At 37.5% G+C, this 72,089-nt stretch overlaps 3 protein-coding genes and 1 pseudogene across 10 annotated transcripts; 2 read left to right on the forward strand and 2 right to left on the reverse strand.

Annotated features, from left to right (window-relative positions):
- Nucleotides 1-1,863: 1,863 nt before the first annotated feature.
- Nucleotides 1,864-3,669, reverse strand: LOC110799462 (uncharacterized). The gene is made up of 2 exons (XM_056834239.1): nt 2,960-3,669; nt 1,864-2,872 (listed from the first exon to the last, which is right to left on the reverse strand). Exons 1-2 carry the CDS (start codon nt 3,667-3,669, stop codon nt 1,864-1,866), a joined length of 1,719 nt encoding a protein of 572 aa, XP_056690217.1.
- A 9,191-nt stretch (nt 3,670-12,860) lies between these two features.
- LOC110775150 (putative disease resistance RPP13-like protein 1) lies at nt 12,861-30,554 on the forward strand. 8 transcript variants are annotated; one of them, XM_056834907.1, is made up of 15 exons: nt 12,861-13,257; nt 13,936-17,154; nt 17,362-17,861; nt 18,312-18,365; nt 18,501-18,678; nt 19,779-19,907; nt 20,907-21,010; nt 21,217-21,294; nt 21,381-21,671; nt 21,825-22,022; nt 27,774-28,045; nt 28,136-28,267; nt 28,707-28,761; nt 28,869-28,998; nt 30,089-30,554. In XM_056834907.1, the coding sequence occupies exons 1-2, from the start codon at nt 12,907-12,909 to the stop codon at nt 17,128-17,130; spliced, it is 3,546 nt and encodes a 1,181-aa protein (XP_056690885.1). In that variant the 5' UTR covers nt 12,861-12,906; the 3' UTR covers nt 17,131-17,154; nt 17,362-17,861; nt 18,312-18,365; nt 18,501-18,678; nt 19,779-19,907; nt 20,907-21,010; nt 21,217-21,294; nt 21,381-21,671; nt 21,825-22,022; nt 27,774-28,045; nt 28,136-28,267; nt 28,707-28,761; nt 28,869-28,998; nt 30,089-30,554. The 8 variants fall into 8 exon arrangements, with proteins under 8 accessions (XP_056690885.1, XP_056690887.1, XP_056690881.1 ...); XM_056834909.1 differs by having other exon boundaries at nt 20,907-20,960; XM_056834903.1 differs by having other exon boundaries at nt 17,362-17,568; nt 17,715-17,861; nt 20,907-21,294.
- Nucleotides 30,555-31,363: 809 nt separating this feature from the next.
- LOC110775027 (cytochrome b-c1 complex subunit 7-2, mitochondrial) lies at nt 31,364-38,824 on the reverse strand. The gene is made up of 4 exons (XM_021979628.2): nt 38,625-38,824; nt 38,375-38,532; nt 32,862-32,909; nt 31,364-31,698 (listed from the first exon to the last, which is right to left on the reverse strand). Exons 1-4 carry the CDS (start codon nt 38,734-38,736, stop codon nt 31,630-31,632), a joined length of 387 nt encoding a protein of 128 aa, XP_021835320.1. The 5' UTR covers nt 38,737-38,824; the 3' UTR covers nt 31,364-31,629.
- Nucleotides 38,825-45,899: 7,075 nt separating this feature from the next.
- LOC130465470 (DEAD-box ATP-dependent RNA helicase 8-like) lies at nt 45,900-53,556 on the forward strand (annotated as a pseudogene).
- The last annotated feature ends 18,533 nt before the right edge of the window (nt 53,557-72,089 follow it).

Raw genomic sequence — 72,089 nt, forward strand, 5'->3', positions numbered from 1 at the left:
TAGACCTGCACCGCGAAAGTTAGATGAGCCATCGACGAAGAGTGTCCATGTTTCTTCTATATTGTTGATATGCTTGACTTCGTCATCTGCTTTCTTCTCTAAGTCGGGGCTGAAGTCCGCCACAAAGTCTGCTAGGGCCTGCGACTTTACGGTCGTCCTTGGCTGGTATTTGATGTCGAATCCTCCGAGTGCCATCATCCATTTTTCCATTCGACCTGTCAGTTCTGGGCTACGCATCACAGACTTGATTGGATAGTTAGTCATCACCACTATTTGGTGAGTTTCGAAATAATGCCTTAGCTTCTTGGCAGCAGTGACGAGTGCTAAAACGAGTTTTTCGAGGGAGGAATACCTAGTTCCTGCCTCTAATAAGGACTTACTGATGTAGTAGATGGGTATTTGTTGCTTTTCGTCTTCTCGAGCTAACACTGTGCTGACTGCTATTGTACTGACGGCGAGGTAAAGTTGCAAGACTTCACCTTCTTTGGGTTTGGACATGAGGGGTGGTGTCATCAAGTATTTCTTAAGATTTTGTAAAGCTATTTCATGGTCGTCGGTCCAACTGAAGCCTTTGTTTTTGCGCAAAAGATCATAAAATAGACAGCACTTGTCCGACGACCGGGATATAAAATGGTTTAATTCCGCCACCCATCCTGTCAAACGCTGTACCTCTTTTATGTTTCTGGGAGATTGGATGTTGATGATTGCTCGTATTTGGTCGGGGTTGGCCTCGATTCCTCGTTGAGTGACGATGTAACCTAAGAATTTACCTGCTGACACTCCAAAAGAACATTTAGTTGGGTTAAGTTTCATACCGTATTTCCTTAGGATTTCGAAGGATTGTCGTAGGTGTTCTACGTGGTCTTCTGCCTTCTTTGATTTCACCAGCATGTCGTCGATGTATACCTCCATCGTGTCTCCGGGTTGATCTTTGAACATCCTATTGACCAGTCGTTGGTACGTCGCACCTGCATTTTTAAGACCAAAAGGCATGACTTTATAACAACAAGTTCCTCTATCTGTTACAAAAGAAGTTTTCTCTTGATCCTCCGGGTGCATAAGGATCTGGTTGTATCCTGAATAGGCGTCCATGAAGGTGAGTAGCTCGTGGCCGGCGGTGGCGTCGACCATGGCGTCTATGTGTGGCAGGGGAAACGAATCCTTAGGGCATGCTTTGTTGATGTCGGTGAAGTCGATGCACACTCTCCATTTGTCATTCTTTTTCCCGACGACGACAACATTTGCTAACCAATCCGGGTACTTGACCTCTCTGATCTTTCCTGAGTCTATCAACTTTTGAACTTCCTCGTCTATGATTTTATTTCTTTCTGGTGCGAACTTTCGTCGCTTCTTCTTTACTGGTTTGAAGTTAGGGTCGACGTTGAGCTTGTGGGTGATGACGGCCGGGCTGATTCCTGTCATGTCTTCACGTGACCAGGCGAAGCAGTCCAAGTTTTCTCTTAGGAACGACACTATCTGACTTCTGATGTTGTCAGGCAACGACGCTCCAATCCTCACGACTTGGTCTGGTTTCGTCGGGTCCAATGCGACCTCATTGATCTGTTGGTCATCTGGCTCGTCTGTAGTCGACCCGGGTTGTAATTGCTAGATGGATGATTTTGATGGTTTTAGTGCGGTTTCGTAGCATTTCTTTGCGTCTCTCTGCTGTCCCTTGATCTCCATGACGCCCCATTTGGTTGGGAATTTGATTGATTGGTGGTACGTTGACGGCACTGCTTTCATTATGTGGATCCATGGTCGTCCCAAGATGACGTTGTATACGGACGGGCAGTCGACGACGTTGAACTTTGTCATGATGTTGACTCCTTCTGCATAGGTGGGCAGTGATATTTCTCCAACTGTTCACAACGACTCTCCACTAAATCCTACCAAGACTGTTGATCTCCTGATGATGTTTTTTTCTTCGAGTCCCATTTCCAGTAGTGCTTCCAGAAACAGTACGTTTGCCAAACTTCCGTTGTCAATCAATATCCTTTTGATCAGAGCATTGCCTATTGGGAGTGATATTACCAGTCCGTCGTGATGCTCCTGCTGCGTGTCTACTGAATCTGAGTCGTCGAAGGTGATAGTCATTGTTGTTAAGGATTTGTCCAGTGCAATCTCATCCTCTGTTTGCCCCTCTTTGACGGCTCCGAATTCTCCTCTGTTGATCTTTTTAGCTGCAGAAGAGGTTAGTCCACAAATATCTGAACCACCAGAAATAACATTTACCACTTTGTTGAACGTAGGGGGGTCTGGTCGGTCACTGCTCGTTGTTGGGTCGGGTTGGGCGGTTTTCTCCTTGTTGAATGTCTCCTTCCCTTTGTCGCTCAGCAACTCCTTAAAATGCCCCCGTTTCAGGAGAAATGCGACCTCCTTTTTAAGGGAGATGCATTCCTCGGTTTTGTGACCGTTGTCGCGATGGAAGTCGCACCATTTTCTCATGTCTTTCATGGAATCTGGTCTGTCGCTCTTCCGGGGCCACCTGACTGTTCCACCTACATTTTGAAGGGCGTTCACTACGCCTCCGATGTCGACGTTGAAGCCGTATTCGGAGATGTTGGGGTGATCGACCTGTTCATTCCTGTAAACATTGTTAGTATCAGCATACTGATTGACATTTTGTACCTGGTTCTGGCGATTGTACGTTTGGTGTCGCCAGTTGTTGTTCCTCGGGGTGTACGATCGTCTATCGCTGCTGCCCCCTGTCGGTCGCTGAGATGCCATCCGTGTGATCTCGTCGTCTTCGATCCGCATCTGGGCGGTGGCTCTCGATCTGACCTCCTCGAAGGTTGCACAGGGGTATTTGGTTATCTCCCGGTACAGCTCCGAGTTGGGGATGAGACCTCTTTTGAATGCTTCGATGGCTGTCCTGACATCACAGTTTTTTATACTAATTTTTTCACAATTAAAATGGTTAAAGTAATCGCGTACCGACTCGGTTGGTCCTTGGACCAACCGATAGAGGTCACTTGTTTGCTTCTCTAGCTGGCGACTGCTGGCGAATTGTTGGTAGAAGGCGTTGATGAGGTCGGAGAGGCAGTAGGTGGATCCAGGGGAGATGTTCATGAGCCATTCCAGAGCTTCTCCGTCGAGGGTCCCTCCGAACGATTTGCACATGACGGGTTCGACCAGGTCATAGGGAATGCCGATCTGCCACATCCGTTGCTTGTAGACGTTGACGTGCCTGTATGGGTCGGACGTCCCGTCGTATAGAGTGGTCCAGATAGGGAGTCGGAGCTGATGCGGGACCGTCACCCTGGCGATTGCTTCGCAGAATGGTGATGCTGCATATCCGTCGGTCGGTTCCGTCTCTACTGGGGTGGGCTCCCCTGGCAGCTTGGTCATTAGCTTCAACATCAGCAAACATTGCTTCTTCATGTGGGTTTCCTTCTTATTCAGGCGCTTGGTTACGGGGTCGGGTGCCGCTTCATCTTCCTCTCCATGTGGCTCGTCGCCGTCGGACAGATCTTCAGATTCATCAGTCATCTCAAATATCAACTTCTTCGATTTCGCGCATGACTTATAGCGCGACTGGGGCTTGCTGCTTTTCACGGAATCGAGCTCTTTCTGGAGGTTTTCAACGGATGCTCTTTCTTGAGCTAGCTCCGCCTGGGCCCGATCGTAGGCCGCCTTCATCTCTGCGAGTGTCATATCTTCAGAAGTCATTGCAGGAGAGGTAATTTTGTGTGAAACCTAGTTAATGTCCCCACAGACGGCGCCAAACTGTTTATGCCAAATTTCGTCTATGGGCGACTCTTGGCTTGGGTCGACACTAACTAAGCAATTTAATACGATAAAGCAAATAAAGAATAAGACACGACACGAGGACATGTTGACGCGAAAAACCTAGGAATAAGGTAAAAAACCGCGGATAGCTATGAGACTATCAATCCACTATGAATCCTAAATTGTTTAGCAGACTGTTTATACTTTGTAGAATAAGAATAACTAATACAATGGATATTTCTGAGTATGAGAATACAATAATTGCTTGAATACTAGAGCGCTTGAGTTTACTTGTGTCTTTGACGTTGCTGCTCTCTTCCTTTTATATGTGAATTCCAACGGCCTTATTGGTTGGAAGAATCCCTAAATGATAGGGATCTTCTACTGCCGTTGCCCATGATCTTCTCCAATCACCAACTGTTTCCGCCGCCTTAGGTAATTCCTTAGACTCATTCTACATATACAACGGCGCAACACATCTTGGGCTTTGGGCTTGAATGTTGATCTATCTTCGCTTATTTATCTATCGATCGTTGCTGATCCTCTGACGTCAGTGCTATATCGCTAGTCCTCCGTCGTCCATGTCTTGTCGCATGCCTTTACCCTTGACTCATTCAATCGACGCAACGTTTTACCTGCGACATGATGATACCTGGTTGACAAAGAGTGGGATAACATAATCTACAACTTCACTATATTAAAGAAATCTCAAGAGAATATTGCAGCTTTAATGTTTTTGGTATGCTCTTTGAGTCTTAACTCTTGCAAGAGAATGCTATTGCCCTTGAATTTTGCAGCTAATTTACTTATTATGATGCAATCTTGAGTCTTGGTAGGTAGGCCACTACCATAATCTTACAAGCTTGCTTCCGTTTAAATATCACCTAATATATATAGTGGCATGAAAAACACTCAAAGCAGTATGGAGTATGGGTGACTGACATTGAGATTTTAAACAAACATTTGTGCAACAATTCATATATAAGAAACCAAGGTTAAGCAATAATTATTAATATTTCAAACCTAGATGCTTATATGTGTAATTGTTGCAGTTACTAATTTGATTTAGATTTTTTAATTTGGGTTCTCTTGGTTTTAACTACTAATGATTCGTCGTCTTTTCTGTTTTTTAGTACTCTTTTACCTCGTATCATTTGCATTTGTTACTTTTTTTTTTAAGTACGAGTACTATTTTTCAGAGTCCTAGGGGATATGTTAACTTACCAGAGATAATTAGTGAAACCCAGAAACGCCTTTTGTGAAAGGTTTGAATGTAGTGGTGACATATGCCTTGTGTTTTAATTTAGTTTACTTGATTCTTCTGCTAGCTTGTATGTTATCGATGCTGAATGAGTTGTATACTGTATGATGGTTCTAAGAATGGTTTCCGTTGATCGTGTCAGATGTAGAAGGTAGATGAGACTAAAGTATTATCAGTACTACAGTTTGTGCTGCTTAAGCATTGTGTTTGATTTTCATGAGATACGACGAGTATGCCAAACACTAATTTCTCATTTTAGTGTTTGGCATACTCTTTAATTCCTTTTCTTTTCAATATATAGGATCTTGTTTGCTTAATCTAACATTCTATGGTGATATAATTGTGATTGTTTTGAATTCTTCTCGTGTTTGGTTTACATGAGATAGGTTTCTTAGAAACATTTTGCTGACTATATTCAGCTTTCAAGTTAATGAGGTTGTAGTAGCTATGCGCATTATCATTTAATGCCTTTTTCAGTAACTACATTTTCTTGTGAATTGTTGCCCTTTTCAGTTTTCTGCTATTCCCTTTATATTTATTTAAAAGATACACTTTGACCAACATATAGTTTTAGAATGGTGAGTTGAATTTATTAAAATAAGAAGGAAGTGAGATATTGAGTTATTTTTATTTATTGTAAGAAATCAATAGTGTGTGAATTATTTATTATAATAAAAAGAGTATGTGAGTAAGTGTTGGGTCCACAAGAGGGAGAAAAAAATTAATATAATTGAAAGTGAGGACTATGACATGCCAAAAATAGAAATTGTATCTTTTAATAAAATACGTCTGAATAAGAATAAGAAAAGTGTGTCTTTTAAATAAATACGGAGGAAGTATTATTTGTTTAATTTAGTTATTTGTTGAGAATTCCACTTGTGGACATGGTATTGTATTGAGCCTCTCTCAAATTTTCGATTTATTGTGAGTGCTTAGTACTCCCTCCGTCCTGGAATACTCGACCCGGTTTGACCGGCACAGAGTTTAAGGGACTTGAATTGACTTATTTAATTTAATAGGTAGTAGTTGATAGTGGGGTATTATTTTAATGTAGTTAGTGGGATGTGGGTTAAGAGGTGGGGTTGGGGGAGAGTAGGGGTTGAATTTTTAATTATTTTTTGTATGGAGTATGGGGTAGGTGGGTTAATAGGGGTGGAGTGAGAAATAATATAATATTGTTAGAATATTTCCATTTTTAGAAACAGGTCAAGTATTAAGGGACGGCCCGATAAAGAAAACAGGTCAAGTATTCCGGGACGGAGGGAGTATTTTATTTTTAGATTAAGGTTTGGTTACTTTTGTGGTGAGTTTTTGTTGGTATACTAAGAAACTTTGCGCTTATTCTTTACGGTGTCAAATCGGGTCATCGGTTCTGTTTCGGTTCGGGTTCATCGGTTCGGGTTGAAATCGGTTTATTTTGTTATCGGTTCGGTTCGGGTCGGGTTGAAAAATTAACGGTTCGGTTCGGGTTCGGGTTATGTGTTACGGGTTCATATCGGGTCGGGTTCATATCGGGTCGGGTTCATAACAGGTCGGGTTCGTATCGGGTCGGGTTCATATCGGGTCGGTTCATACCTGGTCGGGTCATAAACGGGTTAAGTCGGGTTCATATCGGTTCAGGTTCATATCGGGTCGGGTTCATAACGGGTCGGGTTCATATCAGGTCGGGTTCATACCGGGTCGGGTCAGATCGGGTCGTTTTGTAGTCGGGTCGGGTCAATTCAGTTCGGTTTGTTAACGGGTTTAGCCGGATTGTAATCGGGTCGAAATCATATCGGGTCGGGTTCATATCGGGTCGGGTTCATGTTTAGTCAGATCAATTCGGATACAAATTACAAACAATGTCGAGTTATTACTAAAATCACAACTAATGTTATTTCTTTTTTAACGAACAACTAATGTAGTAATGTTCACTATCCAATTAATTTCATAAACTTAATTAAGAAAAGTCTGTCAATGTCTTTTATTATGTCATGTAATATTTACCAATCAAATGATTCAAATGGAATCAAAATCATCTATGCCCTCCCCCACCATGCTAGAGTATTACGAAATATGTATTAATGAACTAAATACTAATAATGTAGTAATTAATAATCGATAATGATGAATTAATACGTAATGAATTTGTAAAGTTTGTAAATACAAGTTTGTCAAATATTCATATTGGTTTAAACAACAACGAGATTAACATGTTTATTAACGAAACGAGGCAAACAAGTTCAATTGGTAATGAATTAAGTCGATTCAATTAAAATAGCATAGTTTTTCGATTAGTTCTTAGGTTACAAGCTTATAAGCTTATAAGGTATTGAATTAGATCAATTTAGTTTAATGATCCATTAGACGATTAGTCAGTTGAATACGAGTCAATAAAAGAGTGCACATTCAATTCTACAAGCCTATAACTATACAATAATATAGCTATATTGGAAATACATCTAATAAAGAACATGTTTAGTTACTTAGTCGGTTGATAAACAACAGTTCGAATACTCGGTTGAACAACGCACATTGAATTATATCTTTTGTTTATAAATGTTTAAGAAGTACAATTGCTTACGAATTATATCATTTGATATCTTAGCATTTCGGCTCTGTTTGGTTTGACGGAAAATATTTCAATAAAAACTTATTTTTGAGGCGGGTTATGAACGGTTTGAATTAAACGGGGTGTAAACGGGTTACGGGTTGTAAACGGTTCGGGTTGTAAACGGTCCGGGTTGAAACAGTTCGGGTTGTAAACGGTTCGGGTTGAAACAGTTCGGGTTGTGAACGGGTTTTCCCCGGGTTGAAACGGTTCGGGTTGAAATAAATCGGGTCATTAACGGTTTTCGGGTCAATTCGGTTCGGGTAGAAACGGTTTCGGGTTGACGCATGCCGGTTTGTTATCGGGTATCGGGTCTTAATCGGTTTAATATTTTCGAGACGGTTCGGGTTCGGGTTGAATGTTATCGGTTCGGTTAGTTTTCGGGTTCCAACTAACGGGTTATTAACGGTTCGGGTTCTTAACGAATCAGATTAACCCAGCGGGTTCAACGGTTCGGGTTGAGATTTGACAGCCCTACTAGAGATACTTCCTTATTTCCTCTCCATTTATCCTTTAATTATTAGATCTATAAAGCCTGATGTATTTCTCGTCTCTTCTGATATGGTAATCATAACTATTATTTCTTTATTTTCCCGATTAAGATGGGGGATTTTTATTCGACGTCCACATTTTCCTAAAAACGCCCGCATTTATTATGTCTAAGTACGTATTTACCCTTTATAAGAAATCAACTCCCTCCCCCAATAGGCCAATACCCTCTCATCACCCACTAGGCGGGTGTTGCTAAATGCAGAAAATACTATCTTTATGCAAAACTTAAAATGACAAAACTACCCAAAACACAAAAAATAACTCAACGATTTCATGTCAACCGTTTTCTTTTACAAGATGGTCGACCAATTACAAGCAGTACAGATTAATTATCGCATACGTACTCTCATTATCCATTTTTGTTGTTCATAGCTCAATAACTTCTAAATCAATGGTCATATTTGATCACAAATCTGACAATCCAAAAAACCATTTTTTTTTATCTTTTTATTCATAGCTAATCAACTAATTTTATCAAACTTTCCTTCAAAAAAAAAAAACTAATTTTATCAAACTTAGCTTCTTCTTTCACAACCAAAATTAAGAAACTTATCTTATGAAATCTAATTTGTATTTCAATAACATTTGTGAAGTTTGTTGCCCTTCTTTAAACGAAAATAAAATAATACAGAGTAGTACTTTTGAGTTTCGATGTACGAAAATGTTGTTATGGAGCAAAGTCAGAGATAGTTGAATGTGCAAATATGGGGGTTGAATAGTATAGAACCAGAGATGATGAAGAGCCGAAGGAGTTGCACGAAAGAGGATGGTTTTTTTTGTTTTCAAATCAGGGGTAGAATAGACCTTTTAAGTTTTGCATAAAGAAATTATTTTCTGCATTTAGAAATTATGCTAGGCTAATATGGACATTCCAACTACCAAGTTTAACCCTGATTCCTTTTCGTATACTTTATTATCGTTTACACTTATTTAATCATGATATAATTTATTTTTAATATTCATAATTACTAAAATTACAATAACGAATATGACTAATGATAAACGAAATATAAAGAATATTAAACAAATGTTAACAACATTACACAATAATTATATGAAATTATTAACATTAAACAAACAAATATTTCCCTTAAACGAATATCAATAAAATAATTAATGACAATTAAATTAATAAATAACATTTTACAGTAAAATTATATAAAATAATTAATAAAAATTAGATGAAGCTAAAATTATATAAAATAACTAACGAAATATATGAATCTATACTCCGTGTAAAATATATAGAGAAAATTACATTTCTAAAATTAAAAATAAAAAAGTAAACTTCATCTATATGCGCGCAATCGCGCACAGGGAATGCGCGGACCACGCGAAGGTGGCGCACAACCCTTGCGCCGGCGACACGGAGGTGACGCAGATCTTGTGCGGCACCTCCGTGTCGTCGGCGCAAGGGTCGTGCGCCATCGTCGTGTGGTCCGCGCATTCTCTGTGCGCATCCATATTAAAAAAAATGCGATTCCTTCCCTTCGACGACGATGCCTACAGTGATTGTGGTGGCGGCGGCTATGAGGTATTGAGGTGATGCAACAATGTCTGTCATTTTTATGTCTCCTCGTCAATGTTATTTCCATTAAATGGGACGTATTAATTAGTCGCTTTTGACAATAAATTTGGTTGTGTGCAAGAAAAGGTGATTAGATGTAAACACAATTTTGTCATTCTGGAGCCTTAGTTAACGCGCAAGGATGATGGTGGTAATATCCTTAACTCATTCCTGATCTTCTTACTAATTGGAGGAAATCTGCATACAAGTACGACGCTTCGAGGTGAAGGAAAACTGCAGGAAGATAAAAGGGGTTTGAGATTGAGATGGGATAGGGGTACGGTGATAACCTCCGACGAATGATATTTCTCTTTTCCGACAGCAGAAAGCTACAAGGGGGTCTGAGGTTGAGATGGGGTGGGGCGAAAAATGGGAGGGGTATGTTTTTCAAAAGGACAAAATAGTATTTTCACATACTAAATGCGGGCGATTTTAACTAACACGGACGTCGAATAACGATACACTTAAGATGTTGCCTTGCTCCTAAATTGATTTCTAGGTATTTGTTGACTATTTTTTTCTACGTGTTTCACCACTATGTGTTGTTTTTGTGTGCGGGTGAAACTTCTATACTTAAACGTAAGTTACTGAATTTTTTCTATATGTGATGGACTTATGTCGTTGTCTTTGTATCAATTCGCTTCAAGTTTTTTCTAATTATTTGTATTGCTTTTGTCAATTAGGTTGTACATTACGTTTAGGGATGCCTTTTATTTTAGATGGGTTATTTTTGTGGTGATTTTTTATTGGTATACGAAATTGGGATTGTGAAAAAGTGAGGCTGTTTTACGATTATTCTCTATATCACTAAAGGTACTTCCTATTTGCGCCTCCTATCGACGTAAGGTAGAAAGATCAAATTGTAAAGTTGACGACAGGAAGATAAAAAAAATGTATTTATTGATTATGTAATTTTCATTAAAAGGATTTCACATAAACTTTTATGGTTGAGAGGTTGTAATACTTTTGAATTTTATCTTGATGTTAGTGTTTTACCCCTAGATGTCCAGTCAACTGTTGCGCCTCAACGTATTTCGGGGAGAACTAGCTAACTTTATGATGTTTTTTCAGGTGAAAAAGTTGAAAAAGTTAAATAAGCAGCTGAGCAAGTTGTGTCCATTTATAACTGACAACAATTCCATATGCCATGGAGATTTAGGGGTCTTCGAGGCTATCAAGACAAAGCTCTGAAACAACCAGCATTCCTTAAAAGAGGTGTGCCGCAGTGGAGCCTTATATATGTTGTGCTCGAGGAGGAAGAGCAGCCTCTACAAGGAGGACTGCAGCCTGCACCTACCGTGGGCACCCTTGTCCATGCTGAGGGCACTTCTCTTCCAGATGCCAGCGGTGCATGAACTCGGGATCCAATGCATATAAGTCTCCCTTTTGCTACCCATTGCCTATCTAACTTCTAATGTATATTAACAATGTGTTTCAAACATTTTATGGTCATGTTGTATATTTCTCGTGCTACTTTTGCCGTCAAATGTTTCTTAGTGTTGCATATGTAGTAAGGCCTCATATGCTAAGGGTTTTATCTAAGAACATAGTGACACTTCAACCCTTCTTGTTCCTAAAGAATATCTCCATGTACCTTTTGTAAACATGAAGGATTATGATTTTTCATAGGTGATGTGCATTTCTTTTCGCATTGTTATTTGTTCCTCCTTTTAGTCATATGCTCTACATGAGCTTTTGCCAACTAGACATCATGGTTTAGCTACATTGTAATTGTCACGCACAATTCTCATATCAATTTTAATCGTTTGGCTACATTAAAGAATGTTTGTTTGTAGTAGAATGAACTGCTTTTTGTTAAGCTAAGTAGTTCCATGTGTTATGGATTTTCATAACATGTGAAATATGAAATTCCACAACAAATGCTCTTAGGTAAGAAGTTATATCACTCATTCTATAACCTTTCCTTAATACAATGATTTATCCAATCATCCACTATATAGTCTTTCCTTAAATAATATTTCTTATGTTTCTACATTGTTTTCTCTACTTTCGAAAACCGCGTGCGGCCAAGGCACACTAGTATATTAATATGTCAAAAGTTTGAACCCTCCTCTTCAGAGGGGGCCACCCTGGGCCGGCCCAAGTTAGGTTATGTCTAGTTAGAGGCAAATTGGATTGGGTATCCTGACCCGGACTGATTCAGATTGGTTTACTTGTTGGGTATGGTTTTGCACGGGTTAACAACCCGCTGAGTCAACTTGTTGAGCTGGGACATGGTTGCCCGGGTTGTATGCCGGTTGTAGTGGATGGTTTGTCATAGGATTAGATACGGTTAACCCCATGAGTTGGACTTGGCGGTCGTAGGTAATGAGACCCTGGTCATCTTTAATATCAACTAGTAGAGATGGCCAACGTGGCGGGTTGGGTGGGTCGTGGGTGGGTTTGGTGGGTCGTGGGTCGGGGATGATTGACACACGACCCGCCTCAGATATACTATGGTGGATCGAGTCGTGGGCTGTGTCGGAAAAAATGGACACATTATTACATGATGGGTCGTGGGTTACGTGGGTCATGTGTCGAGGTGTGTTGTGTGGGTCGTGTGGGTCTGATGGGTTTCGTGGGTTACAAAAGATGTGATTCTGATGCGTCATATGGGTTTACATGTGTTTTAGGAACTAATTTGGGTAAGGTGGGTTTGGACGATTAATGAAGCGTTAATATGTTACAAATTTTGTATGAACTTAAATTAATTAAATTTTATGTTATTCACTTACTCGCATAAATGTGTTTAATGTGTATTTACACAATAAAATTAGAATTTATTAGCATTTTAAACATACAAAATTGTTTCAATCAGGATGAGTTTTGTGGGTTGGGTTCGTGTGTTGGGTGTGTTGGGTTCGTGTGTTGTATGGGTTGGGTTCATGGGTTGGGTTGGGCTGGGTTGGGTGAGTTGGGTTGTGTCGTGTGGGGTTGTATCGTGTCCGATGGGGTGGGTCGAAATGGGTGTGTTGAAAATATTCGACCCACGACACGTAAAAAAAAATCCGAGTTAAGCGGGTTGTGTCATAAGTGTGCACGACCCACATGATCCACTATGGGATGTGTCAGGGTGGGCTTGGTCAAACCCGACCCCGGCCATCTCTATCAACTAGCAACCACCAAATGAAGTGTCAATAATGCTGAATTATTATAGTTCATATAAAACTCTATCAACTCAAGTTTGAAAAAAAGAGGAGAGAGAAAATGGCAATAGCAGAGATATTTTTATCAGCGTTTCTTCAAGTAGTGTTTGAGAAGCTAACATCCGCTGGAATAAGCCAGTTTGTAAAGCAAAAGAGATTACAAACCCAACACAAGACCATCAAAGAATGGGAGAAAAAGCTGAGATTGATTGAAGCAATGTTGTGTGACGCTGAACAGAAGCAATGCCACAGCAACGCCGTGAAATTGTGGTTACAAGATCTCCGAGACTTGGCTTTCGAGTTGGAGGATGTTCTTGACGATTTTGTAACGGAAGCTCGACTTCATCGGTTGAATGATGAGTCGCAGGAACATCATCACTCCAGATCTGGCTGTTGCACTCCATTCCATAAGGTTATCTCTCCACCATTTTTAGTGATTTTTAGTGAATTACTTGGCTTGTTTTCAATTGGTTTAATGCTTGGGACATTGTCGTACAATTGAGGTTTTACACTTAGCAACACACGCAAGGAATCAGGACCACCAAAACCCTTTGATTTCCATTGACAACTTGAATGACACCCTGTTTGTAGACGGTAAATAAATGCTTGCAATGGGAGTCAAATTGTGTGTAAATTTGTAATTGTAGGAAAATTCAAATACCAAAATCGGTATCTCATTTTCTTCATTACCACTTGGGGTGGTATTGGATATTTGGATGTGAAAAAAAAAACACAAATACTGGGATGAAATTGCATTACCATGTTGCTTTCCTAGCCAAATTACACTTAAATTCATTCCATTGCCGGCATCTATTACCGGCCGAGTGGAAGGAGCTTAAATTGCTTGATGGATTCTTCAATTTGATGTAATTCAGCATTTTGAAGTTCTTGTAAAAGAAAGAAAGACTTGCTATGAGCAAAGGAGAACTTCACCTACTGTTTCAAGTTACCAACACCTAAATCCTTTACCAGGGGCTAAAGTCTTGTCATTTTGTTCAACTCTTACAAATATTCTAGTACTAGTAATTAGTAAACAGGAGGAGCAGAAATACCAATGTTAACTTCCTCACAAAATAATTTCTTATGTCAGGTTCCAAGCTTTCTTACTTGTGCTTCTGTAGCTTCATACTCGAACACTGCAAATTATTCAACAAGCACTGTACACATAAGCAATCGCTTGCAAGACATTCTGACACAGGCGGGCTCTTTGGGTCTTTCACAACAAACACAGTCATGGGAAATGCAGCAAGAAGAGCAGGCAAGAACATCATCTTTAATACGTGAACCAATTGTATATGGGAGAGATGTCGTTAAGACTGAGATAATCCAACGGTTATTGAAAGATGAACCATGTTGTGAGGATTATATGGTAATTCCTATTTTTGGAATAGGAGGAATTGGGAAGACGACCCTTGCTCAAAGTGTTTACAACGATGAGCTAGTCAAAGCTCACTTTGATGTAAAAGCATGGGTGTGTGTTTCTTATGTGTTTGATGTAAAACAAATAACGGCAACAATTATCAATTCCGCCACTCAGGCAACAGAAAACTTTAGTGATCTTAATGGGGCACAAGAAAATTTGAAGCATCTGCTAGCAAGCAAAAGGTTCTTGATTGTTCTTGATGATATCTGGAGTGATGAATATGATCCTTGGGACCAACTTCAGACCCCTTTCCATGCTGCAGCAAAGGGAAGCAGAGTTATAATCACAACAAGAATAGAGAGGGTAGCGAAGAACATGCTTAGGAGACAAAATCAAAGTCCCATTGTTTATTTAAAGGGTTTATCAGATGATGACTGTTGGCTTCTTTTTCAGCAGCATGCACTTGTAGATCCTGACCTTGTTGAGATACGAAATGAAGTATTAGGACTATTCAAAGGATTGCCTTTAGCTGCAAAAGCTCTAGGAGGTCTCCTCCGGAAAAAGGATAAGAGCAAGTGGCCAAAGATACTAAAGAGCAACATTTGGAGCGAGGAATGTGGTGTTTTACCTGCCCTGAGGTTAAGTTATCATCATCTCCCACAATACCTAAAACGCGTATTTGCTTATTGTTCTATATTTCCTAAAGATCATGAATTTCTTGAGAAAGATATTGTCTTAATGTGGATGGCTGAAGGCTTGCTGCCAGAGAATGAGGAGGAAAGCATGGAAGACGCGGGCAGTAACTTTTTCGTTGACCTAGTGTCAAGATCATTACTGGAACCAAGTCCATCTAGTGATGGAGGGTGTTTCATTATGCATGATCTAGTTCATGATTTAGCTCAATGGGCTGCAGGTGATATCTGTTGTACAATGAATATCAATAAAGTTTCCAGCAGAACTCGCTATTTCTCTTTTACTTCAGAAGTACTGGAAGGACAACCCTGGACTCTAGGGAAAGTTAGCCAGTTGAGAACATTTGCCTTTTTTGGGGGAGCATTTGACAATGTACTTCCAATACAAATGCTAGATTCCATTTTTCGACAATTTCAATATTTGCGCGTGCTGTCTATGGCTCACATAGGAATTATTACTGAATTACCAAATTGTATTGGTAGTCTGAATCATTTACGGTATCTTGACCTGTCCTTCAATTTACAGTTAAAGGAGCTGCCAGAATCAACTAGCAAACTTTGCAACCTCCAAACACTGCTGTTGAAAGACTGTCAATTCCTCAGAAAGGTTGTAACAAATATGGAACTCCTAACTGAACTTCGTCACCTGGACATTGATCAGACTGATTTGTTGGAGATGCCAGCTGGGATTGGGAAATTAACAAATTTGCGAACATTAAACCAATTCTTCTTGACAGCAGAGTCTGGAAGAATGATACTCGAGTTGAAGAACTTGAAATGTCTCAGTGGCTCACTGCACATATCTGGCCTACAACATGTGGTGAGGAGTGAAGATGCAAAAGAAGTCAGGCTGTATGAAAAACTAGGCCTTGATATGTTGAAAATGTCTTGGGGAGCTTCTACCCATGAAGTTGATCACAACATTGAAAGAGATGCACTTGAGCAATTGCAGCCTCATAAATTTATCAGAGAGTTAGAATTGAATGGATACAGGTCCTTTATATTTCCTACTTGGTTAGGAAATCCTTATTTCACTAAGATGGTTGTCATAAGACTGGAGGGTTGTCCAAGATGTGAAAACTTACCACCACTAGGGCAGTTACCCTTGTTGCAGGAGCTTTCCATAGAACTGATGGATGGTATTAAGACTGTAGGTCTTGAATTTTACGGCATTGGTTGTTTAAACCCATTTCCTGCATTGAAAACTTTGCGGTTCAAGTATATAGAGTATTGGAAACAGTGGTTGCCCCCATCAGTTGACGACAGTAGCAAGGTGTTTCCCTGCCTTGAAGAACTTTTAATTTCAGATTGTCCGTTGTTGGAGGGATATTTTCCTTCCCACCTCCCATCTCTAAAACTACTGGATATTGTTAACTGCAGTGAGCTGAAAGTCTCACTTCCAATATGCCCTCTGCTCCAGGAACTGAAGATAAGTAAGTGTAAAGAGTTATCTACCACTGCACCTGTCATATGTTGTTCAGAAAGCCTAATGCTTTTTGATATATCACAATTTACCGGGATTCAGGGATTTTGGGTTCAAGGAGTCGAAACTCTTAGGGTAATAGGCGGCGGTTATTTAGAAATAGGAGTAGATCACCGGAAGCGCTTAGAGTTGGTGAACTGTCCAAAATTTGAGAAGCTGTGGCCTGATCAATTTGGGGAGTTGAACGATCTGACCCATGTTGTATTAGTAAACTGTGAAGAACTGGCTATGTTCTTGGAAACTAATTTGCTGTCAAGTGTGAAACATCTCAGAATTTACGGTAACAATTCATTGAATGATTTAGGCAAGTTAACCAACCAAACCACTTGTCTTGAAGAGCTGCTTATTCAAAGGTGTTCATCTCTCATCAGTATTGGTAATTTACCCCTGACTCTTCGAATGCTAATAATAGAAGTTGTTAACATAGAGCAGCCGGCTCAAGAGTGGGGACTTCACCTCCTTACTTGTCTGAAATCTCTTAAACTCATAAACGTAGGCAGCTCTGTAGATTCAGTACAGTCTATCCCTGACCCAGATCTTTATCTTCCCTCTTCCTTATCTGACTTGACCATCTTCGGGTTTGGGAGTTTGAAATCCATTTCGTGTTTTAGCCTTCCCAACCTGACTTACATTTGGATCCAGAATTGTCCTAAGATGAGCAAAAGATGTATACAGGTCTCTGAGGGACTTGTGATAAAGAGTGGCGCGTCATACCTTCATGTCAAAAGGGCTGCTTCCAATTACTGATCTGAAAAATGCAGCTTCTGTGAGGTATTGTCATACTTATTACTGATAAATAAATGCTTAATGTTGCATTAGTTTTAAATACATGATTGATGATCTGTATTACAGAAAAAGGAACCATTGAAATTATAATACCATGTCATTCATACTTCAATGCTGTGTATTTTTCTTGCTCATTCTGAAATGAGTAATATTTTAAACCTCTTTGTTTGGTTTCTTTACAATGTTTTTCAGGTGCTCTTTAATACTTGTGGTTGAAGAGAATAGAATCCTATACCTTTAAAACATGCAAACTTGAAATTACTATTGCAGCAATAGTGTTGTTACGATTTTGCCCCTGCCTCTACCTCTTTACTACCGAGTTACCCTTCTCCACGTTGTTTCTTTGCCTTCTCTTCGGATCAAGCCACTCATCTTTCTTCTGCTTCCCTGCTTCCCCAGGTTCTAAACCCTAGCTCCTCCACCCCCAATTTTTATCTCCTTTCCCGTCTTCTACCTCTCTCCTTTATTGGTCTGAGATGCTACTTGAACTACTAGGGTTGATTTTCTTTCTCTCTCTCCTTTGTTCTTCGTACTACTTGAACAAGATCTACAGAAGACCACGAATGGAACAAGATCTGGTAGTTTTCGGTGGTATTCGCGCTATTTCTCAACGTCGGGATGAATTATTCAATGCTAGGGTTCGATTCTTTGCGGCTCCAGTTCAGGTTGTTTTCGTGATTCAATCTCGCTTGGTAAGCATTCTCTTTGAACAATGAGGGATTTCATAGAAATTAATTACTGGTTATTGAATTTATGGCTTTTATACAGATTTTGAAAAACGATTTATTTATTTAGCTTAATTTCATGGGTTCTAATTTGAATTTTTGATTTATCACTTTTTCCTATTTGTTTGAATTTGGGAAATAAGGCTTCATTTTTGTCAATTTGTATTGTTTTGATGATTATCTGTTGAATATTTTGAGCCTGGTGTTGTTTTTCGACTTCACAAATTAACATAAAGGTATTAATTGAAACCTTGTTATGCTAATTTAATTGAATTGAGGACCAGACTTGCGGTGTGCTAAACCTTAAAATGGCATTAGTTATTTTAAACTTTTAGCATCTCAACTGAATTAATTATAGGTACTCTGTATAATAATTAACACTTAAGAACTAATTCTTTATTTGACCAAAACATTTAGGTGAAGTTGTAAGCTGGAAAAGGAGACTTGCAATTGCTTTTGACACAGCTCAAGGTGTGTAGAAACTGCCTATATATTTTCCTTCCTTTCCTAACAACCCGACCATAAATCTTGTAATTGTTTATCGTTAATTAGTATTATTAGTTTTTAAAGCATGCACTAAAACCAGTACATCATTTGTAACACCAGGATTGGTCTACTTGCACACTGGTTGCAGCCCACCCATAGTCCATCCAGATGTGAAGCCGGCTAATATACTACTGAATCAACATCTTTAGGCCAAGGTGGCTGATTTTGGTTTCTCTAAAATCTTCCCAGTTGAACACGTCTCAAAATTATCATCTACCCCTGATTATGTTGACTATCAGTAAGTGCATTTTCCTAACTCGATTTAGAAAATAGATTTTTTGCTTTTTCTAAGGTCAGTGCATCATGAACTGTTTACTGTCTAAGTAGAATATTTTGTTTTTTGTGTTGCTACCTAAGAAATTTTAATTGGGTTATGATTCTAGATTTCTAGATTATGGAACTTCAAAGGTGTTGGTTCTTTAATATTATACCTAAGGTGTTTTAATTGTAAGGGCTTAGCGAACGGCTATCTACTCATATACTCGATATTTTTTGGTTTATTCCTGTTAAAATTCGAAAATTTGGAGTAATTTCATAAGTTTGGGCATGCTGTAAATCTTCCTTTCCTTACTGTGCTATTATCAGATTTTTTTGTTTGCAGATTTTTTTGAAAACAACTTCCATATGATCATTTTAGCCAGGCTTCATAATTGATTTTCAAACTTTTAAAAGAAGAATTATGGAAGGAAAATAAGTATTGTACTGATATTGATTAATTGTAACTACTTTGCTGGATCGATTTTCAAATCAGTGGTTGATAAATACTCTCTTGGTCCTAAATTAATACTTCTCCATATATTATACACTTCATGAATATTGTTTTATGCTTAGACGCCTAACGTACTCCCACTTAAATGTGATAGAGATTGTATTGAAAGAAGGCGACTATTATGAAGAGGGTTTTAGTGAAATCTTGGAGAAAACTCGATTAGAGGGAGTAGTATGTTACAATAATCACCCCAGTAACCATTGAAAAGCTTATAAAATAATCTTCCTTTTTTAATTTTTGTTTACCTTTATCCATCAACTGATTGACTTTTTTTCTTGTGTTTTTAGCGAGTATAGGCTTCACTCTTTACATTAGACTTCTTTTGCGGAACTAATAATTACTAAAGCTCATGCGACATCTAACTAAATGAGTCATTTTTATAGCTTGTTACTCAATCTGATTTGTGTACTTTCTTTAACTTACCTTTTGATTTTCTTTGACTTCTTTTCGAGAACTAATCTGATTTCTTTTCAGTCAGACTTCTTTTCACTAATCTGATTTGTGTACATTTCAGTTATGTGTAACCAAATCGTATTCGCTGTAGTCTTCATTTTACATCTTGGTTGCAGATTGTTGTACCAACTATTTCTATTCAGTTGGAGATTCTAGATCCAGAACTAACTTAGGTTTTGCGTTAGCGAAACCAAGATTCAACAATCTTCAATGGCGGACTATGATTTTATAGAGTTGGACATGAGGTAATTTTTGTGTTTCCTTTGTGATTTAGGTTTCGTGACTTCACCCTATGTTTCCCCTTTTCTAATTGGACGTTTCATGAGAATAATTAGTTTAGGGTTTATGCTCACAATAATGGAACTGGAAGCTTTTTGCATCAATTTTGTGCGCGTGAATTCTAGGGTTTCAAAGTTTTATTTTTAATTTTTTATCTCGGATGGAGCTTAGCGCCAAATGGTTCAAAATAATTTAATTTGGAAGCTGTGTTCTCTGTATAATGAATTTTATATGATTTTCATGTGTATTAGATGCTTTTAGCTTGTTATATGTTTTGAACTATTTTAACTTTACTAATCAGTTAATTTTCGGTGGTCTGGACTAATTTATTTGCTCAATACTGGCGTTTGGACTGCATAGTCAAGTTGGTGATGATTTTTATGCTTGTTGTACTTTCCTACAAGATCTGCTGGAAAATTGGTTGCTATGATTCTGATGTTTTGCTTCCATGGACCAGACTATATTCAGGATGAACTTAAGTTTGGGGAAATTTGTAGATAATTCACTTTTTATTTAACATTAGTAACACCGATCAATGAGTGATTTTGTCGTATATTTCGTATCTTTTATCCTAATAGATTCACAGACTACACAATGAATTTTTCTGGAAGTTGTGTGCTCTGTATAATGAATTTTCTGGAAGTTGTGTGCTCTGTATAATGAATTTCAGGGATTCTAATGATTTGTTCATGTTTATTGGAAACAAATGGAGTGTAAGATAGTAACTACCAGAAAATATCAAATACGGACCCTTGCCAGTTTAGTACAAGCGGACTATCTGGTTTAAAAATATGTGCGATAAACATTTTCTGGGTAGCTCTCTTATACAATTTCCTGTCTTTTTTACTCCGTGTTTATTATAGCTGGGACAAATTTCCTGTCACTAGAAGTTGAAAACTACTTGATTGATGTCTTTTGATCTTGAAGTTGACTCCTGTTTTTCTGAATTTCTTTTGTTTATGCAGCTTAAAGAATTAAATTCCTTATCATCCTTAATGAAGGACAAGCCCAGGAAGGATGTATTACCAATAATTCCTCATCTTACTACAGATTCTATGTACTCTTCTTTGTTAGTAATGTTGCACCAGTTATTCGAAACCACTCCGAAATCCCAATCTCATGCATTAGTTATTCAAGTTTATTTTCATTTTTAATCCTATTAATATCAATTCTATGTACTCTTCTTTGTTAGTAATGTTGCTTTTGTTGCAGTGCGTCACTATAATCACTGGTCCCCGGAAATAAAATTTACATTTGACCTGTTTCGATGATTAGGTCTTGCAACGGAAACAAGCATTACAAAAGTATAAGCACATATTATTTGCAGATGACCAGTACCGAAGTTGGCAGGAGGTTTGTAGTATTGTTTTGGATACAATCCATGTGAAAAGTAACTTTCAAATGTTGAACATTAATTTCTGTGTTATTTGTGGTTTAAGGTTGAAGCATCATGCAACGATGATCCTGAGGGTCTGTCACTTAAATTAGCTGAAAAGGGGGTTGTTTCTACTGCTTTGGAGGTGGCAGAAAGTGCCTGATTGTCTATAGATCTTCGGAGAGAATCGCAAGGCAGACAACTCGTCAAACTTCTTATAGTAGACCCATTGAGGGGAGGGAGTCCAGGTGAAGCCTCACGTTTTCTTTCATATTTGCACTAATCAAATGATGCTCTACCTGTTGCAATGGGAGCTACGTAACTTTTACCTCACCTGAGATGACATCAACTTTTTGTAATTACCTTCCAATCCTGGTGCTATATTAGTATTTGTCATTTAATTTTCAATCTTTTCAAACATAGCAGTACACACAAAGGCATATGTGATATTGTTATTGACTTATTGGAGTTCCACATGTAATATTGTTATTTATCCTATTTGCTGAAGGTTAACTTTTTCCTGAAGAGGAAAGACTGTAATGTATCTGATGCTGAGGTATCTAGGCTGAACTCTTGGGCTTTGGGTCTTCGGGTTCTTTATGCCTTGCCATTGCCTTGGCAGCAAAGATGTTCATCCCTACATGAGCACCCCCAATTAATCCTCTAGGTGTTGTTGATGAGGAAACATATACAGTCTGCTACTCTGGTACGTTATTGCTCATATATATATATATTATATATATATATATATATATATATATATATATATATATATATATATATATATATATATATATATATATATATATATATATATATATATATATATATATATATATATTATATATATATATATAATAAGCAAAGTTTATATCTGATATGATGCAAACTCTCGGTTATGCAAAATGTGTTGCTTGTATTGATTTGTTACAAATGATTTACATTGGTATTTATAGTGGTGAGTTCCACTATTCAATGTCAAGCTACTACCTAGTTTACCTAGAGTAGGAGGCAAGAAATTTTGCCAATTCATTAAATGCAAGGTTGGATATTCACATTTTGTAGTGTAAATGTTTGACTCTTAACACTCCCCCTTGAATGTCCATCTTTAACGATGTACTAGTTTTGTGATTATATGCTTTTGTATACTGCCTCATTAAAAACATTGTCAGGAAAAACCCAGCGGGATAAAAACCTGATCGAAGGGAAAAAGAGTGCAGTGCATATTATACTCCCCCTCAATTTAATATAGCTCATGAAGACGACGCATTCCAATTTTGTGTACCAACTGCTCAAGCCTCTTCGAAGGAAGAGATTTGGTAAACAAATCAGCAAGATTGTCACACGATTGAATCTGTTGGACGTTTATCGTTCCTTCTTTCTGGAGATCGTGTGTGAAGAACAACTTTGGAGATATGTGTTTTGTTCGATCACCCTTGATGTACCCTTCAGTTACTTGTGCGATGCATGCAGTATTGTCTTCGTAGATGATGGTAGGATTTTCTGTTACTGAGTCCATTCCACATCCTTCTTGGATATTACTGATCATTGACCTGAGCCATACACATTCTCGTCCAGCTTCATAAAGAGCAATCAATTCCTCATGGTTTGATGATGTAGCGGTCAATGTTTGTTTCGTTGATTTCCAGGATATTGCAGTACCTCCATAAGTGAACAAATATCCAGTTTGTGACTTGGCCTTCTGTGGATCCGATAAGTATCCAGCATCTGCATATCCAATGGGAGTAGCATCTTTTCTTGACTGATAGAGTAGACCAAGATCTGGTTTTCCTCGTAGATAACGGAATAAGTGCCTTATTCCATTCCAATGTCTCTTTGTTGGCGAATTGCTATACCTGGCTAACAAGTTCACAGAAAAAGCAATATCGGGTCTAGTATTGTTAGCTAAATACATTAAAGCGCCAATTGCACTTAGATATGGTACTTCAGGACCAAGAATTTCTTCATTTTCATCTCGAGGTCTGAATGGGTCATCTTTCATATTCAAAGATCGAACGATCATAGGGGAATTCATTGGGTGTGATTTGTCCATGTAAAAGCGTTTTAGGACCCTTTCTGTGTAATTTGATTGATGGACAGAAATTCCCTCTTTCAAGTGCTCAATTTGTAGTCCAAGACAAAATTTGGTTTTTCCAAGATCTTTCATCTCAAATTCTTTCATCAAGTATTTTGCAGTTTGTTCAAGGTCTCGTGGAGTTCCAATGATATTTAAATCATCCACATATACTGCAATGATAGCGAATCCTGACTGGGATCGTTTAATGAAAACGCAGGGACTGATTTGGTTGTTTTTGAATCCTTTTTTCACAAGGTATTCACTAAGACAATTATACCACATTCTTCCAGATTGTTTTAGCCCATAAAGTGACCTTTTCAGCTTTATGGAAAGCATTTCTTTAGGTTTGTGGTTTTCTGGTAATTTTAGTCCTTCAGGGACTTTCATATAAATGTCTGCGTCAAGTGATCCATATAAATATGCGGTCACAACGTCCATTAATCGCATTTGCAGTTCTTTCGAAACCGTCAAGCTTACCAAAAATCTTAGTGTAGTTGCATCAACTACTGGAGAATATGTCTCCTCATAATCAATCCCTGGTATTTGAGAAAAACCTTGGGCAACTAGCCTTGCCTTGTATCTTGTAACCTTATTGTTCTCATTCCTTTTTCTCACAAATACCCATTTGTGCCCGACAGGTTTTACACCCTTTGGTGTAGTGGATATTTTCCCAAAAACTTCCCGTTTTTCAAGGGATTTCAATTCTGCCTGAATTGCCTCTTTCCATTTTGGCCAATTATGTCTGCGACGGCATTCATCCACTGTTTTTGGTTCAGGGTCATCATTATCAGATATCAATTCAATTGCAATGGAGTAAGCAAATATTTGATCAACGATAACATTTTTCCGGTTGTAATGTTTCTTGGTTGAAACATAGTTCTATGAAATTTCATCGTTATCGACTTCTTTATGTTTTTCTTCTTCCTCTTTAGGAGGATCATCTTTATCAATGTTTTCCTCTTCATTTAGTCTTTCATGACCTTCTTTTGGAGGATCAATATTGATTCCATTTGTTACTCCATCAGGCCTCTTTACCTTTCTTGGCTTAGAATCTTTTGAACCAAATGGCCTTCCACGTTTTCGTCGTGCCATAGACTCATTTTCAATGGCCTTATTATCAGTGGAAATTTCAATGCGTGCAGGTGCATTCTCTGCTGGTATATGTGACTTTGTCACCTTCTTTGTATCCGTGAATGCATCAGGCAATTGATTTGCAACACTTTGTAAATGAACAATTTTCTTGACTTCTTGTTCACATGAATTTGTTCGTGGATTAAATATTGACAGTTGTGTTGCTTTCCTTATGATTTCAATCTTCTTTTTCCGTGGATCCAATTTCTCTCCCCCTAAGGCTGGGAATACCGACTCATTAAAATGACAGTCAGCAAACCTTGCTTTAAATAAATCGTCAGTCATTGGCTCAAGGTATCTAATTATGGAGGGGGAATCATACCCAACATAAATTCCCAGCCTTCTTTGTGGACCCATTTTTGTGCGTTGGGGTGGGGCAATTGGAACATACACGGCACAACCAAAGATTTTTAGATGTGAGACATTTGGTTCTCGACCATATACCAATTGTAATGGTGAGAATTCATGATAAGCTGTCGGTCTCAATCTTATTAACGCTGCCGCGTGTAAAATAGCATGTCCCCAACCAGATGAGGGTAATTTTGATCGCATTAACAATGGTCTTGCAATCAATTGTAGTCTCTTGATTAGTGACTCAGCGAGACCATTTTGTGTATGCACATGAGCCACTGGATGTTCGACAACAATTCCAATCGACATGCAGTAATCATTAAAAGTTTGGGATGTAAATTCCCCAGCATTGTCGAGTCTTATTTTCTTAATTGCATGGTCTGGGAATTGTGTTCTTAATTTGATAATCTGAGCAAGTAGAATTGCAAATGCAACATTTCTGCTTGACAAGAGACTCACATGTGACCATCGTGTTGAAGCATCGATCAATACCATAAAATATCGAAATGGTCCACTTGCAGGATTAATTGGCCCGCAAATATCTCCCTGAATTCTTTCTAAGAATGATGGAGATTCAGTGGCAATTTTGGTTCTGGATGGCCTTATAATCAATTTTCCAAGCGAGCATGCAGGGCATGTCAATTCATTTGATCGGGGTATTTTAACATTCCTTATTGAATGCCCGATCGAATTTGCTATAATCTTGTGCATCATCCCTGTTCCAGGATGACCCAAACGGTCATGCCATAATGTGAGCAAATTCTTGTCATCTAACTTCTTGTTAGATATCATATTTATTTCAATTGGCCTTATATCTATACGATATAGCCCTGAAGAATATGCTGGAAATTTCTCATAAATATGTTTCTTGCCACATTTTTCTGCCGTGAGGCATAAATATTCTTTTTGATCCACTGTCATTGTTTCTAAATGATAACCATTTTGACGCACATCTTTAAAACTTAAGAGATTTCTTCGAGATTTACTCGAATATAAAGCGTCATTAATAATCAATTTTGTTCCATTTGTGAGCACAATGCAAGCTCTTCCAGATCCTTCTATTAGCTTTGCTGTCCCGGAAATGGTATTGACATTTGCTTGAAACTTTGTCAAATTTGAAAAATACTTTCTATCTTTTAAGATAGTATGCGTTGTTGCACTATCCAGAAGGCATTGATATTGGGAACCAACTTCAGGTAGATTCATATCTTCATAAATAAATATGCAATTAGTTTAGAGAAATGAAGATAATAAAAAGTTTATTGATTAAAAACTCATGACAAGGTAAACGAAAAGTACATAAGAACAATACTTAACATAATTTCAGATGGGGGTATCTATATGTTACTATTATCCCCAAATATCAAATCATTGCCATTTTCAGGGTTATCCAAGAAGAAATCAAACACATCAAAGCTTGGCACTGAGGTATTTTCCTCATTTACATAGTTTGCCTCTGCAACTTTTCCTTTGCCTTTTATGGATGCTTGGTACAAATCTACCAAATGTTTGGCAGTACGGCATGTTTTCCCCCAATGGCCAGTCATGCCACATCTAAAGCATGTGTCTTTTTCTTTTGAGGGGGTCTGCTTTTGATTTCCTTGTTGATGCCCTTTGTGGTTATTGTTTCGAGGGGCGAGATAACCCCTGCCACGACCACGACCACGGCCACGCCCGCAGTGGTTTCCACGTCCTCTACCGCGGTGGTTATATCCTCCACGTCCACTTGTATTAGCAACATTTGCCTCAGGTGGGTTTGAGCTTTCAACAGCATTTGATTCATTGAATGCCATAGACCCAGTTGGTCTAAGATTATGGTTAGTGTGAATGTTATACATAAAATGATGCAAGAGCCATGCAACAACATCGTTTTTATAATTAACAAGCAAAGACAATTAAGAAAAAGGTGGTACCTGACTTTCCAATAACAATTCCAATGAAGCAGCATACAAACTCGCCTTACTTTGATGTTGTCATTAACTTTTTCTTTTGAAACTTTGCCATTGAGATATTCATTTGGGGAACTAATTTTCCACCAGCTCTTGCTGAAGAAATAATATGGAAAAATTAGAACCTTTTGTGTACACTTTTCCTTAATTTTCAACGAAGCTAAATTTATAAGGTACCAAACTCACATGGGAAGCCTAGGCAATGGAGTTTGAAACCTTAAGGGGTGGTGATGCTGGTGTTGGCTTGGGTATGTATTACCCCTAGCTATGGTGTGACGCTCTTCTTCATAAAACTTCTCTTATTTTAGCTTCATGTGAAGTGTGAATGTTCTCCTATGCTTTCTTTAAACTAAAAAATTATCTCCTTTTGGCGGGGGGCTGATACTGACAGCAATAGCCTTGGTACCATATTTGAGGATTACATTGTTGTCCCGAAGTAAAGCAAACTCCTTGAGGATCTGCAGAGGAATTCAACAAGTTAACCATAAGATTAATGTACAAGGAAGGTTTCAAATTTCTTCCAATCTATGAGGAAAAAAAATCAAGTGAAATGAAATACAATGGTGGATCAACATGAACTCCAAAATTATAGCAAAAATAATAAAAAATAATGAGAGACTAACTACAGTTTGTAATATATATATATATATATATATTAAGAGTCAAACATTTACACTACAAAATGTGAATGTCCAACCTTGCATTTAATGAATTGGCAAAATTTCTTGCCTCCTACTCTAGATAAACTAGGTAGTAGCTTGACATTGAATATTTACAAACTATAGTTAGTCTCTCATTATTTTTTATTATTTTTGCTATAATTTTGGAGTTCATGTTGATCCACCATTGTATTTCATTTCACTTGATTTTTTTTCCTCATAGATTGGAAGAATTCTGAAACCTTCCTTGTACATTAATCTTATGGTTAACTTGTTGAATTCCTCTGCAGATCCTCAAGGAGTTTGCTTTACTTCGGGACAACAATGTAATCCTCAAATATGGTACCAAGGCTATTGCTGTCAGTATCAGCCCCCCGCCCAAAGGAGATAATTTTTTAGTTTAAAGAAAGCATAGGAGAACATTCACACTTCACATGAAGCTAAAATAAGAGAAGTTTTATGAAGAAGAGCGTCACACCATAGCTAGGGGTAATACATACCCAAGCCAACACCAGCATCACCACCCCTTAAGGTTTCAAACTCCATTGCCTAGGCTTCCCATGTGAGTTTGGTACCTTATAAATTTAGCTTCGTTGAAAATTAAGGAAAAGTGTACACAAAAGGTTCTAATTTTTCCATATTATTTCTTCAGCAAGAGCTGGTGGAAAATTAGTTCCCCAAATGAATATCTCAATGGCAAAGTTTCAAAAGAAAAAGTTAATGACAACATCAAAGTAAGGCGAGTTTGTATGCTGCTTCATTGGAATTGTTATTGGAAAGTCAGGTACCACCTTTTTCTTAATTGTCTTTGCTTGTTAATTATAAAAACGATGTTGTTGCATGGCTCTTGCATCATTTTATGTATCAATTTATCTGTTGATGGAGGAGGACAACTATTGTGTTTATGATGCCACATAATATTGCATCATCAAACTGTGGGAAAATTTGTTCATGGTTTTTAATTTTGTTAGAACTCTTAAGCATCTATATGCAGATAGTATTACTATTTATAGCGTTGGATTTTTAGCAATTTAGCTCTGTAATTAATAACATCAAGCCTTAGATTTTTATTTTATTTTTAAATATGTATAAAACTTAGAGATATATAAGTGACATTGTGGGTTTCTTTAGCAACTTGTGCTAGCTCTATTCAGTAGTACTGTTGCATGCCTACTATTTATCTTAAACACTCCTTTGATCTCTTTTCTTCCTTTGGATTTTAGATTCATGTCTGAGTATCGGTTTGATGTCTCAAAGCTAGAACCTCTTATAGCAAAGGTAATGACGTCATAGTTTGAGATGTTTCATCTATCTGTCTTTGTTGATCACGTCTGTATTAAAAGATTGAATTCATATCAACTAATATCCTATTTATTTATTTGTAGCCTCACTCTTCGGATAACCGTGCTTTAGCGAGAGAGTGTAAAGATGTCAAAATTGACAGAATATATTGGTTTCTGTACCGGTGGGAAGACAACAGATTTTCTAGCTACAACCAAAATCTTTTTGGACTCTGTAAGACAATATTCATGTTCCTTAATTTCTGATCTGTTGATAAATTTAATTTGAAACTCTTTTATTTTTTTTAATGGCTTGATTTGCGGGATGTCATTCACCTGAGCTCAATTAGATATTTGTCTCAAGGGGGTATAATGGGATTAAGATCTTGGATTTTTCATTGCATAAGAACCTGACCACTTGGTGGGAATGTTAGGTTTACATTTCTTTTCTTTGTTTTGACTGGAAGATAGAGAGCTAATCTACAGAGACTTTGGGTTATCAAAATCATACTTTGTGAAATGTTCTTAGATGTTTCTGTCCCCTAAACCCTTCGGTGAAATTCTGATCTGGTTTTATGTTGTAGTTGTACAATGTCTTTTATTTAAATACTTATTTTTAGCATTACACGACAGTGGTTACGAATTTGGGATCTGATTTTTGTTTAGTTGCTACTTTGAGCTGTTTATTACTCAGTACGTCACATTAGGTGATTGTTGTTTGGTCTACTGTTGGTTAACACCTCAAATATGGGTTTCGAGGACTATGGTCTTCTGTATTTATATTATAATCATGCTTGCTTGCTTTTGTTACAAGTTATATGTGAATAAGTTCTCACCTTCATCCAGGAAGAATGTTGTTTGTGAGATGTATATGGACATGTGTCTCTTTCTGATGTCTCACTAAATAAAGTTGCTATTTAAACGACGATAAGTTTAATTTATTCAACCTATGGAAACTGCTGCTTCACTGTAGTCCACAAGTAACTTCTACCGAGCCTATCTAAGAAATTGAATCAATAAAGAACACAAGTTTATATAGGATATATCTCTTATGCCTCCTCACATTTACAAGAGGAACATTTTATAAAAGCCACACAATTACCAAATTCCTCACTGACCCAATTTGTAATGTTAGAAACTGATTGACACGATGACGCAAGAGAGATTTGTTGAAGCTACAAGCAATCGCAAGCTAGGTTGTTGATTAGCCAACCTAGCTAATTACAATGTCTGTTAAGTTGTATATTTTCACAATGCCTGTGTCTATTTTTACAATGTCTTTTTGTCTTATTATAAGCACTCATATGAGTATATTTTATGTTCAGGCAAGCGTGTTATTCATTCAGATGCAGGGACATATTATCTATTGTTGCTGAAACTTTGAGAGGAAACTACATGGAGTCAATAAAAAGTATATGCAAACATATGACTAAAAAGTTCTACATTGGACTAGGAGAGTGGGAGTTGTATCAGGAATTGCGGCCATAAAGTTGGGCGAGGAACTATCACGACTATTCTTTATGCTATTAGGCCGGCCATGTTTAATTTCTCTAAACTTAGCCATGTATTTTTTTATGCCTAGCCATGATTTCAATATATGTAACCTACATCAAGTAATTAGCTTTGTTTCTTTTCATGCTTTCAACTATTTCTATAGAGTAATTAGGCTTATGATTTGTATAGAGTTCCGAGAGATAGTTTTTTATATCTTGGGGGGAACGTGCGCGCTAGCGCACGTTCCAACAACTAGTGTCTTTAAAGAAATAGACATTCTAGGACCCTTTTATAGTGCGCTACAAATGTCTGTCTATTGACTTCAAGTTGATTTCTTCCATACCTAAGTTCAGAAAGCCTAATGCTTTTTTTATTTGATATATCACATTAACCTATCTTGGTTCCCATGCACAGATACTTCCAGTATTTGTGTCCATTGAAGAACTACTTTATAATGATATACTTCGTATGAAGGAACTTGTGTGTGTACCATACCATAACTTGTGGTTACTCTTTATCCGACACAACATCATACTTAGAATTGATATAATTTATTTATATAGATTTTCATAAAATTCAGCTTGGTTTAAGAACAATTGAAGACTACTCCAAGTGTGCTGAATAAATGGTAAATCAGGTCAAAGCATTTCAATATAAAGCATTGTGTTCATCAGTCATTGCAACTTTCCAATTAGGATATAAGCGAGTTCAAATATGTAAAGAAGGTATTGGTGAGACTCTAGAGTGTCGTTTGTAATTCCAGATGGATATTCCTTCCACTCGTTTACGCTCACAGTCTCCTTCAGGTAATCATCTTCCCTTCATACAGCAGTAGCACTAAACTGTTGGTAACCCCAAATTCCAGATTCAGCTTAACGTCGGATCAACTTTTCGGTTCAGAAAAGAGTGGAATGTTCTCTACAATCACCCATGAGTTAGCCTCGGATCAACTTTTCGGCTTATCGTCTAGGATACGATAATCAAGAGTATCCAGCCTTGATCAATCAACTAGACAACTTTTAGCATGAACATCAAACTACAAACACGGCATACAAACAATTACGGGTACAGATTTAGCAGTAGATTTTCATAACGGGGAGAAGAAATGAAGATTCAAAAATGAAAAAACTCAACATACATGACTGATTCAAGTTTTGAAACTTGATTTGTATATTATTTAGCATTTGAAGCATCACTTTTCCAAAATAATGCTTATGAATGAGCAAGTTTAGAGTAAAGCAAGATAAAATGTGCACAAGGAAAGAAACACACAGTCTCTCACTGCTAGACTAAGTGCTCTTTGTAAAAATAAAATAAAACATATGAAATACAGTTGGTAAGTCAGTCACAGCTGCAATACACAGTGACATGCTTAAGGAATTGATCGCTGGTACAGAGGCAAAGCTCCCAAAGCTTCCCGTTCTGCTCTCTCACGCTTCACCTGCAACCATTACCAACAATGTTACCAACTCATATCCTACAGCTCTTTCTGCCAGAAAAGTAAATTGAAAGAGGTATAAACATTTTCCGAGCCTCTGATAGATAATACTTCTCTGTCAACTAGTAAAGTTTGAAAATGGAACTTTTGATCGGTTACGAATACAAAATTTAGTATGGCAATAAAAATAGCCAGCAATGACCACAATTGAAGATAAGCATTAGAAAGCATTTACCTAGATGGCAAGAAAAACTAAGGTCTATACTGTGTCACTACACTAAGGATTCAGGATGCATGTTCCATATAACAAGAATCTACACATCTATGCCATTTGGCTGCCCTAAAATCAGATCCCCTGATCTAGCTCCATTCAACTGACAACCTCGCCACCATTCCAAGATCACCCCTCCACCAAAACAAAACTAAAAAAGATAAATAGACTTCTAAAAGAGGGAGAAAAAACTGTATAAATGAAACTCTGAAATATTAAATCTTGGATTAGCAATAAAAAAACATTAAAAGCTAGATAAAATATCTACATTTCCAGAGTGTTGTCCTTGTGCTTTCATCCCCAAAAAGCTCCTTAGACACAATGAATCCAACAGGCATGCTACAGCGCTACTTACTAATCACAAAGATCCGTTCCACATTTTCTGGGCAAAGATCAATATAAGGGAAAGTTCACAACCTACAGGTGATATTATCATAATAATCACTTCATCATAACAACAAAGAAACTTAGACCCATGAGCTAACTGCGTTCATCAACCATCTAGTCCAAATATCACCATTATTTGAGCCTGAAACCGTACGAATTACTTACATTTATCACAAGAGCACATCCTTTAAATAAAAAATTTCAAGTGATTACCAGATTTCAAATAATAGGTAAAGGCATTAGTTCATTTGGGAAATCTATCACTAACATTAAGTGAAACAAGCTTTTGAAGCTTTCTTCAACAATAGTGGTAAAGTAACCAACCAACCTACCTACATACTTGTTCAGTCAACTGTCAACATCATGAAATTCAGAGATTGAGATCCCCGTCGCAGGTTCAATACAAAACAATATATCATAACCAAGGAAAAGCAAACACCTAATCACCTATATTCCCATTTCCCAAATTACAGGGGCAACAATGCAAAAAGTTTAAAAGAATACTTACAAGAGCCAACATATCTTGAATGTAACTTCTGAAGGGTGTTTGCATAGCCTGCAAAAGCACACATAATATAAAGATCATATGAAGGCCATAAAAACCATTTCTCAGGGAACTCACGCCAAGCATGCATATAAGCTAGCAATATAAACTACCAGTGCTCAGCATAACTAGAAGAATAGGCATCTAAAAAAATCAATAAGTTTAACTGCTGAACAAATAAGCACAATAAAACACTGCAATTTCCCTCTCAAAAGCCAGCTAAAACCATAGAGCTATATTTCATCCCTAGATTTAATACACAAAAGCTCTAAAGTAAAAAAAGAATATTCTGACAATAAAAGATACATAGACCTCTCATGAATAAACATAAAACACTCTACATTTACTCATTCATATATAGTCCTAAGGAGAGTCACGTCACTTAGTAGAAAGTAATGCTACACCTTAAAGTGCCCCTCCTCCTAATATTGATAGTGCTACTCCCTAAGCACCAATAGTAGGGTGGGCACTTCAGGGAGTAGCATTACTTTTAAGTAATTAGTGGAATAAGATAGATAGTTAGTTAGTGGAGGAATGATCTATAAACAGAGGAGAGAAGGGAGAGAGAAAGGATATTGAATATTGTGTTAAGTGATAAGTAATCGTAGTCTGAGAATGGCATTCCTCTCAATTGGCTAGGCCGCGTGATGATTAGTCACCTTGATTAGCATTAATACTATCGTATATTTACTTGTTCTTCCTCCTTTAATAGTTTGATCTCTCTTTTACGTCTTAAATCTCTCTATTTTGGTCACTACTCTTTAAGTAGATTCATAACAAAGAACCTCCAGTAAATGTATTAACTGTTTGCAAGTTTTAAATGTGAGCAAAGGGAACTATATCGTGCAAATAAAATTTTCTCCATTTACTCTCTCCTTTCTTTAAAGATAGTATTACCATAAATGGTTGTCCCTAATTGTATAACTTTTGTCACTTGCAAACCTATTGGTCCCTACTGTTTAGAGAAGAATTCGAGGTGGTTTACCCTTGATTAATTACACCTACCCTTAATTCTTCCCTTCCCTCTCTTTCCTGATCTACCTCTCCATTATTTTTTGTCCTTTTCCTTACTCCTCTTTACTCTCATCTACTCTCTCCTCTCTTCTCAAGGACTCTAGACTTTTGTCCCTAATTTCTTTAACAGTTCTGTCATCAATTTCGTCCTCTCCTCGATACTATGTCAATGAATCTTATCCCCAACATGTCCTCTCAATATCATTTCTACGAATTATATCCCCAATTTCACCTTCTCAGTTTCATTTCCATGGCAGACGGTATTGCTCTTTTTGCATTTTCTTCTAGTTTTTCTCTTCTTTTCACCACCATTAACTGATTGCACCCCAAAAAATTACAACTTTAACAATGGCAAATAATTAAGAGTAGAAGAAAGCTCAATAAATGTTATGGGTTATTTTGTTTTTTTCTGGGTAAGCTGATTTCTTAAATTTTCCACTCGAATTTAGAAGAAAAAATGAAGTGGGTATTTGTCAAACTTTGCATGTAGTTTGACAAAGGTGTTACATCCAGATCTGTAAAAATTTCTTGCGATGTTGCATTTTTACTTGCCATTGTTGAGAGGGGAAGGTTGCCTGCTTGAGAGGAGCAAGAAAGGACTGAGACAGATATTGGGTTAAGGAATCAGCCCACTCTCTCTCTCATGGTTAGCTGCTTCAATTATGATTGAGAAAGGAAAAAACAAACCCACATGCTCAACTTTTGCCTTGCCTTTAAAAAGTGAAAATGTGTTTGGGGCAATCTTTTAGAGACAGATGGAGTAATCGACAATCACAATTCACAATTACATGGAAACTAACTTCATAGACATTGTACACTGAATCTTACATCGTGATGCTTACCTCAATAGAATCGATAATGTTACCAGTTTACCACTCATAAATTTGTACCGTAACATGAAGATTATTATGGAGAAAACAACAGTTCGCTAATAACCTCAAGGAGAAGGAAAAATATAGTTTATTATAGAGAACAACATAATGATGAATCTTTTCAACACAACTTAAAAGATCCTCAAATCTCCCAATCATCTCTTGTCATATAGTCTACCAAATAGCTACAGAAACTAGCTTCCATATTTCCAGCATCTAGTTTCCCTTCAACCTCCTCTTCCAAACTACTACTGGATCTTAATTTTACCAACTACAACATAAATGAGTTAAAATAAAAACAAGTGGCCTAAAAAAATATGATCCATCAAAATCGATAATTATCTTAAACAGAAAATTCAGCAAGTTGCTTTCAATTCCCATCACCCATCGAACCAGACCACCACAACAAGCATCATGCCAAACTGCACTACTGAACCACTTTTATTGCCCGACTCCCCCAAAAGACTGAATTGCTCCAGCCCAAACAAAAGTAAGACAACACCATCACGAGAATGGGAGCATTGTTCCACCAACCCACCTCCCTATTTTTTGCCACAATCACTTTCTTCAAAAGAGCATATTCATCATCAGCAAATCTCCAAAACATCAAAAAGAAATTGCAACCAGCCTGCCAATTTGACACATCGCCAACTCAAATAAAAACACTATCCAACGTTAATCTTCAAACCACTCTTTCACGCAGTAAGACCTTAGTTTTAAAAAGGCATATCAGACCCTTCTTTTTTATAAGAATAAAGCCATGTGATTCTAATCTTCTTTAAAAAGTATCGCGTGATTTCATTTTTTTTTTAAATAAATATTTTGGTGGTTTTTGAAAACCCTAGTGCAATTTTCTCCCGTAGCCGGATTTCTCTAGTCTTCTCGCCGGATTTCTCCCGTCGGATTCTGAATTTTTCTTTCATCATTTTGATTTCTCTTTTTTTTCATCTTTTCTTTCCATACTTTCTCACATATTTTCTTAACTTTTGATATTTTATTATTTCTTTATGGGTGCGCTTTGCCTACAAAAAGCGTGCGCTTAAGCTTCAGGGCCCTTTTGCGCTTTGATGAGCTTCGCGCTTTTTAAACTAAGAGTAAGACACACTGACAGACTACGAAGCACGGGAACGGCCCCCAGGTACCGTATCCCGTACCGAGTACGGATACGGTACGGGTACGGCCCAAATACGTAACCAAGCCGAATCCGAATTGTGGGTACGCGGGTTGGATCTGGGTACGGTTTGGATTCGTTTTTGGGGACGGGTGGGTACGTATTTTGGGTTAAAATTTCGAATCAAGAGGTTTGATGGTGGTTGTGAATCCCAAATTCATAAATTAGGGTTTAATTTTCAAACTCACCAAATTGGGGCAAATTCTCTCTCTCCTGCGTCATTGGTGGCTGCTGGTCGTCGCCCAGTCGCCGCCGGATGTTTCGACTTTGTCTCGCCGGTCGCCGGCCGTTTCTTAGTGAGTTAGTTCTCCTTCTTTCTCTAGTCTTCGAGTGCTCGACTGTTCGACTGTTCTCGACTGTTCTTCAATCTTCGACTTCGAGGAAGCTTCGGATCCGCCGTGGGCGCCGTCAACCGTGGTGTACTTGTCTCCCTCGCCGGTGAGATTTGTGGCCCTCGACTCTTCGGATCTGGTGACTCTCCACTTCTCTGTTTTTTCTTTTTCTTTTTTTGTGTTGGAGTGTTGCTGTGTTGGAGTGTTCTTTATTTTTTGGTTTATGTTTATTTATTTTCTGTTTTTTTTGTTTATTTATTTTTTGTTTTTTGTTTATTTATTTTTTGTTTTGTTTATTTATTTATTTTCTGTTTTTTTTGTTTATTTATTTTCTGCTTTTTAATTTCTTTATTTTCTGTTTTTAAGATTATTTATTTTCTGTTTTTTAAATATTCTTTGGTTTTGTCATTTAGGATTTTAGGTAACTTAATGTTGGTATTTTGAACTTTGAACTATTTATGTATGGATGTTTAATTTAGCTAAATTCTTGTTTTTTTTTTATGCCGAATCCATGCCGTACCCATTTTTGACATTTTTGATTTTGCCGTTTTCCGTCCCCGTACCCGTCCCCGTACCCATATCCGTGCAACTTAGCTGACAGAGAAGGGAAATAAGTCCTAGGTTGTAATGAACCCAACTAATGAGGCACAAGAAGATCATCCCAACAGCAATAGCAACACAACAACAAAAAGCAAGGACAGCACATCAGTCAACACATAATGTTAGTATAAATAGAATTAGAGGAAGAGAGAATTTTAGGAAATGGGTAGTTAATTTTGAGACTTGTGACCTAAAGTCACTCTTTTGGAGATTTGTAGCCTCAAGCTACTACCTATTTGTATCCGTATTATTTGGTACTAATCAAAAGCTTCTTCTTTTCTATATTTCTGAGTGAGTGTGTGACAGATTGGAGAAATAACTTATTAGTTCTTTACATAGGTGCTCACACTAGCTAAGAAAGGATAAAAGCACCAACCCCAAAAGAGCATACCAGAAACAACTATCTGATCACTAACCCCAAGTGAGTATTTCCAAATCAGAGACCACTTATTAAACTTTATGAAGTTTCCTTATTTACCAAATTGCTAAAAGAATCCAAAATAAACAACTATGAGATAACTTAGAAATTTGCATACCTAAGTCACAACCTCACAACTCGTGAAACTATTAGCAACACTGGTGCTTCAACCATTTTCACTCATCTCTCCCCAATGGCCCAATTTACCCAAGGCCTCAACTTCTAGTTCTTTCCATGCAACCGCCAAGAAATATATTTACAAACCAAAGCCTTTCCTAAACACTGCATTTCCAATTTTAACATGAATTCTTGTTACAACATCTGAAAACATATCCCTTTACAAGAAACAACCATAGATAATGAGGAACCAAGAGGGAACTACTATGTATACAACAATGCAAAACATAGGTTATTTACAAACCAAAGCCTTTCCTAAACAACTACTATGTATACAACAATGCAAAACAGAGTTTCCGTCAATGAAAAACTGAAGCTATTAGCAAAACTATTTGATCGTGGATACTTAAGCAGACCATTAAATTAAAACATACGGAGTAATATTTTTTTTCCGGGTAAAAGTTACAATAGAACATAATTAGCTCCCATGATTCTACAATACGAAGAATAACAGTCCAGTATAATCCTTGTCCTAAACATTTCTACTTAATAAACTATTCATAACTTCTCAATAACACTGATATGTTGTTACGAAAGAATACTCCCGTCCGTTCGCAACAACCTACTAAGCATTTCCAAAAAAAATATACTTTAATATTTCTCACGGTCTCACCCACAACCCAAATTCCAAGCCTCGGCCAACAGGCATTTCGCAACATGAATAAACATACGAAGAGAAATCTTTGCACCGATAACGATATCAATTCATTTGCGAAATTCAAATTCACCATATACGCAATAAGCTGACAGTCAATTCACTAATCCATAAAAAACACCAACGAATGACGAAGGTAATCCAACATATACTTAATTTTCCCTACATTAAAATACATTTGAAGCTCAAAGCAAACACAAAGCAGATTATCAGACAAAGCTCAAGATAGAGAAAGGACCTGGAGATCTTCAGATAGGTACTCGTGCTTCATAGAAAGATCCATAGCGCGCATAAGACGCTGGTTGCGAGCATCCACGATTTCACGAGGAAGCCGATTTAGGGCTTCCTTGATGTCCAGATCTTCCAATGGATCGTAACAATCATCAAATCTTAGACCTATAATCAAATAAAAAACGCAAAACATCAATTACAAATTAGGTCAAAAAAATAACGAAAACAAAAAGAGCATAGAGAAAGATGAAGGTAACCATATCTGCGGAGGCGTTGATCGACGGAGCTCTTGTGCATAGCAGCCAAGAAGTTCTGCTTAGGATTGAGAAGCGCCTTCAACAATGAAGATGATCCTGTTGCAATCGCCATTTTTGTGTCTCTCTTTCTCTCTCCTCAACTGGTGCGACTCTTCTTCTGGTTCTTCCCTACTCGGCAGGAGTTTCTGGAATTATCAGATTTTTCTGGCTCAACCGGGCCTTAATGGCCTACTTAGCTTGTTGTTATGATTGGGCTTGCTGCTCATGGTCCGTATGATAAGTCATACGGAGTACGTATAGTATATACGTACTAGTCTTATATGCACGCGATGCGTGCGAGTATAAGAAATAGATTTGTGTTATTATATTTAAATCTGAAATAAAATGTAAAAAAATATAATATAAATGTGATGCGTGTGAATAAAAGAAACATAAGACTATAAGTTAAATAGAGCAGAACGCATATAAACAGATTGATTAAAATGGTAAGAATTTATTTAAGGGGCTAGATTGATTAAAATGTTTTTTGGGGTTTTTCCTATTGGATAGTTTGTCTTTATATTCTCTATTTTATAAGTGTGGAGGGTATTTTAGTAATACAAGCGGGACACCAAAACTGGATTTACTAAAATAACCTCACTTCTTCACTTATATAATAGAAATTATGTAATATTAGAGCTGTCAAAACAGTTACTCGAGTCGGCTCTGGGTTTGGTCATCTCGTGTCTCGGGTTATATGTTCGGGTCGTGTTGGGTCACTTTATCACCCGGGATTCAGGTCGGGATATGTCATGTTGATTTCCGGTCAGGTCATGTTGGGTTATTTTTTCATTTCAAGTATAGGTTGAGTTAGGGTTAGGTCTTATTCCGGTCGGGTACAATTTCGGGTCCGGGTCTTGTCAAGTCGGATTTGAGTTAGGCTTGTAGCAATTAATTTCGAGTACACGTCAAGTTTGGATTTGATAATTATCGTGTCGGTTAACATTCGGTTCGGGTTCAATTCACTCTCTGATACGGATTAAGATCGTCTGATAACTACTGGGTCTAGTCAAGTTTTTATCCTATAATTATTTTTTTCTTACTCCGTATATTGTAAAAATTAATGATTCATTTATTATATTATCGTGTGTTTTGGTCAAGTATATATATATATATATATATATATATATATATATATATATATATAGAGAGAGAGAGAGAGAGAGAGAGAGAGAGAGAAAAAAATCGAGATCTGGTGAGAACCACCCCTTAAGATGAGAACCTACCTTATAATGAGAACCTCTAAAAGTAAACACAATATAATCAAAAGTAAATACAATATCGAGTAAAAGTAAACACAACATCAGAAAAAATAAAAACAACATCGAGTAAAAGTAAACACTATATAATCAAAAGTAAACATAACATCGAGTAAAAGTAACACAAGATCAGAAAAAGTAAATACATTATAGAGTAAAAGTAAACATTAGATCAGAAAAAGTAAACACAACATTGAGTAAAAGTAAACACAATATCAGAAAAAGTAAACAAAGCATCGAGTAAAAGTAAACACAAAATCAGAAAAAGTAAACACAACATCGAGTAAAAGGAAACACAAGAACAGGAAAAAAAAAAAAAAAAAAAAAAAAAAAAAACATCGAGTAAAAGTAAACACAAAATCAGAAAAAGTAAACACAGCATCGAGTAAAAGTAAACACAAGAACAGAAAAAGTAAACACAACAAACCTAAAACATTTCATACGAAAACCCAAAAAATCATGCAAAATTTCATACGAAAACCAAAAAAAAGTAAGATTCAATTACCTGAAGAGGGAAATCGTAGAGAAATTTCAAAATAATTGTGAATTTTTTTCACAAATCCGAACTCATGAAACGCAGAAGAGAGAAAGAGAGAGAAAACTGAATGAGGAGAGAGAAAGCTAACTGAAGAGAGAGAAAGAATTATGGGAATCCCTTGTGTGAAAAAGAGGTCATTCAGCAACGTAATTTACCAAAATACCCTTAATGAGCTGATTTGAGCCGTGTGATTGAATTGATCCGACAGTTATAAGAGGTTCTCATTATAAGGTAGTTCTCATCTTAAGGGAGGTTCTCACCAGAACCTGGTCCTATATATATATATATATATATATATATATATATATATATATATATATATATATATATATATAGGGTGAGGTTCTGGTGAGAACCGTCTTATGATGAGAACTTCTCTTATTGTGAGAACCTTTGTGCGTATTTTTCGAATTATATGTGCGTATTTTTTGAACTATATATGCATATTTCTTAAGCTATATTTGCAATTTTTTTTTAAGGTCAATATAACTTTTGATTTCTGGAAACGTTAAAAAATATACATTATATATGCGTCAAAAATTATGCACGTATAGTTCAGAAAATATGCATATTTAGTTCAAAAAATATGCACATACAAAAATGTTAAGTTATTGGATTTTTTTTCTCCCCTGCGAGTTTTTCTTCTTCTTAAAGTTTACTGTATATTGAGCCATATGTACAGCCATTACATAATATTGGATTACACCGAATGTATTATGCAGGACAACACACCACTATCGTCGAAAAACCACCAAAACTGACCAATTAATCGCTCCTAAAACCAACGCCCTCATCTCCATCCAATCAAATGTATAAATACGGGAATTTAAACATGTTTGATGAGATAGAGTCTCCATTAGCATATTAATTATGGGTTTCTATTAGGATATTGATTATTTAGGAGTCTAGATTGCTAGCTATTAGTCCTCTAATACGATTATATATCCTAGATTTGTTTGAATTAGGACTTCGTATATTATAAGGACAGTAGTAGATGGAATAATTTGAGAACATTAATAGAGAAATACAATTTGACAGCTTCAAATTTTCCTTTGATGGCGTCTAAGTTGGAAATATTTCGGAATTCGAGTCTTATAGCTTCAATGGCGTCTAATAGAGTGTGACAGAGGAAGAGCATAAAAGTTTCGAATTTCTGTTTTATAAACACACGTGATGTGGATAAAAGAAAGAAAAAAAAAGAACGGTCAATATATCAACAATGAACGGTCAAGATTAAAGTTCTCACCGTAAAAGAGGTTCTCACCATAAGGGTGGTTCTCATGTGAACCTATATATATATATATATATATATATATATAGGACCGGACCAGGTTTTGGTGAGAACCTCCCTTAAGATGAGAACCAACCTTATAATGGGAACCTTTGCGAACCGTTAGATTTAGATGAACACTACAAGAATTGGTAGCAAATAGGGCGATTTATTCCACAAAAAAAGCCATCAGAACAAATGATTACATGACTGCAGTCTATTCTGAATCCTAGTATATCCAAGTCTATTGTCTAGTAGTTTATATAAAAATTCAATCAGTTCTGATCATTTTGAATTAGGTCTAACCCAGTCTGTGGTTTCTGCTGGGAACTGCTGTTAATAAGTTACCTGTTCATGTGATGTGCAATGGCGTTTTATATGATTATCTTTTGGGGTTTAAGAACTTTTCTCATCCCTGTCTTGCACATATCTGTCTAAGTGTAATCTCTAAACTCTGCTTGGCCTAAAACAAATTACTCCGAGAGTCTTTAGTTGTAAGTACGTTTCTGAAATCTGTAGGCTTAAAGAAAAAGTACCCGGGTTGTCAACAATTTTTAGAAGCTAAGACAAGCAGACTGTCAAATTGAGTTCTAATAATATATAATGTACTTAGGAATGGAAACAATTTTACATTACACCTTCCGTAGTATCTCATTGACGTAAAACAGTAAAGTCCAAGTTAAATGAAGGATACTTGTGTATTCTTGAACCACCACACTTTGATACTCTGATTAGCGGTTGCCTTTTTGGTTTTGTTATTAGAATCTGTAAACTAACCACATTCTGTGGAGCTTCTGATATTGATTTTGATTTTGCAGGAGAAAGAACAATCAATCTAGACACTCAATCGTCATTATCGCAACTAGACTCTACCACTCAACAACCTAAGAAAAAAAGACAAGGTATATTAGTATATTGTTCTCAATCATCAATATTTTGTTATCTTGTGAAGCTATACTGCTTATTGAATTACTCTCATGTTTGGGATTTTTTTTGTTCTTGCTGGTAAGAAATCCTGATAAATAGAAGTTTTAAGATGATTTACGAGTGATTGTACGACGAAGGATTTGTCAAAGTCAGTTGGGTTTTGGGGGTAGGTTTAGCGGGGGTACTGGAGGTAGGAATTGGGAGGTTTTATCTGCTAACCCGGTTGCTTAAGGTCACCAGAAGTACACCCTCATAATTGGATTATTGTTGATGCATTTAGAAGTTAACGTAACTAAGGAGGAAGACATATAGAATGACACCAATATGTATGTTCATGTGATTCTCTGAAATCAATTTCATTCTGTTTGGGATATTTTCATGGTCAGGTCTAGTTTTCTTTGAAGCCAACTTGAAAATTATGTTTTGTACATATTAGATGCATTTTTCTTGATGCAGAGGTATATAATTCGACATTCAGTAGACTGAAATATCTCCACTGTGGGTTGTTGTTCTAACGAGCCTACCATGTTGATTCTCCAGTGTAAAAGAAGTGCAGTTTTCAGAGGCTGTAAAATATTATATGTTATAACATAATAGCTGCTACCTTTACGCACCAATTGATTCTAAAGAAAAATGGAGTAAAAACGGTGAACTAATCTTCTTTGATGTCATTTGCAGGGATACCTTGATCCCGAGTACTTTTGACCCGCAAGTTGACAGATAAAAGTGATGTTTACAGCCTTGGAGTTGTCTTTCTAGAACTTTTGACAGGGATGCATCCAATTCAACACGGAAAAAATATTGTTCGAGAGGTATTATCCCTTTGTACCCTCGGGGTTTTTGTGTGTTTGCACTTTATACATTTCTTCATGTTTGTCTCTATTGCACTCAGAGGATTGGGTGGAAGCACCATTTTATCACAGTCCAGTACTCCATTCCCTCTATTTATCTGTGAATCATAATTCATATACTATCTGTTCCTTGTACAGTTTAACTCCAGAACCCCATATTTTAAGCACAATGCATTATGCATGCAACTATCAACTATGCATCCACTAACTATTGTTTTTGGCCGGTTTTGGCTCCAGTGTCCTGTGAAACAGCAGTGAGACTTTAAGAGCTAATTTCTGTCCAGATTTTGGCTCCAGTGGCCTTTGAAACAGCAGTGAGACTGGTAATTATTCCTTTTTAATAGATAAGTAGCACTACTAACCTATTAGCTCAAATGGGAGAGCATTGTGCAAATGCGCAAAGATGTGGGTTCGAATCCCACGTAGGTTAATTTATTTGATGTATTGGCTAATATTTAAAAGAGAAATAGAAATAAAAAAAAGCAAACTAGAGCAAAGAGGGCGCAAAAAAAAAGTCGTCCTTGATTCAATCAAATAGGGCGAAATAGGGTGCCTTTCTTGATTCCTGTCAACAAGGGCAAAAAGAGTGTGCCTTTCTTGAAATAATCAAAGAGGGCGATAAAAAGTTGCCCTCTCTGATTTCAATCAAGGAGGGCGAAAAAAAGTTGCCCTCTCTGATTTCAATCAAGGAGGGCGAAAAAAAGTTGCCCTCTCTGATTTCAATCAAGGAGGGCGAAAAATATTGCCCTCTTTGATTGAAATCAAAAAGGGCGAAACATATTGCTTGCCCTGCTAAGCTAATACAACGAGCCTAACAGGGCGATGGAAGGGCGATTTAAAAATCGCCCTAATAGCCTAAAAGGGCGAGATTTAGATCAAAGAGGGCGATATTTTTCGCCCTCTTCGATCTTATATGTTGTAGTGGAAACGAGCGGCTGAGATCGTATCTCGCAAATTAAATCATGCGCGGTTCTTTTCAATCTCCAGACTGAGCTGATATTTTCTCTCTCTACAACCCTCATTCAATCACTCACTCTCGTTCATTCTCTCTCCTCACTCAAATTCAAACGAAATAGTCTCTCTTCTCAACCGATTTTCTTGAAATTACACTTCAAAAACCGCCAATTCTATCTTAATTTCGCGAAGACTACAAAGATTTTGAGGTACTTTTACTTGATTCTTTCGATTTTGTTTCTTTTTTAATGTTGAATTTACTCGATTTTTTGCGATTTTTGCTCGAAATTCTACGAGTTTTGCTCGAGTTTCTGTTGTTTTTGCTCGAGTTTCTGCGGTTTTTGCTCGAGTCTGTGTAAATTACACCACATCATGTTAATCCTACTGTTTTGAAGAATTTGCAGCTTGAACATTGCATTTTCTGGTGTCGGAGCTTCGAGTTTTCTGGCGAGTGAAAGTCTAAGGTAATTTAACCTAATTTTTGTTTACTTTTGAAGACATTTTGTTTACTTCTCACTATATTAAGTGTAATTTTGAAGCAATTTTTGTTTACTTTTGAATTTGATTGTGAGTTGATAGTCAATTTTGGTTCTGGAATTAGCTGATTTAGAAACTGTTTTAGAGAAAATTTGTGTGTAAAACTGGAATTAGCTGCTTTAGAAGTTGTTGCTGAGAAAATTTGTTGGTGTTGTTCAGTTGGTGGAGTTGCTCTGTTATAATTTTGTTGCACTTAGTGATTATCTAACTCAAAAGTAAAGCAAAAACTGAAAAAAGTAAATATAAATGATCTAAAAGTAAACAAAATATTGCTTCAAATTTATTTTGCGGCACTCAGTTCTTTACTCGAATTTGAAAATTCATGCTCAAAATATGGTATGATTTGAATCTGCAAATTGATCTCCATATAGCTATTATTCACTCAAGTACCAGAATTCGTTAATATTCGGCTTGAATTTGTGAATTTGTCTACAAAATGCTGCGAAGTTACAGTAGATAATGATAAGAGTTGTTAAACCAGTCACAATCGGTTTTTTAATTTCTTCAGCTTCATTGCAAAATTATTTTAAGCTTCAGATTTTGAACTGTTATGATGCTCGAATTAGTAAACTTAATGTCTCTTAAAGAAAATTAACTATCTTTAAAAGAAAACTAAGTCAGTTAGGAGTTGCTAGATTGTAGACTTGAAGTAAACAAAAATTGTACAAAAGTAAACGTAATCTTTCTTAAAGTAAACTAATTTTCTTTAAAAGAAAACTAAATCAGTTAGGCGGTGCTACATTATAGACTTTAAGTAAATGACAATTGTACAAAAGTAAACTTAATCTCTCTAAAAGTAAACTAGTTCTCTTTATAAGTAGCTGGAAATATTAAGAAGTAATTCAAAAACATCTAAAAAGTAAATAATATAAACTCAAAAGTAAATAAAATCGTACTAGCATGGGGTCCACTGACTTATTGGCTGCTGGTTTCTTTATTCAGCAGAAATTGCATGATGCTTTTGACATTAGTTTACTTAGGTTGATTGTCTCGCTGGTCAGTTTTGGTGGTTTTGTTCTGTGTGCATTGACGGTGCTGATCTGTTGCAGTTAATTTTAGTAAATATGATTTAGAGTTGTCAGAGGCAAAACACATGGTCACTGTGTAGGAAGGAAAATCTAATTTTACTTTGCCGAGTGTTGCTTTCAGATTTAAATCCTGATAATGATGATTTGGGTATGGATGATGACTGGTTTAAAGATGGTCAGGATTCCTCGGAGAACATTCTTTGCCATATCGTATAGTTAAATGTCAAGTTCAGAGCCTTATAAGCCATCTTAATATGGTGATGTTAACAAATGGTATGAAGCTCTCATCCTCAGGAAATCTGAATCTTCTCTTACCTTATGATGCTCAGGCAAGTGCTGCTCAAAAGTCAAAACCCTGCTTTGTCAGCTGGTAATGGGGACACTATGTCTATTTGTGTCATTGATATTCCTCATGACTTAACATACTTTAAAATTGGTGATCTGGACTTGCCTGATAGCTTGGAGTCAGTTTATGGAGACGGTACTCAGATTTCTTACATAGTAGAAAGAAAATAGGATTACTTTCTGGTGCAGACGTTTCAAAGCATCAGCTACGGATATTAAAGAATCAGCTGAAAATATAAGTCTTTTCTCATAATTGTCTTGTGCTTACAAAATTGCTCTTACTGAAAGATCACATGTATGTAACTTAAGTTGTATTGGTATCTCTCTTCTCTTTAGTTCTTTCCATGTTGCAAGTTGCTAGTCAGGTAGGGGTTTCTGTTATCTGACTCCAAAGTGAAGCAAAAACTGGAAAAGGTAAATAGAAATTATCCAAAAGTAAACAATATATGGACAGGTTCTGGTTGGTGGGGTATTTTGTTACTAGATGTGCTTAAACCTATTAGCTCAAATGGTAGAGCACCATGCAGATGGATAGGGTATGTAGGTTCGATTCCTACATAGGTTGTCTCTAAAAATAACTTTTTTTAAAAAATTATCTAAAGTAAATAAAAGAAAAAAAAAAATCTATTTATAGGTTGGTTATTTACCCGTGTAAAATAGTCGTATCGTTTTACTTGAGATAGAATCAGTCTAATTGTGTATGTGTTTCAAATTTTATATGAATTACATTTTCTAGTAGTATCATGTAAGTCCGATAAAAAAAAAGTAAATGAAAAATTTCAAAAGTAATTAAAATAATCACAAAAGTAAATAGAAAATTTTCAAAAGTATTTGTACGACATAAAAACTCCGAGTATTGGAGTATATGGAGGTCAAAGAAAAATGAATCTACGTGGGATTCGAACCCACATATTTTGTGCATTTGCACAATGCTCTACCTATTGGGCTAGTAGGTTAGTGTTCTCTCGGAGTAGGAATATTAGAATGAAATCATATTTTAACTTCTAGAAGTAAATATTTTCAAATTAAAAGTAAGCAAAACAATATCGAAAAACCAAACATCATTAACCCATTTCCACAACTTCCTTATCAAAGTATATGGGAAGATGTCAAAGTAAACAGTTTAATAGTAAAAGTAAATAAAATAATACAAAAGTAAATGAAAAAGGTTGTTGTATTCATAGCCAGGTCAGATATTTTTGCATTCATAGCCAAAGTCATATATTTTTGGTCACTATGATGATAATGATTTAGTCAGACTACTATGACGGTGTAAATAGACTGTCAGCTTTACATTGAGCAAGACTTTATAAGTTCAACCAAGGAAGGAAGAGGTTGAGGAACAGGTACATTCATAGACCTATAAAGCTTCCACAAATTGTCACTAAACCTTGTTACATCCCCCCTTAACATATCTGATTTAGCTACTATCATCGTAATCACATCTAAGGATATAAGAATATGATAGAATTAGCAACCTAAAACAGGCATGAAGTGCTCACGGCCAGGATCTAGACTAAAGTCACAGATCATGGACTTAAAATAAGAGAGACCAAGATCAAATAGCCAGTGTGAGCACAAGCTGATATAACAGCCATAAAGGCTACCTTCTCATGCTTCAGTCCTTCAACCAACATATCCTGATACAACTGAACTGTGTTTATATAATGCCAAATTTCCTTGCCGACCATATCCAAGGGAGTTATCGAAAAGTGCAAGGTTAGAAAGGCTCATCAACTTGTGTAAAGAAGGACATGTCCTTGCGGCTTGTTCTCATTTAACTGCAGAATGTTTAGATTTGAGGCATTGGTTATTGAAGACGGAATATGTCCAGAGAAACGATTCATGCCTAAAGCTAACCACTGAAAACGCGTCAGAGTATTGCCTAAATTTGCAGGAAGGTTTCCTTCTAAGTGATTATGTGCTAAAGATAATGTTGTCAGTAACGAGAGGTTGAAGATTAAAGGTGGGACTACTCCATAAAATTTATTATCTTCAAGAGACAAATAGTTCATATTCGTTAGTTTTCCTAATCTATTTGAGATCATACCGTAAAAGTTATTACTGCTGATGGTGAATTTAGAGAGGGATGATAAATTTCCAGGTGATGCAGGAATGTTTCCTGTCAAGTTGTTATGCGACAAAGAAAGAAGTTGCAATTGTGACAGAGAACCAACTGAGGGTGGAATTTCTCCTAACAAGTTGTTATGTACTAGATTTATGTCCATAAGACTATAACAACTACATATATTCAATGGAATTTCCCCTTGAACAGAGTTGTTAAACAACCAAAGTGTTCGTAACCTGTGCAAATGACCAATTTCAGGGGGGGATTGTACCACATAAACTGTTATTTTCAAGAAGCAGCTACATGAGGAAGCTTAAATTTCCAATATGGGGTGAGAGTATACCTGTGAGCTTGGAGGAATGCAGGTCAAGTATCGAGACTCGCTCGTACTTACGGCCACAAGTAACACCATACCACTTGTGAGAAAACATAGAAGTAAACTTCCTCGAGTAGAAAATCTAGAGAAAAGACACAAGATTCAAAGAAACAAGTTAATTTATCTTTATCAAAACAAGAAAAAAATAAAATTCAATCAATAATTCGAAAAATAGGTCAGTCAAATTAACACACTTGAACCAATTGAATATAAAAAATCAATCAAATTACAAATTTTTTCAAATGGAAAATCAAACCACTGAAACAAAGAACTCTTGAAACCCTAAATTCAACTATTAAAATCGCAAAAATTGTTGAACAAATCAAACAAATTTCCTGCCCTTATTTTAGGAATCAAAATAGCGAAAAATGACACAAAATCGAAAAATTGAATACATACTTGATGAATTGAAAGAGGGAAAATCGCAAAGGTACTTGACAAATTGAAAGAGGAAAATCGCAAAGGTGAAGGAATTAAAGGAATCGGAGATAAACAAACCCCAATTGGGTTGAGAGGATTTGCAGGAGGAGAGAGAAAACGGGGGAAGAGAGAGAAACAAAAACTGAAAATCGGGTTGAGGGTGAGGAGGTCATTCAACAATGCGATATTACCATATTACCCATAATTTTTTTAATTTGTTCGGGTGAGTTGTGAATCGTTGGATTAAATTGATCGAGGGCTGAGGTTAATTCTCATTTCTCATCTTAAGGGGTGGTTTTCACCACACTACTACAAAAGTTGGAATAAGTAACGTTAAATAGAGTACGGTTAAGTGTGATAAGCGTTTCATAGGATATTAGAGTACGGTTTTCTCTAATAACAGTTCTATGGGAGAAAGAATATAGAACGGTTATGTCACTTAACCGTTTCATATTTTTTACCATAATAAAAAATAATTATATTTAATATATACATGTATAGTAGAATTATGAATAAAAAACATATAAAGCGGTGTTTTAAATTAATCAAACAATATTTTCCCTCAAAAAAAAAAAAAAAAATTAATCAAACAATAAAATAAAAAACCTCCCCCAAACCAAAACCTCCCGCAAACCTAAACAACTCTATCTTCTGCAAAACCTTAACCATAATCGTTCAAAACCCCCAAATTCAATCTCCCGCAAAACCTAGACCATAATCGCGCGACCACCAGATCACCGCTGCTCCACCAGATCACTGCCGCACTACTGTATCACTGCTTCTTTGCAACCTCTGGTGAACATCGACTCTCCACACTCCGAATTTCGAGGTTGGTATTCTTAATTTTGTTCTACATGTTTACCCTTCAACTAATAATGTTCTTAATTATGAAATTTTAATGTCGAATTCTTGTTGATACTTGTGTGGAAGAGACTTTCATAATTGAAGGTTTAGGTCAAATCATAGAGGAGGGTATAATAATTAAATCGAATTACATTTAATGTAGTAGGATTATTGTCGAAAAAATCTGGTGAATTTAGTCCAATTAAACTGATTTTTTAGATAATATCATTTAAGTCTTATTAAATTGAAATTTGCAGTTAGAGAAAGAATGGGGATAATGAAAAATTGAACTCTTCAAGGATCTGGATTATCCTTGAATTTTCTGCTTTTAGTACTGATTTGTTGTCTATGGAGTTCTATATGTAGATTCAATGTGTAGTTGTTAGAATTAGTGCATGCTGCTTCACCCTTGCAGAAAATCGATAGCGTCATCAGGAGATTAAAGACTGGTGTATCTGTTTGGTGTATATTTACTTAATGTTGTGAGAATATAATATATGGTGTATGTTGTCCAAATGTTAGTCTTCGCTCGGCTGCTTGATTTACCCATGGATTAAAGACTGGTGTATCTGTTTCGTGTTTATTTACTTAATGTTGCGAGAATAATCAAAAGTCCAATTAGAATGAAAACAAAATCATGAATTTCAATTTTTATTGAAGCTTTCTTGATCATGACTGAAGTTTGTAGTTTTATTTTCAGAAATTCTCATTAACATGCTATTTTCGAATGATTTTAAGCTGATCTACTCTTCATCCTGTATTAGGATGTCACTGCTACAAAAGGAAATGAATTTGAGGATTATTTCTTGTAACGTGAACTACTTATGGGAATATATGAGAAGGGATTCGAACGTCCTTCTCCAATCCAGGAGGAAAGTATACCAATTGCTTTAACAGGAAGTGATATTCTTGCAAGAGCTGAAAATGGAACTAGTAAAACATAGCTGCATTTTGCATCCCTGTGCTGGAAAAAATTGACCAAGACAACAATGTAACTCAAGGTGATGATCTGATATGTTAGTTATTCAAGCAATTTAAGCACCACTGCCTCAGCTGCACAATCTATTTATAATAGCTTGTCTAGTAGCTTAATAGGTGTCCTGGTTGTTCACTACAGCTGTTACACTTGTTCCTACTAGAGAGTTAGCCCTTCAAACATCACAAGTATGTAAAGAACTTGGCAAGCATTTAAAGGTCCAGGTCATGGTAACGACAGGAGGGACTAGTTTGAAGGATGATATAATGCGTTTGTACCAACCAGTACATTTGCTAGTCGAAACACCAGGAAGAATACTAGATCTTGCAAAAGGGGTATATGTGTTCTGAAGGACTGCTCCATGCTTGTTATGGACGAGGTACATGCAGCTTGATCTGAATTCTTCCACTTCTTCTATTCTACAAGTTCTTCCCTTTTGTGTGAATTTTTATCTAGTTTGACAAGCTAGGAGATATCTGGTTCCTTGAAAGAAAAATAAGAAACCATTTATCTTTATAATCAGGTTTCTTAAATCAAGAAACCTTGTACGAGAAATAGCTGGTTTCTTAGGAGAAAAATAAAAGAAAAACCATTATCATTATATATAAGAATAACTGTTCAATCAACGTTCAAACCACTGCTAAATCAATATGTACGGAGTATTCTTTATCTTTTTTCGGAAAATAAAAAAAATTATAGGATCAGTTGTCATTAGTATTTATGGTTAGTTGGTTTCACTTCCACCCTTCCATGAAATATTTTTTTTGATATGTTAAACATATTCAATTAACCCACTTCCTTCATCCATCTTGTTCCTTCACCCATCTTTTTCTTCCTCTCCTTCATATGCTTCATCTTCTCCAATTTCTACTATATATCAATAGATTTATTTATCTGATTTACAACGATGAGTTAACTTGTGAGAATGGAAACATGGATGGCGGTGAGTGGGTATGTATCTGATGCTCAATACCTATTTTATCTTCAGGCTGACAAACTTTTGTCCCCTGAATTCCAACCTTCTTTGGAGCAGTCGATTAGTTTTCTTCCTGGAAACAGGCAGATATTGATGTTTTCAGCTACTTCTCCTGTAACTGTCAAAGATTTCAAAGATAGATATTTGCAAAAGCCTTACGTCATCAACCTTATGGATGAACTTACTCTCGAAGGTATTACCCAGTTTTATGCTTTAGTTGAAGAAAGACAGAAGCTCCATTGCCTGAGCACACTTTTCTCAAAGGTTTGCAGTCATCTTATGTGTTGTATGTTTTCACCTTTTTTGCATGTATCTGATGGCTTTCTGACCTTGTTATGGGGTTGGTTTTCCAGCTGCAAATAAAGCAATCCATTATTTTTGCAATTCTGTGAATCGAGTGGAATTGTTAGCCAAGAAAATTACAGAGCTTGGTTATTCTTCCTTTTACATCCATGCGAAGATGATCCAGGACCATCGAAACAGAGTATTTCATGATTTCCGCAATGGTGCCTGCAGGAATTTTGTTTGCACAGGTAATAATATCATGTGATCCTTCTTTTATACGCAAGCTTGACATTTGGTGTACTTGTTGGATGACCTTGGGAGTTCCTCGTTTTGCATATCCTCTGCTCCACTGGCCATGTGTTGGTGGTTTTGATGAGATTCTATATTAATGATATACTGCTCTGTGTTATTTGTACGTCATGGTATTATTATTATTGTGGTGATTTTTGCTTGTAGGCTGTATCTGTAGGAGTGTAGGCCTTGGGTATTCTCTTTTATTTGGTTATAGGACTAGGGTGATGATTTATTATTTGCTTCTAATTATAGTGTTTAATTCTTGTAATCGTAGTTAGTATGCTAATATGAACCTTTAACAGAGATTTTAAAGGCCCCACTAAATATTTCTACATGGATTACTTAGAAGGAATTTCATAATCTACCTTTATGCACTAGAAAGACCATCAATTTCCAAGATATTCTTTCAAATAACTAGACTAAAAACTTGTACTGAGTGCGAAATGAGATTGTGCTTTTTGAACATGAAGAAATTAAATTGTTCAAATTTGCAGGGTATTCTGGGATCTCGAATGTGCTATGTTGGGATGTCATGGTGTGTTGAGCAGAACGGCCCGGTGTTCACCACAGCATTTAGCCCTTCCATACCGATTTTTGTTACTATAATGGATTTTGCCTGCAAAGTTCTATATAAGTATACTTGTAATGTATTGTCCTAAATAGAAGTGTCGCGCAGAAATGTTGAACTAAGCCAACATTCTGTATCTATCTAAACTAAAGAATTTTATTGTTGTTGTATGTGACAAATTAGCTTGCTTTTACAGACTCCTTTTCTTAATGTTTTCGTGTGGCTTATTTGACTGCAGGTTGCTGCAAATTATGTTGTAATGGTTGACAAATTTGGGTGCAGAAGCTCTGGTTATGCTGCTGCTACAGAATCCCCTACAGAAGCTCCAGCGGTGCTGCTGCAGAGGCTGCAGAGGCTCTTTGATTTTGTTTTTATTGACAATGGAATCGTTTTTTTTTTGTCGTACCTTGTATGGATCATTTTGTCGATGAATAATGTGATTTTTTTTATTGAATGAACAATAGTATTTTGCTATTGAATAAAAGTATTTTTGGAAAGATTGTTTGGATATCATTTTAATTTTATCTATTTAGATTTGGTTTACATACATGAGCTAGGATGGTAATATCATATTTTAGGGACATGTGTGCTGCTATTTTATAATAATAAAAAAAAGGGGGAGAATATAGAACGGTTGTGTAAGGAAACCGCTTTTTATCTTAATATTAAACACGAAGTATATAGTACGCCTATGTACGGAAGATGTTTTGTATTTCAATATTTAACAGGAAGAATAGAGGACGGTTATGTACGGAAGACGCGCTTTATTATAGAGTATAGGAGACGGTTAAGTACATTAACCGTTCTATATTCCTTCTTTATTTTCTGATTTTAGGAAGGGAATAGAGGACGCTTGCCTCTTATCACTGTACTTTATAACTAGGTATATAAAACGCTTCTTTTATACGTTTTATAAACTTTATAGTGCGCTGAGTTGGAGAACGCCTCTAAGGCGTCCTATAAAGTGTATTTCAACAGTACTCTATGCCCTTTTTTGTAGTAGTGCCAGATCCTGATTCTATATATATATATATATATATATATATATATATATATATATATATATATATATATATATATATATATATATATATATATATATATATATATATATATATATATATATATATATATATATATATATATATATATATATATATATATATATATATATATATATATATATATATATAAGTTAATGTGGGGTTACAAGTTAATAATCGATTTGGTCATCTCAACACTTTAAAGCGTAAAATGTATCACTATACTATTAATTAAAGGGGTTGTCATCGATCAGGTCAATAATTAAACAGGTTGTCATGGATCATGTCAATAATACATTTTATCGGGTTATAATCAGTTTTGGGTTAACATTGGGTCGGGTGTAGAATCAGGTTAGGATCATGCATTAACGGGTTGAAATAAGTCTTTGGTTTTAACGGGTCGGATGCGAGCGAATTACAGGTTCTCTGTTTTAACAATATTCCGAGTTTCATTCGGTTTACGATCCTTATGAATACAGGTCGGTTCAGGACGGGTTTTCCTGTCAGGTCGATTTTTGACAGGTATACGACATACTCAGGGGTGTGCAAAAAATGGTCCGGACCGGAAAAATGGATTGAATCGGACCCGAGGCAATCGGTCCGTTCTCCAAGTTGAGAAATATTATTTTCCGGCCTTCGGTTCGGTCCGGTCCAAAACCACTTAAATTCGGGTTTTGGACCGGGCCAATTTTTTCTTTAAAAATACTACCTTCGTTCAAAATGTATTTACACTTTCTGTTTTTGTCTGTTTCATAATGTTCTTTTCATTTGTTTTATTCTATTTTTAGACATAAAAATTTACTACTTTACCCTTCTTACCCAACAAGATTTACAATTTCCTACTTATTTTCTCTTACTTTATTCTTTTTTTTTCTTTTTTTTTCTGTACACTCACCCACCTTTTTACACACATTTCTCTTACTTTATCCATATTTTATTATATTCAACCAACTTTTTTACTTTTGTCTTAATATTTCTGCAAACAATAACCGTAAAGATTTTAATAAAACAGAGGTAGTATAATATAAACTATTTAAAAGTTATTTTCTTCCTTTAATATATTGGAAATATTACTATATTATGAGATATTTTATTTCATCTTTCAAAAAATGCGTTCAACAATTAATTTTCTCTAAATACTTGTTTATTTTTTACTCTATTTTGTAGGAAAAAAATTATATAGAGATAGGCGTACAACCAGTCCAAACCGGTCCGATCCAGTCCAAGCATAATTGGTCCGGTCTTCGGGTCTAGGATTGTTTAAAAACGGGTCTTCAGTCCAGTCCGAGTTTCCTATATAATATTCTTTTCCTCTTTTTCAGTCATCAGATTTCTCATTTTTTTTCAATCGATTTTCATAAATCATGCGTTATCATTATCATCATCATTATTAAAATAGTAATTTACCTTAATAGGAAAAAAATCAGTTTATAAAATAACGGGTTTTTAAAACATAAAGAGAAGCTGATTATAAAAAAAACATAAAGATAAACTAGTGTATAGGGGTGTGCAAAATTTGGTCCGGTCCATTTCCAGACCGGACAGAAGGCAATCGGTTTGGTCTTCGGGTCAAGAAATTCCAATTTTTGGTCTTCGGTCTGGTCCGGTCCGGTCCGGTCCAAAACCCGATTTTAGACCGGACCGATTTTTCCTTAATAAAATATAATAGAACCTACTTTAAAAAATTTATTCTCTCCTTTAATATGTTGTAAATATTACAATCTTGTGATATATTTTATTTTAGCTTCCCAAAAAAGCCTTAAACAATTAATTTCTTTATATATATTTTTTCTTTTTTACCATAATTTTTATAAAAAATAAAAAATATATAGAAATAGTTCTACAACCGGTCCAAACCGGTCCAGTCCGGGTTTTGGACCAATTTTTCCGGTCCGGTCTGGGTTCGGTCCAAGCATAATCTGTCCGGTTTTCGGGTCTTGAATTATCGAAATTTCGGTCTTCAGTGCGGTCCGGATTGGTCCGGTCCGGGTTTGGACCAATGAACAACCCTACTAGTGTATTTTGTTAGAGTTGAAATGAAGGGGAAATAAAGGTGAAATTAAAAATTAAAACAAATAAAAAAAAGTGTGAGCAAGTTACAAAAATCTGGAATGAAAAAAAAAAATATTAAAAAAATTCAAGAGGTTGAAAATTGATCCCGTGTATTAAAGCTCTACAAAACTCCAACACTCCAACCACATAACCAACTGGGCTAGATATATTTTACAATTATAGTGGAGCTTACAATTTACCGCCTCACTGTTTTACCCATATACCATCCTTTATTTACCTCATCATTTAACATTTATCATTCTCATTTACCCTCTTACCTTTCCACCTCCGTCCAACACCGACGGCCAGCACCACCGCCACTACCGTCGCAACCACGTCGCCGACGAAAAAAGACGTAGTAATGTTTACATGGCCGAGTCTACCGGTGAGACGTCAAATTTTTTAATTTTTTTTTGTCCGGAAAAATTTCAAAAACTTATGCTCTTTAGCTTGTACCATGGTACAATGCTTATGAATTTTAAGCGTGTACCATGGTACAGACTGTAAGGTTATGAACAATATAAATAATATAATTCATACGGAAAAACCATAAAGTCAAGAATCCAAATTAATTGCCACATAGTCAATTAGCATAATTCAGGACACATACTATGTGATGCGTGCCTTCCCTAGCTGCTCCCGAACCGAACAAGAACAAGTACAAGACTCCAAATGTCGTCCCTCCGTAGATAGTCCACATCACATCCGGATCCTCCTTAGATTCAACCGACTAGATTATTTTCTAAGGTTTTATGTGCACTCGGGAAACTCACAATACTTGTGATAGACAATAGTAATTATAATACTTGATGTATAAATTGTGATTATGAACCACTTATTTATATGGTGGAAATAAGGAATTAGTATTCTACTAGGAATTAATTAACTAATCCTATTAGGACTCTAGTTAATTAGAATTTTAGGATTAATCAAACTCTAGGTGTTTTCAGATCTATCCCAAATATCCAATCTTAGTAGAAATAGGAAAACCGATTTCTTAAGGCCCAAGTTACTTGGCGCCTAAGTAATCGAACAAGCCTTGGTGCACAAAGAACGCGCCACCAACGCAGCCTTGTAGGCCACGCTGGCGCGCTCCCTTGGCTCGGCCCAAGCGAGTGCTCACTACATGCCTTAGCCCATTGCTTCGCTACTGCTTGCTTCGGCCCAACGCACAAAGGGCCAGCTAGCATTGTTGGGCACTTGGCCTAACGCTGGCGCCGGGCCTCGTTCTCGGCGTTGGAGCTGGGCCTTGTGCCTTGCGCTGTGCGTGCGGCCTTTTCTCGTCGAGCGATGGGCCGACTCGCTTGCCGGCTTATCGCTCGTCGCGCTTCCAATTTGTTTTCCGATTTGAATAATACTTACGTTTCCATTAATATTTCCAATTACGGCAATATTTCTGATTCCGACAATATTTCCGTTTCCGGCAATATTTCCGATTCCGGCAATATTTCTATTTCCGATAATATTTTCCGATTCGAAATATATTTCCATTTCCGGAAATATCTTCGACTTGGATAATATTTATATTTCTGTCATGAACCATATTTTTGTTTCCGGCAATATCTTCAATTCCGGCAATACCCCTTATTTGCCTTGTGATGATTTTAGCTCCCACTGGAACCAAGATCCATCATTTTCGAATGACCATAAATAGAGTACTTAATGAATATTCTATTCACTTAAATACCTGATCCGTTTACGTACTATTTGTGTGACCCTACGGGTTCAGTCAAGAGTAAGTTGTGGATTAATATTTTTAATTCCACTCGAATTGAAGCGGCGTCTAGCCAACCATTCATATCACTTGATCTCACTGAATTATTAACTTGTTAATTAATACTGAACCGCATTTATTAGACATAGCATTAAATGCAAACTTGGACCAAGGGCATTATTTCCTTCATAGACTTAAGAGTTTTTAGCTTCGACCATGGTGTGAGGGGGTCGAAAAAGCACGAGGCTAATGCGTGACCTCGTCCCTCGTGGGCGTGACGTTTCTTTTTGTCAAATCAAGTGTAATTGGATTTCCTGTGAGTTTACACCCAATTGACTAGTAATATAGGAGTCGCCATTCAGTTTTTAACGACAATGAGAAAAACTGACAAAACTCGGTTATCGTGACATAAAGGGAGTGCAATTATGTTTGACCACGACGGCCATAGGTTCCCTTGTGATCCCTGGTGTGGGGATCGCTCAACGTACACCCGCAGGGCAGAGATTGAGGGTTCGGGGGATTGTAACTACCGAGAGGAGTACTCGCTCTTCGATAACTCCAAAGGCAGGATATCCTTACTAGCTCAGCATAAATAATTGAAGGGACATGCGTTAACTATTAAACTAACCTGAATTGATTTTAGCAATATGCAACACATAATACTAGATCGATCGTGATTATCTTGTTTAGATTGATTTAAGGGACCTAGCATGATAGTTCAATTGTCCAGGATATTATCTTTATTAGGCGTGATAGAACAATCAGATTAATAGTTTAACAGTTTTATAAAAGGGCGAGGAAAGCGATTAAATCATGCGAAGGGACACATTACGATGCACCCTTGAGAGGTGCGTCATGGTTCTCAGAAAACTAACCACTTTGGCTTTGCAATTTCTCCTTTTATTTAACGAATCTCAAGTTTCCGGGCTTAATTCTTCAGCTACAAGGGACAGGATACGTTCTGTTCGATTTTTGGGTGGATTGCGACAGAACGCGGAATCAATTTCGCAGCGTGAGGCTTAGGCTTAGGGGTTGGAGTCAATACTCAGAATATGAATTGTGTGTTTTCTCACGTCGAATTTGGGGTTGTATTTATAGAAAAGAGTTCGTGGAAAGATAGAATTTTAGAGCACTAATCCAAGAAGAATTAGGAGAGAACACGTATCCAGGTAATTTCAACGCCCAGGGCTGGGCGTCGAAGATTTCGGCGCCCAGAGCCAGGCGTTGAAAATAGGGTCTGGGCCGTATTTCCTTGTCAGATTTGGACTCGTGGAATACGGAGTCTTTGAGACTTATCCGAGTCTTTTAGTGCGTATTAACTTTATGACGGAATGCGTCTGGGCCCGTTAAGAACTCTAGGTTCGTTAGGATTTTAATTAATACGTAACTCTTATTTTCGAGCTATACTAGGAACGGGATTCCTCTTGCAAATTATATCTCTTTTAGGATTTATGTTGGAGTGCAACACCTAATTCTGATAGGTTTCTATCTTTTATGTCTTGCCACTTTTAGCAACTACCCGTTACGGCAATTACTATTTTTAGCAGGTTTCTATAAATAGTAGTTTTGGGTGAAATGAAAAGGGTGATTGAGATTCGTTATTTTATAGGAGATGCGTTGCCAAGTGGAGATTTATGTTCTCATCATCGAACCTTCCCTTTCGGGAATGGGGACAAAAGTAGGTGTCTACAGTTAGCCCCCACTTTGACTGAGTCTCGGGATGAGACGATGGTCAAAGTACTGGACGGAGTGCGTCACACAAGCCATGGTGTATGTGACCTGTTTTGCGAGGGTCTCACGAGCCCCCGAGTGATAACATTTGACTTAAGGGTCATCACTTGAAGTGTCGACATATCCCTCACGTGTCATTGGGATTTGTCAACGGATAGTATAAAAACTCCCTCACTTTGTCATTGGAAGTATCTAAAGATGCGTAGAAACTCCCTCACTTTGTCATTGGAAGTAGCTATAGATATTTTCGAAATCAAAGCTATAAAGTGTAATTGGGCCTGGCCAAGCCCAATAATGAGGTAAAATGTTTTTAAAGATTCTCATTTTCAGGGTTAGCTAAACGAGAAAACCCCCTTGTTTTTATAGGACGTAAAACGAAGGAAAATCCAGCACATCGCTCTTTTTTGGAAAAACGGAAAACCAATCTTTTAATTTTTGGAAAAAGGGAAAACTAGTCATTTAATATTTGGAAAAAGGGAAAACCAGAAAAAGTTATCGCTGCAGCGACTAAGGACCTGCGCGATTAGTGGCGCAGACCCCGCCGGCTAAAGATGGCGAGCCTGTCCGCTAAGGGTGGACACCCCGTCCGATAGAAGTGGACGAATCTATTTTGAAATTTGTTGTGTTTTTTTTGAAAATAAGGACCTACGCGGTTTGTGACGTAGACCCCGCCGGCTAAAGATGGCGAGCCTGTCCGCTAAGGGTGGACACCCCGTCCGATAGAAGTGGACGAATCTGTTTTGAAGTTTTGAAAATAAGGATCTACGCGGTTAGTGACGTAGACCCTGTCGGCTGAAGATGGCGAGCCTGTTTTTTGCTTTGTTTTGAAGATTCTATTTTCTTTTCATTTTCGAAGACTGAGGACCTGCGCGGTTAGTGACGCAGACCCCGCCCGCTGAAGGTGGGCGAGCCCTGTCAGCTAAGGGTGGACGCCCCGCTCGCTGGAGGTGAGCGAACCTGAATTCGTCTTTTCGATTTGGGACTCGCGTGCCGCGATCTTGCCTGATTGAGGTGGGCAAGTCCCTATTTCATTTTTTTCTTGTGATTTCTTTTGAGAATTTCTTTTTATTCATTCTTGTAGGAGCGAATTCTTCCGAGGGATGCTCGGATTTAGTTGCAACCTGAATGTGGGTTGACAATGTGTTTAGATGGACCATAGTCTCGTGGTCATCACCTGTTCATGGTTTTGAGCTAGTCTTTTTGGCTCAATTTTGACACTACCTGGGTCCTTGATTAGGGGACTATGTATAAGTATCAACGGCGACCTTTGTCTTGAGGTCGTAAACCGGTTTTATTTTTTGAGACATCCAAACACGGGACTTCGTACAGCGTAGTCTGGGAATATTGTTTTAACTTTGCATAATATATATTTTCCTTCGAGCCCCCAAGCACTCGTGCTTGACGGTCATCTCTTGTCAAAGAGGTTCCTTGGGGATAAGCATTTTGTAATGTCCTTGATCGTGTTTGGGATCGTGCTCGTAAGTGCGAGCGATCTTTGTAGTGGTGTGCTACTCCTAACAAAGCCGTGAGGTGCGACTTTCAGTAAATAAATCGGTAATTTTTTAGTCGAATGGATACGGCAGGGCCCTATAGAAGTCAGGGGCCTTTTTGGGTCTGGGATCATTTTCGGCGCCCATGCCTGGGCGTTAAAGATTTTGGCGCCCAGTGCTGGGCGCTGAAAATGATTTCTGGCGAGGTTTCTTGATGACACAGTTGGCCTCTTGTTCGTTCGTTTTATTTTTTCTTTTCGTCTAGAGATTCTTTTTTTTGGAACGAACCGTTCATTTGAGATCACCGTTGATTGGTGAATAATTATTTCTCGAGAAACCGTAGCCTAATAGTGGACCAACAGTGTTTATTATTTCCTTATTCGTTCGCCATTTCTTAGGTTAAAACGATTGTGGGATTAATCTTCAACGCCCAAAGTCAGGCGTGGAATTTGGCGTCGGAGTTGATTATTGGGCAGATCTGCCTCTTTTCCGTTCGCTTATTTCACTTGGAGATTCTACGTATTCTCTTCTCTTTTGTTTTTCTTTATTTTTGGAACGTAGAGTTTTATTAGAGATCACAATGAGCTGAGTGATCGTGATGATTTCTCGAGAAGCCGTAGCCGATTGGTGGACTACGGTGTTTGTCGCTTTGGGGCGCTTATTTAAAGGAACTGTCGCTCTTAAGGCGTGCAGTTATTGCAATAGTTTGGCGAGTCTATATAGCCCGAGGAACATACCTTGAGGCGTATATTTTTGATCGCTCGTATATATTTTTTCTTTTGAACGCGTTCGTGAATGTTCGATACTTAGAATGATGATATGTATGTGCGAACGAGCGTTCATAGAATGGCCGTTGTGTGCGGTCCATTAATCAGTTTGCTTGAATCATTTTTTTTTGAGCAATGACTGATTTTGAATAGTTTGCTTAGAAGCTTGATAGGGTTCAGGCCCATTCATGAAGTGGGCTCAAACATCGTGCCCTTTCGATTGTTCAAACATTTGCTTCGAGATTTTTTTTATTTTGCTATGGTTGTTTCGTAGCTTGGAGCCCCCAAGTATGCATGTTGGGATGCTTCCTTTTGGCGTACGATTTTTGTAGGTTCTTTCGAGAAAGATGCCTTGGGGTTCCGCTCGTGTAGGTGCGAGCTATCCCTTCCGTGGTAGGTAATATTTCGCTACCTTTAATCCTTAATGTAGGAGTCGTGGGGCTTGCATTTTGAATTTGGGAGATAAGTAGTCTTTGCCTCTTACTCTTGGTCGTGCCCGCATTAGTGCAATATGCCTTACTCTTTTTTCTTAGACTTGTACCGTGGGACGGTTGAACTTATGGTGCGACTTAGGCTTGTGTGGCCTAACACCGTGTCTTAGAATATTCCTCCAGGTGTTGGGATATCATTATTATTTTTTGCATTGGAGTACTTCATCACGCCTCGTTCAGGTGCTCGAACAAGTGTAGCACCTTCTGTGTGGGTGTGTACGGCTTATTACTTCGTTCGATGCGAGGATTCATAGATGTTCCTTTTTTTTGTTTATCCTTGATTTTTCTTTCGCTTTTGCTTTGGAACGGCGTAGACTGTGTAACGGGCGCTTGTAGGGCGAGCGTTATGTGCAGTAGTTTGATCGGAGTTTTGGGTGACTCGCGATTTTCAGTTACCCTTGTTAGTGGGGTGACTTTATATATTCTAAGTAGTGCTTAGAATCTGGGAGGGGTTGTAGCCATTCTAAGGTTCGTTTTACACGATTGACCTTAGGATTGATCCCCTATGACGTGTGTATAGCATTAGCGTCGAGAATTTGCGATAAAATCGTCATTTTGAGCATTTTTAGAGTGTTTTTCTCAAGCCTCCAACTGTAGCTACGGGATTGGCTTGGTGCTATAATGCTTTGCATACGTTTTTATGCATTCATGGTGACATGGATCATGAATAGTTTGAACCAGACTCGTTTAGTGCGAGGTACGTTCGAGTAGTGATTTGCTACTTCTCTTGTAAATGTCGTATTGTGCGACATTGCCATGGTCAAGGTAGTCACATGTTGAAGTGTGCCTTGACCAAAAGCTAGGTGCCTTTCTTTACCCATAATCATATTTAGAAATCTTTTTGACTCACTTGCAACGTCGAGATAAACGCATACTTAGATTAAACCAACGACTCTTTATTATGTTCGTAGAAGTCTCTGAAAATTATTTGAAATCCGAGTCCTACTGTGTACAATCCGAGGTGTCCTAAGTAGGTTGACTTATAGAAGGGTTCGTACAGGATTACATGAGTGAATCAAAATACTGTTACGATTTTTGGAATGCTGTCTAAGGATTTGCTGGAAGCCAGGGTGCAGGCGTCAAGATATACTTGTGCCCGTTTGGCATATGCTTTAGGATTTTAGGGCCATCTTTTCCAGAATTGCGGGAATATAAACCGTTTTCAAATTGACTTAGATTTATTTGGTGTATGTCTGTGCAAAAGGTCAAGGTATACTTAGTTCTTTCCCTAGCTCTTTCATTTCAATTTTTAGCCCCCAATTGCTATTATGTCTTCCCATTAATGATGCTTTTAGATTTCGATTTTAGATGCCCGTGTCATATGTCTGAGTAGGGTGAGCCTTGGTTAGGTGCCAAGTCCTATTGACAATGTCTGATTTTTTTTTCAAAGGAGATTCGCAAGCATTTGAATTACCATGAACGGGTGCCCTGAGTTCGAAGGAACGATGGGGCGACGCCGTAGAACAATCCTCTTTATTGCAAGCTTACTGCCTTTACTACTTGTTGGCGATTATGACTGTGTCTAGTGGTGAAAGAAGGTCTTTAAGCGAACGACTATGTCTAGTGGTGAAAGAAGGTCTTTAAGTGAGTTAGTTCGCTTTAGGGAGGGTCAAGTCGAGTACTTTAGAGGTCATGGACGCTTGCGCTAGCCCCCATTCAATTGAGGCAAAGCGGTCTTTTGAGTCTTGGCTAAGTGCCTAGGAGTTTGAGTGCTCCTTCTTGGCAAGGGTACGTGCCCTTATTATTTTTCGATGTGTGCTCATTTTGGCATCTTGATGACTTGGATTCTTCCTTTGACTTTTTCTTTCGACTTGGGTTGCAAGTAATTAAATTTTAATAAGGGACTCTATTTCTTATTCTTGTTATTCTATAGGCTTTAACATTTTTGCAAATTGGTTGGACCGAATCATGGATTGCCTACGTATCTGCCTTAAATAAATTTAATTTGGAATCAGGTCTTGCGTAGTTCTTAGCCAGAAAATGGTTTCTTAGAATGCCGATTTTAAACAAGTACGTTCTGAGGTGGAATCGTAATGCTTGAAATAGGATGAGATAAGTGAAGTTCATTATTATTTTAATTTGCTGCTTTGCCGTAAGCCAAAATTTTGTTTTATTTTTTAAGTACATGTATTTGCACAAAAATCTTTTCATGTGTTTTTTGGTACGTATATCTGAATACGTGTTGTACCACTCCAAGTGTTCGTTATTTTTCCGTGCATGTGCGGATAAAATGACGAGCACTTCTGGTCAGAATTTGGCAAGCAGAGAGAATCAGCGCCCAGGCTGGGGCGTTAAAGATTTCGGCGCCTAGCTCTGGGCGCTGAAAATGATTTATGGGCGGATCTTTTTTGGGTGCGCTAAATGCTCTTTTTCTTTTTAGACGAACTTTAAAGGCGCTTTGCAAAGTTTGCTTTTTTATTATTTATATATATATATATATATATATATATATATATATATATATATATATATATATATATATATATATATATATATATATATATATATATATATATATATATATATATATATTTTACGTTAAGCGTAGAATGTACTTTTCATTTGTCTTTTTTTTTTATTTGTGACTCAAGACGGCTTGAAAGATGGGTTGAATGAGATAGGATAATTTGTATAGGTATTGGTCAAGCATGAGGATTACATCTGCTAGGACTCACAATTTGCAGCCTCAAGCTAGTGTCATGAGTTTACATCAACCAAGGCCAATGAGTAGCATGGGGACGGCTCAAGGGTATATCAACATGATGTATCCAAACAAGTTATATGGTCATTATGCTAATGGTGGTGTAAGAGCAGGTTTGGGCTTTGGAAATAATGGGTAGGACGCACGTGTCAATGGCCGTGCGTGGTTTGCAGTTGATAACGAGTTCAAGAACAAGAGTCGAGGTAATGGTTTCTTGGGTTATGGCAATGAGAACATGGATGGGTTAAATGAGCTGAACAGGGGTCCCAGAGCGAAGGCGTCTAAGAACATAAGGATTGGAAAGGGTAGACATCGTAGAACTTTATGTAGTTTTTGTGGCATGATTTGGATTGGTTGACTCAATTCTTTTCCTTCGTTTACTTGGGTAAATTTTGCACTTTGGGAGGTACGGGCTAAGTATGGCTCGCTCTTTTCGCTCTCCCTTTTCTCTTTAAGTATTTCATGGCTCGCTCTTTTCGCTCTCCCTTTTCTCTTTCTATTTTCTCTTTTTTCTTGGGATTTCTCCCCAACATAAATCCTTCAAAAAATTTTATTTGGGCTAAAAGGTAGATGGTTGTGGTCTTTGAGTCACGAGGTGAGACTGAGTGAGCCTCGTTTGGTAGGCCTATAGTGGACCTTTAACTTTAGTAGGCCTAGGGTGGACCTTTAGCTTTAGTAGGCCTAGGGTGGACCTTTTAAATTGTCTTACTTTGCAAGCGTATTTAGTCGTTTCTTAAAATGTGGAAATAGCGTAGATTCGAAATGTTGTTTTTACTTTATTGAAATTTAACGAAAGAATTACATCGAAAATAATTTTTTGTTTCTTTTCAGACTCCAGTTTCTGGGATTTAATTGGAAATTGTGATTTAGACTCGAACTTTCATTAATCTTTCTGATTATAACCCGTGTATGAATACAAGAAGGTGGCCTAGACTCAAAATAATGACGTGGCGTAAGCCTATAATACTTGACCAAGCAACTCTCAGACTTAGGCTAATTGGACCATAACTTTCGTTGGTTGACACTTTAGATTTTAACCCTTGGGTGTTCATTTGTCATGCGCCATTTTGCTTAATGTTGGCAAGGTAGTTAGTTGGGGAGATCGAATTTTTATTTTTGCAAGACTAGAATCATTAGTGCGGCTTCGATCTTAGTGTGTATTGCTTTACCCCGATGGTAGCCTTATGGCATGCCGATTTGGGTATTTTCATGGTTCGTCATGTTGCATTCATGGAAAATCTTTTAGTCCGTACTTAGGAGTATTTCAAGGAGCGAGTGGCTCGAGAGGACTATGACAGTCGTGACCCAATGTGATCATAAGCCTTGAGGCCATTAATTTTTTTTCCAATGGTATTGACACCTTAGTTTCACTTTGGGGGTTGTGCGACTATGGAGGAATGATTTTCAGAATGTGACTGTTTCCATTTTGCAAATACTTGAATTACATAATATATTCTTTTTATTGGTGAGAGAGAGTATTGAGGCCGTAGATTCTTAGTAAGGGATGACAATTACATATGGGTGCTTATTGATTTAAATGTTAGGAAGGGAGACTCAATATGGTTTAACCTTTTAACTTGCAGAACGACACCAAGCATTAGGACCGGCTCTATGTATAAGACAACTAAGACTTAGGATTTAGATTGTAACCTAGTCTAGACTCGGGTTTATTTATTTTTTATTCGAACATTATTTTTCCTTGAAAACTTTATTTGAACATCATTTTTTGAATTCTTTGCCCATGTGACATTCAAGGTTATTTTAATTAGCATGCTCGGTTTTGGTGCCGAACATTGTCGTCATAGGAGGCCTAACAACGACACAAAGAGCTTTTTATTTTTATAAGTCGTTTTTAGAATCGAGTGCCTTTTCATACGCCCTGGCAGCAATTTTCACGAATTTTTTTTATTGCTACGTATTTTCTTTATGCGCGGGCACCGAGGCTGCTGTGCCTGATCAAAAGGCCAGGCAGCAACTTCAGCGCCCAGCGAAGGGCGTGAGAAATATTGGCGCCCGGCCAGGGGCGTTGAAAATGCGTCCCTGGCTGGTGCCTGTTTTCTGTTTACGTATATTTTTTGTTTATGCGACTTTGATTTTGCGTGCTTGCCTAATAACGTCCTTTACGCGTTGTGCAGCGTTTATGGGATTCGTTACGGGCCATCCCGAGCGTCGCTTATTTTTGTGGCGATCGTTCGGGTTTGCGGAACACGTATTTTGGTATAACTCTTTGGCCAATTGGTTTACGAATATTTGGGCAATTTTTAAGGTCGTTGGTTTTCTAGCATTATTTGTCACACACAATCACATAATTCGCTACACATAACTAACATTACATCATGAGGCAAAATAATAATATGTCATGTAGTTTATGATAGGTTTCTATGGGTAGTATTTGCGCCGGCTTGGTACCGCTTCTATCGCAGATCCAACACATGCCGAGGTCGAGGTAGTGCCTTCAACAGACGAATTTCGCCCAAGAGGCCAATCACGATGTAAGCCAAGGGGGCATGCACCAATGAGAGGGACCTAGTGGGCGAGCGATTGGGTTTGGGACGGGTGTACTACTAGCGAAAAGTGCCGAGTGGACAACATTCGAAGCGTATGCACCCCCCGGCTGGCGATGGGTATCCTTAGTCCCAACTCCCGAGATGAAACATCCCAAGGGAGCCAAGATTCGTTATGTGGTTCTGCCCGTTCACATTAATATGCTGATTTTCAGGTCGTCCCAACTTGATGGGGAAATAAACGCGGGGTAGGATCGTTTCACCCTTCGGCTATTTTGATTACCTACGAGCACGAGTATTTCCTTCACTATCCCCAGTGGAGTCGCCACTGTGAGGGGGTCGAAAAAGCACGAGGCTAATGCGTGACCTCGTCCCTCGTGGGCATGACGTTTCTTTTTGTCAAATCAAGTGTAATTGGATTTCCTGTGAGTTTACACCCAATTGACTAGTAATATAGGAGTCGCCATTCAGTTTTTAACGACAATGAGAAAAACTGACAAAACCTGGTTATCGTGACATAAAGGGAGTGCAATTATGTTTGACCACGACGGCCATAGGTTCCCTTGTGATCCCTGGTGTGGGAATCGCTCAACGTACACCCGCAGGGCAGAGATTGAGGGTTCGGGGGACTGTAACTACCGAGAGGAGTACTCGCTCTTCGATAAATCCAGAGGCAGGATATCCTTACTAGCTCAGCATAAATAATTGAAGGGACATGCGTTAACTATTAAACTAATCTGAATTGATTTTAGCAATATGCAACACATAATACTAGATCGATCGTGATTATCTTGTTTAGATTGATTTAAGGGACCTAGCATGATAGTTCAATTGTCCAGGATATTATCTTTATTAGGCATGATAGAACAATCAGATTAATAGTTTAACAGTTTTATAAAAGGGCGAGGAAAGCGATTAAATCATGCGAAGGGACACATTACGATGCACCCTTGAGAGGTGCGTCATGGTTCTCAGAAAACTAACCACTTTGGCTTTGCTATTTCTCCTTTTATTTAACGAATCTCAAGTTTTCGGGCTTAATTCTTCAGCTACAAGGGACAGGATACGTTCTGTTCGATTTTTGGATTGATTGCGACAGAACGCGGGATCAATTTTGCAGCCTGAGGCTTAGGCTTAGGGGTTGGAGTCAATACTCAGAATATGAATTGTGTGTTTTCTCACGTCGAATTTGGGGTTGTATTTATAGAAAAGAGTTCGTGGAAAGATAGAATTTTAGAGCACTAATCCAAGAAGAATTAGGAGAGAACACGTATCAAGGTAATTTCAGCGCCCAGGGCTAGGCGCCGAAGATTTCGGCGCCCAGAGCCAGGCGTTGAAAATAGGGTATGGGCCGTATTTCCTTGTCAGATTTGGACTCGTGGAATACGGAGTCTTTGAGACTTATCCGAGTCTTTTAGTGCGTATTAACTTTATGACGGAATGCGTCTGGGCCCGTTACGAACTCTAGGTTCGTTAGGATTTTAATTAATACGTAACTCTTATTTTCGAGCTATACTAGGAACGGGATTCCTCTTGCAAATTATATCTCTTTTAGGATTTATGTTGGAGTGCAACACCTAATTCTGATAGGTTTCTATCTTTTATGTCTTGCCACTTTTAGCAACTACCCGTTACGGCAGTTACTATTTTTAGCAGGTTTCTATAAATAGTAGTTTTGGGTGAAATGAAAAGGGTGATCGAGATTCGTTAATTTATAGGAGATGCGTTGCCAAGTGGAGATTTATGTTCTTATCATCGAACCTTCCCTTTCGGGAATGGGGACAAAAGTAGGTGTCTACACATGGTAATAGACTTATGCAGTTTAAGCTCGTACCATGGACGGAGCTTAAAATTCATAAGTCTACGCCATGGTACGAGCTTAAACTATATAAGTTTATACCATGGTCGAAGCTGAAAAAATCATAAGTCTATAATTTTTTTTCCAAGTAGATTAAATCAAATTCAACAACAAATCAAAACCTTAAATAATATAGACTTGTGCATATTAAGCTCACACCATGGCCTAGACTTGTGAATTTTAAGCTCCGTCCATGGTACAAGCTTAAACTGCATAAGTCTATACCATGGTCGAAGCTAAAAATTCATAAGTCTGTACCATGGTACACGCTTAAAATTAATAAGCATGTACCATGGCTAAAAATGCATAAGTTTTCGATTTTTTTTCAAAATTGAACTTTCACCGGTAGACTCGCTCATGTAAACATTACGACACTTATTTTCGCCGGCGACGTGGCGGCGGCTGTGGTGGCGGTTGTGAAGGAAATAATGCCTTTGGTCCAAGTATGCATATAATATTAAGTCTGATAAATGCGGTTCAGTATTAATTGACAAGTTAATAATTCAGTGAGATCAAGTGAGCTGAATGCCTAGCTAGAGGCCGCTTCAGTTCAAGTGGAATTAATTATATTAATCCACAGCTTACTCTTGAGTGAACCCGTAGGGTCACACAAATAGTTCGTAAACGGATCAAGTATTTAATGGCATTAAATACTCTATCTATGGATATTCGGAATCGACGGATCTTGGTTTCAGTGGGAGCTGAGATCGTCACAAGCAAGTGAATACTCCGGAAACGATGATATTGCCGGAAACGGAAATATGGATCGTATCGGAAATATAAATATTATCCAAGTCGTAGATGTTGCCGGAAACGGAAACATGGTACGTATCGGAAAATATTATTGGAAATGGAAATATTGCCGGAATAGGAAATATTGCCGGAAACGGAAATATTGTCAGAATCGGAAATATTATCGGAATCGGAAAATAGTTCCGGAAACGGAAATATTAAAGATTTGTTCGAAACGGAAATTTATTCCGGAATCGGAAATATTAAATATTGTTCGTATTGGAAATGAATTCCGGAACCGGGAATTTAATCGGAAGCGTATCGTACGAATAAGCATCGGACGAGGCCTGCCGGACGAAGGCCCAGCACGAAGCCAGGCCATCGCCCAGCAAGCAAGACGCGCGCCAACGCCCAGCCCAAGGCAGCGCCAGGCCCACCGCAAGGCAGGCCCTGCGCGCCAAGGCGAGGCTGCGCAGCGTGGGCTGCGTGGGCCGAGCGCACGCGTGCGGGCGCCCTCGTGGCTCCGTGCGTGTGTGTGTGTTTGTGTCCATGCACAATTCCTAAATCTATTAGGATTTGGTGTATGATTAAATTCCTATTCCTAAAAGGATTATTTAATTAATTAGAGTCCTTGTAGGATTCTAAGTTTAATTAAATCGTATCCTACTAGGATTCCAATTCCCTTTCCAAACCTCTATAAATAAGGGCCTAGGGTCATAATTTATGCACACACAATTGAAGTATTCAAAGGGTAAGTTTTGAAAGAAAACTAAGCCAAATACTTGCAAACACTTAACCGAATTTCCTAGTAACCTTAAGGGCGATTCTAGTTGGTCTAACTTGAGGCGGATCCGGACGTACTGTGGACTATCTACGGAGGGACGACATTTGGAGTCCTAAAGGCTTGTTCTTGTTCGGTTCGGGCGCAGCTAGGGAGGGCACGCTACAAAGTGTATGCCCCTAAATTATGCTAAATGATTATGTGTAAATAATATGTTTCCTGGCATTAAGGTTTTTCCGCATGATTTATGTTTTGTCATATGTATCATAACCTATCAGGTTGTGCTTGCCGTCGGTAGTGGATGGAGGTGGGAAGGTAAGAGGGTAAATGAGGGATGATAAATGATGAATGATGAGGTAAATAAAGGAGGGTATATGGGTAAACTAATGGGGCGGTTTTGAGTAATATGGGGCAGTAAATAGTAAGCCATGTAAACATTACTATGCATTTTGTCGCCGACGACGTGGTGGTGGCTGCGGTGGAGGCGGTGGTGGACGGGGGTGCTAGCCGGTGGCCGGTGGTCCGGTTTGGGGTGGGAAGATAAGAGGGTAAATAAAAATGGTAAATATTGAATGAGGGGATAAATAAAGGTGGGTATATAGGTAAAATAGTGGGGCGGTTTTGAGTAATATGAGACGGCTTTTAGCGCTCAATAATTGGAACATTTATTATTTATAGCATAGCAAATTCATGGGGTGGGAAAAGGCCCGGGAGGCCCCCCTTAGATCAGCCAATATATGAACGTAGTTACTTTCACAAATTTATCCAACTACAAATTTACAGACCTGTTTTCTCGACAACAAGATATTTTTTATTGCTGAAAATGAGTACTCCGCATGTTAGAATTGATGTAATTTTATACTCCCTCCGTCCCGGAATACTCGACCCGGTTTGACCGGCACAGAGTTTAAGGGACTTGAATTGACTTATTTAATTTAATAGGTAGTAGTTGATAGTGGGGTATTATTTTAATATAGTTAGTGGGAGGTGGGTTAAGAGGTGGGGTTGGGGAAGAGTAGAGGTTGAATTTTTAATTATTTTTTGTAT

The sequence above is a fragment of the Spinacia oleracea genome, chromosome 1, assembly GCF_020520425.1.
Source record: "Spinacia oleracea cultivar Varoflay chromosome 1, BTI_SOV_V1, whole genome shotgun sequence".
Lineage (NCBI taxonomy): Eukaryota > Viridiplantae > Streptophyta > Magnoliopsida > Caryophyllales > Amaranthaceae > Spinacia > Spinacia oleracea.

Excerpts from the sequence above, each read along its gene's own strand:
- LOC110799462 (XM_056834239.1), bottom strand. The coding sequence starts at position 3,669 with ATGACTTCTGAAGATATGACACTCGCAGAGATGAAGGCGGCCTACGAT. Across the intron at positions 2,873-2,959 it reads CAAACAAGTGACCTCTATCG|GACAGCCATCGAAGCATTCA; the intron begins GTTGGTCCAAGG and ends CTGTGATGTCAG.
- LOC110775027 (XM_021979628.2), bottom strand. The coding sequence starts at position 38,736 with ATGGCGATTGCAACAGGATCATCTTCATTGTTGAAGGCGCTTCTCAAT. Across the intron at positions 38,533-38,624 it reads TCAACGCCTCCGCAGATATG|GTCTAAGATTTGATGATTGT; the intron begins GTTACCTTCATC and ends ATTTGATTATAG. Across the intron at positions 32,910-38,374 it reads ACCTATCTGAAGATCTCCAG|GCTATGCAAACACCCTTCAG; the intron begins GTCCTTTCTCTA and ends GTGCTTTTGCAG.
- LOC110775150 (XM_056834905.1), top strand. The coding sequence starts at position 12,907 with ATGGCAATAGCAGAGATATTTTTATCAGCGTTTCTTCAAGTAGTGTTT. Across the intron at positions 13,258-13,935 it reads GTTGCACTCCATTCCATAAG|GTTCCAAGCTTTCTTACTTG; the intron begins GTTATCTCTCCA and ends TTCTTATGTCAG.